The sequence below is a fragment of the Cebidichthys violaceus genome, unplaced genomic scaffold (assembly GCF_023349555.1).
Source record: "Cebidichthys violaceus isolate CVI_PGR_0920_01 unplaced genomic scaffold, fCebVio1.0.p SCAF_73, whole genome shotgun sequence".
Lineage (NCBI taxonomy): Eukaryota > Metazoa > Chordata > Actinopteri > Perciformes > Stichaeidae > Cebidichthys > Cebidichthys violaceus.
Window position 1 is genome coordinate 784189 of NW_027176957.1, and position 72089 is coordinate 856277.

The 72089-nt window shown below is 45.5% G+C and overlaps 3 protein-coding genes across 6 annotated transcripts in view; 1 reads left to right on the forward strand and 2 right to left on the reverse strand.

The window, feature by feature from the left end:
• Window positions 1–657: 657 nt before the first annotated feature.
• On the forward strand, window positions 658–13342 carry oprd1a (opioid receptor, delta 1a). The gene is made up of 3 exons (XM_068736886.1): window positions 658–1116; window positions 8022–8377; window positions 9653–13342. Exons 1-3 carry the CDS (start codon window positions 872–874, stop codon window positions 10180–10182), a joined length of 1131 nt encoding a protein of 376 aa, XP_068592987.1. The 5' UTR covers window positions 658–871; the 3' UTR covers window positions 10183–13342.
• A 20161-nt stretch (window positions 13343–33503) lies between these two features.
• phactr4a (phosphatase and actin regulator 4a) lies at window positions 33504–54742 on the reverse strand. Of its 4 annotated transcripts, XM_068736850.1 has the most exons (15): window positions 54403–54742; window positions 49589–49633; window positions 43818–43988; window positions 43645–43725; window positions 42371–43531; window positions 41860–42240; window positions 38852–38998; window positions 37903–38470; window positions 37577–37806; window positions 37308–37473; window positions 37001–37056; window positions 35137–35198; window positions 34921–35058; window positions 34468–34544; window positions 33504–34328 (listed from the first exon to the last, which is right to left on the reverse strand). In XM_068736850.1, exons 2-15 carry the CDS (start codon window positions 49599–49601, stop codon window positions 34313–34315), a joined length of 3267 nt encoding a protein of 1088 aa, XP_068592951.1. In that variant the 5' UTR covers window positions 49602–49633; window positions 54403–54742; the 3' UTR covers window positions 33504–34312. The 4 variants fall into 4 exon arrangements, with proteins under 4 accessions (XP_068592951.1, XP_068592950.1, XP_068592949.1 ...); XM_068736849.1 differs by lacking the exons at window positions 49589–49633; window positions 54403–54742 and adding an exon at window positions 49069–49227; XM_068736848.1 differs by lacking the exons at window positions 49589–49633; window positions 54403–54742 and adding an exon at window positions 47364–47599.
• Window positions 54743–70742: 16000 nt separating this feature from the next.
• Window positions 70743–72089, reverse strand: part of edn2 (endothelin 2) — a 3168-nt gene continuing 1821 nt past the window's right edge. The window contains exon 5 of the mRNA XM_068736866.1: window positions 70743–72089. This exon is cut by the window's right edge and continues 16 nt beyond it. Coding sequence (XP_068592967.1) covers window positions 72006–72089 — 84 coding nt within the window. The 3' untranslated portion in view covers window positions 70743–72005.

Consider the following 72089-nt stretch of genomic DNA (forward strand, 5'->3'; position numbering starts at 1 on the left):
AACATCCTCAGAAAACAATGAACGTTCATGACTCAATGATGACAGGAAGCTGTAGTTCTCTCATCGTCTAGTTTGTTGTAGAAGGAGGGACTACTGATTGTGTCTTTCCTCTCTCGGCAGTCGGAACATCTAGAACCTTTTCTCCTATCGGGTGCATTCTTAAATTACCTTCAATGGGAACAGTATTGATTTTGGACTTGTCTGTTTGTCGGCAGCTCGGGTTGATTATTGTCACAGCTTGCAAGCAGACAAAGCAATTTAAATGTGTCCTTGCATTTTGCACCGGCTGCCTTAATGAACACGTTCTCTACACTTGGTGCTCCATAAACCTGCAGAGCAAATGATTTACTAAATATTAATTTCTTCCACATATGATTGGGTTACATGCTTTTTGTTCCACGTTATTTATGTTGTTCCTTATTAGTGCTCAGTTGTAGAGCTTTTTTTTTTTTAAAAAAAGCCACCAGATGAATTCAGGACTCTTGGGTATGGCAACCCATATCACATCCCCGTTTTACGCATGATCGCATAATGCGCAGCCTTGACGTCGACGCGCGGGTATAAGAGAGCGCGCGGGCTGTGAGGTGGGGATCTCGGCGAGTATAAGAGGTGTGAACACAGCCAGAGCGCACAGAGACACAGACCGCTGCTGAGGGTCTGCTTTTTTTTTGGATAGAAAACAGAAGAACTCTGCTTTTTTTGGGAAACTTCCTCTCTCTCTCTCTCTCTCTCTCTCTCTCTCTCTCTCTCTCTCTCTCTCTCTCTCTCCACTTCTTGCATTTAGTCGGACAATACCCCCCCACACACACACACACTTCCAGATACTAGTGCGCGCAAGTTGTCATCACCTCGGGTCGAGTGGACAGCAGCCATGGAGCCGTACACGGTGTCGGGAGCTCAGCTCTCCCTGTCCGACCTCTACTCCGTCATCCCGTACAATGTCACCTTCCCGGACGGGGAGATGGGCGACGGGCTGCGGAACTACACCGAGCAGCAGCAGGGTCCGGTGAGGAGCACCGGGGGCATGATCATAGCCATATGCATCACGGCGCTCTACTCCGTCATATGCGTGGTGGGACTGCTGGGCAACGTCCTCGTGATGTACGGGGTGGTCAGGTAAAAGACTTCTGTTTTTTCATTGCAGTCGAGCAACGAAGCCCACATCGTACGTGAAAATTCACCCTCAAAGCACTCGTTAGTGTCCTCCTCACGAGGCGTTTTAATGCGCCCATATCGACTGTTAAGTGAGTTTTAGTAATAATATCAGACAGTTGAACGCGTTTCAATACAAATTCTATGAAAACGATGATTTCCACTGAATGCAAAGGTTTGATGCCATGAAAATATATATTTATTCTGCAACCCTTGACTAAAACATGCATGCGTGATGCATGTGTGAACTATACGGTGCGTCCCAAACAAGTGGTCCCTCTGCATAACGCGTGAGGTCCTTCCTTCATTAGTTCTACATGGAGAAACAACTTGAGCGCGTTTTATGCTAAAGAGGGTTGGCTGCAGTCCAGCCTCTGATTCTGTTAATCCAGCTGTGCCTCAGCCACGGAGGGTGGTTCACACCGAGCTCTGTGGACCACCGGCTGCACACTAGGGTTGCTAGAGAGGGGACATCTTGCAGCTAGAGGCAAGGTTCATAATGTGTTCTGTGTTTGCCTCTTGGAATACAAACAAGGAGTGCTAAACCCATCATTCATTTAAGCTTTGTTAAGTGATGGGAACAAAGGCACTTTAAGGCTCTGTAGAGAGCAACCAGGTGTTTTTTCGTTAGTGAATGTTTGCTGTGTAATCGTCAGCCGGAGGTCACAGTCCCCCCCCCCCCCCCCCAGCTCTATTGGCGTCATAATAAAGCCCACTGTCACTGTAGCCTGTCATCTCAGCGCTGACCTGCATGCTTCTCAGGAAGAAACAGCTTTTTTTGCAGCAGCAGCAGCAGCAGCAGCTCCGCTCTCACTCATTATATTAATTCCACTAATCTCAAACATTCTCCGTACGCGTTCCTCCAATGTCACCCGAAGCGTTAATTACTGCAGCCGGGCCCAAGCAGGTGGAATTCATTCAAGGCGCCTCTGCAGAGGAGGGTAACTCTCCAGTGGAAGCGAAGCGGCCGAGGCCGGCGGGTCGGTATCTTCCCACGAGCGCGACGCGACGCGACGGGCTGAACTGTGTTTAGATGTGAACGCGGTTATTCACTTCAATGTAAAGGAGGAGAGAGAGAAGCTTAAAACAGATGGAATGTATAGAAGAAGACACAAGCTAGACAGCTTCTGCAATATCTCTGGATATTGAACCAAGAAAAGAATCCTCATAAATATTTACAGCGCTGCCCGTTATTTCCATCCAGAGGTTGGAGTGAAAATAATGGAGAGAGAAAAAAACAACACACACACACACAAGGCACAAGACAAGAAGAGTGAGCGAGGGAGATAAGAAGGAGACAAGGAGGAGACAAGAAGGAGACGGATGAGACCTCAGAAGAGGCAAGCGATTTGTCTGGCGATTCGTCTTCGTGCGAGCGAGAGCATTCATCACCGATCAGCGCATCAAGCATCCCGGCAGAACATTCTCTCCTGTGGAAGATCTGCAAACCCTAAAAAAGGGAGCAATCATATAATGACAATCTTAAAGAATACAATAAATCCTCTCCAACATATCAGAAATAGTGGAACACGTCCCTCAAATCCCAAAGAAGCTGGAACCAGCAAACCTTTTTTTTTTTTAATTAATCTTCTGTAATTTCACCAATCTTTCCAGCAGTAATCATGACAATTGAACGCCTCCTCCGGTGATTTGTTTTGCCTGCCACTTCAGGCAGCTTATGAATAAAGCAAGAATCCATGAATTTGAGATATTTCACGGCTAGAGGCACTCCGATGCACACAAACTCCATTTAGAGTGAGAGAGGCCGCATGGACGCTCACGTCTGTGTGAATTAGGCCGCAGCGGCGTTGAAAGCCCCCCGTCTGATTGGCTGACGGAGAGACCTCTGGAGATGTTGTCCACGCGGCTTCCGTTATCTCCCAGCTATCCTCCGCTCTATCTCGGCCTCTTATCCCGCCGCCGCACCTGTGAAGATAAGACGGCGGCTCGGTGCTTCTGGCGATTTGTCATCAAGTGGGCCTCCGTTTGAAATCGGTTCGCCGTGTGCAAATAGCGGCAGGCTGGATTAGTTTGTGTGTGAGTGGAACTGAGCTGCTTCTTGAGGATTATTGTTCTCCATTTCTGCCAACAAAGCAGATAATGGACGGCGTTCTGACACGCTAGCTTTACTGGTATGGTCATATGTTGGTGAAGATAGAAGAACCACAGTATTCTAGTGGAGATTTGGATGGAAATATGACTGCATGACCAGGAAATAAACAGACTCACACACACACACACAGTAGCATATCAGTGTGTGTGTGTGTGTGTGTGTGTGTGTGTGTGTGTGTGTGTGTGTGTGTGTGTGTGAGTATTGGCCTTCGGCAAGAGAGGAAGAAGTGATGCAGTCACACAACAGGAAGTGTTAATCCACCTCTCGCAGAGATAAAGGATCAACACTGAATGTGGATTTGGATGGAGCTCCAAAACCAACAAAAGGAAGCAAAAGGTCTCCGAAGAGTCCAAAAGTGACACAGTTCCCGTTTGCCGTGACGCCGTGTGACTGGTGTTGCTTTCACCTCGTTAGTGGTGTGTGTAGTGGTACGGTCCAAAAAATCAAAATGAAGGACAAGAAGACGGGTGAGGTCCGAGGAAGGGCACCAGAAGTAGGGTGCTGTAGGAAGTGGACAAGGGACCATCGGATCGTTCCAGTCCACTCGGCTCTTTGAGCCCTTTGGTCACATCCATGCTGTCATGGTGTTCACTGGTGTTATCACGCAGGTTTCAAGCAGACTTGGTGAAGCATCGATTGCTTTTAGAACCATGGCTGGTTAGATAGAATTTGCATAGTGCACAGTTGGCAGGCATTTGTTTAATGACGAACCGGTGATCGATGGCGCTCCATCTCGGCACGAGATCGTTCACGTTCCTACAAGATCCCCCGGGAGGTCAGGGCGGTCAATAATAGCTCCTGAGCTCCTACAACCCTGGTGGTTTCAGTTTCAGTGCGCTGCTTTTCTTTTTTTGTATTCTTGAGACACGCGCGTGAGGAGGAAAGGCATCGGTCAGCCGCGACGGCCGCATTAAACACGGAGTCAACGGCCGCAAGGAAAGAAGAACAACAGAAGGAGGAAGTGTGTGACGAAACGTGCTTCACTGTAACATGAAATAAAAAAAGGGGGGGGCGTTACAATGATATTTCTTGAAACTTAATTGCTTCTCCGACCCTAGGAAAAAAGGAAGATACGAGCGTTCCCCCTCTATCTGAATTATACGCTGAGCAATTAACCACAACGCAACCTCAGGACCAGCTATTCCACTGTGCACGACGTGGAAATGGGAAAGTTTCTAGTCACACTTTCTGTGTTTTCATACATAACACACTTGTCACTGCTTGGTGTGAAATTAAAGTCTTGTCATGCGTGTGTGACCTGCATAAAAGAACATCCCCCCCCCCACCCCCCCTGAAGCCACTTCTGTCTTATTTTAAATGCCACGACGGCTCTTTGGTATCCTCATAATCTTAAAGATCCTGAGTGCTGGCGTGGATGTGACATGCTCCACACTCCTTTTTAAATGACCCTTTACCTCTGATGTACAGTACACCTGTGCGTACTACAGTAAAAAAGCTGCAGACTTGCATTATTTCCACCATTTCAATGTCTAATCTGCACATTATCAAAACATCGGGTGGTGTAACATCTACAGGCCCGGTCATCCCGGTGTTCGTTCGCTGAAGCGCCAAAGAACAGGACGCAGCATGCGGGCCTATCTTGTCAGTCTGGATTAGGGAGTGAGGGAAAGAGATTCTCTTTGGATTCACAGTTCAATTATCAAAGTGACTGCCGTTAAACACGCACTCGCACTTAATCCTCTCCACGTGTTAAAAAGCCAGGCTTCAGACGCCTCATCAAAGGCTTCAAACAGATTGAGACGCAAAAGTGAACTGTACGTCACTATGACAGAGTTTTAATGATGCCGTTGGACTGACGCTATTTAACATAAATGCATTACTTAATGCACACATTGGATTAGAACGGATCAAACACACAAGGGAATGTTCAAAGTTTCCTTCTGTCTAAAATGAACTGAAAATAAAGCTGGATTAAATTCCCGGAGTCGAGGCCACATGGCGGTGTGCCGCAAAATTGACATTAAACAGACTGGTTTGACTTGTCGTAAGCAGAAAGAGCAACAATAACATCGATTAAGATTTAAGTTATTAATGATGCACGAGGGGAAGAATGAAACGTTCACTCTGCTCCTCTGCGATTAAACTCATCCTACAAGAGGAAATTATAGGTGGAGGTAAGTCATAACTCAAGTCAGATCTTTATTGAGAGTTCTTCCGATACCAGTATCAGAAATACCTCCGAGGCAGCATCCAAAGCAAGGATCGGATATTGGTACGCGAGTCAGTACACCAATCCCATATAATTTATCAGATCATTTATCAGCTCGTTTACGCAACACAGGAACAACAACGCCGATCCCCAATCGGTGCCACGCATGTGGTGGCTCAATCGTTCTGGGAAAAAAAAACGATCGCTGCTTCTGAAGTTGTGATGAAAGTACAGCTGAAGAATTTTGCAAGTTTGACCCGCGCAGTAACGATCAGGCAGGCGCTAGCGGAGCGCGTTAACGTCAGCGGAGAGCGTTAACGTTAGCGGAGCGCGTAAACGTTAGCGGAGCACGTTATTGGAGCGCGTAACGTTAACAGAGCGCGTTAGCAGAACGCGTAATGTTAGCGGAGCGAGTTAACGTTAGCGGAGCATGTAACGTTAGCGGAGCATGTAACGTTAGCGGAACAAGTTAACGTTAGCGGAGTGCGCAACGTTAGCGGAGCGCGTAACGTTAGCGGAGCACGTTAGCGGAGCGCGTAACGTTAGCGGAGCATGTTAGCGGAGCACGTTAGCGGAGCGCGTAACGTTAGCGGAGCACGTTAGCGGAGCGCGTAACGTTAACGGAGCGCGTAACGTTAGTCAGAACAAGCGTCAGCAATATATCACACACTGGACAACCTCCCCACTGATCTGCGAGGTGTGTTTCATGCACCGGTGTCGGATCAGCACTAGATATCGGCCTCTATGCAAGTTTACTAAATGGAGTATTTTTGATTTATTCAGTTTAAAGACAAAAGTAAAATTTCACAAAGAGCTTGTAAAAAGGACGAGCAGCTCTTTCATAAAAAGCTCATAGATCTACTTTGACAGGATTAAAATCACTGACCAGTGCAGGTAATTGTAAAATCAGCCCACCACCCGAAGAGAAGTAAATCCAGTCTGATTGGTAGTAAACCATGTCAAGCATTTAGTTAATTGCGCTTTTCCTTCCATCGCATCAAAAGGGCTTGTATATTACATGCTTGAATACAATTTATACATGTTATTTCTATCATGTACTGCTCATATTTTGTACATTTGAAGCGGATTCTCCTTCAACTGAACAGATGAGACACAATCAGTACAGTGGTGAGACTCAGCGGAGGGTAAATAATGTAACAACCAATTATAATTTCTGATTCATTTCTGAAGCCTGAAGTTCACATCAAACAGATTTATTTTATCGGACAAAACTCCTGCCCGCAGAGTTAAGCCAGTAATATATCATCAATGGACCAACGGCCAAAAGTGTCATTCGATGTCATCTATTGACCCTTCTAGTTTAAAGACTAACATCATCTATAAACTCAAAGGAGGACTCATCTGTACATACGCTGAGAATCTGTTTTCACACCAGGAAGTGTCAGAGGCCGCTTGTTACCGTCACATATAGGAGTCAAACTCCTGCTTCTTTACTTCACTTTGTATTTGTTGGATCAGTTATTTGTAATTTAAAACTCGGTACAAATTACACGGAACAACCCCCCCCCCCCCCCCCCCCCCCCCCCGATCAAAACAGGTGACATTTATCGTGTGCGTTTAATCAGTTCCACCGGTGAGACGCAATAAAGTCAGCCCCTCGTAAGATGGCTAAGCCCAATAAAAAGGTGTTGGGTTTGGCTACACCTTGCTTTAAATATGCAGACCCCTGCCATCACTTCCACCACCGATACCCCCCCCCTATTATTGTCTGTAGAGGAGAGAGAAGTGAAATTCAAAAACATATCCATTGAGACATCAGAATTCAGTGTATTCCAATTGAACAGCGCAATTCTCTATATTTTCCATTAAAATGTGTTGGGTAGGGGACCTATACTTATTCATTCAGACAATGAATGTTCAATGGCATACGGTGTCAGAAGAATATATTCATAAAGCAATTGTAATGTGTAGTAAACAGTGTATCTTCAAGAGATTTTTCTCATTTTCTGGCCTCTAATGCTTGTGTGTTGTGCCTTTGGGCAGTCTGCTTTGCATGTTAATTGGATTGTATTTGGAAGCAATAATTTTAAAAAAAGAAAAAAGGGCAATCTCCACGAAAACTGAATCAGCCGAGCTTTATGTTCAGTATCTTGTACGGTTCTTGATGAGAGAAGCCTATGTGAAAATAAGCCTTTATACTCTGGCCTCAATAAGCCTATACCAAATAAAATGAGCTCGGTGCCGATGACCGTTAATTTATTTTCTTCTAATGCATATCTTTATCCAACACATACAATATACATGAACCTCAATTAGATAGCAGCAGTGTTTTCTTTTCACACGTCCCTGGTGCTTTTCTTGCAAGTAGGCCGCTTGATCAGAGGCCCATAAGCCAATTGTAACGATTATCTTAAATCTCTTATTTAGAGAAAGATATGAATTCCATCAGAGCTCTACGCTGCACATCCACAGCATGAGGGAATCAACTTTTACTCTAAAGCTCTCGCTGCACAGTGAATATCATTTTCAAATCCCCATATCCCCATAACAGAGTATTCCACACCCAGCTGCTTCTTAATACGGCTGCGGCTTATTGCAAAACCCATTTTCTCTGATCACAATCAGATACACCAAGATGAAGACGGCCACGAACATCTACATCTTCAACTTGGCTCTCGCCGACGCCCTCGCCACCAGCACGCTGCCCTTCCAGAGCGCCAAATACCTCATGAACACCTGGCCGTTTGGGGAGGTCCTGTGCAAGCTCATCATCGCCATCGACTACTACAACATGTTCACGAGCATCTTCACCCTGACCATGATGAGCGTGGACCGCTACATCGCCGTGTGCCACCCGGTCAGAGCGCTGGAGTTTCGGACGCCGGTCAAGGCGAAGATGATCAACGTGCTCATCTGGGTCCTGTCCTCGGCGATTGGGGTGCCCATTATGGTCATGGCTGTGACCAAAGTGAAGGATAATGGTGAGATAGTGTTCTCTTCATTTCTTTATACGAATATTAACCAAGTCTCCAACAAGTCTTCCAGAATTGGGTAAGCCATGAAGAGGGAAAAGACGTGCTCTGATCTGCATAATTAGCTTACATGTCACTCAAAGGACCACTAGATTCCATCTCTTCATCTAAACCCAAACAGAGGATATTTGATTTCCACAAGTAGCCCTGAATAGTCCCTGAACTGTGCTGCCTTTACTACTCACCCAGGGCCACACAATCTATTGTGTGTTGAAAGATGAGCCCTAGACTAGCTCAATTCATCAATGTCTTTGGGATACCGTCACGTCGCCTTTCCAAGTAGACCTTGAAGAATGAAAATATCCTTGTAATGAATCTTTGAAAAGGAGAACACCAATGTGCATAACAGATGAAAGACTCAGGACATCATGTTCCTATCGGGAAAATCTGCAAAGGACAATTTATGTCAATGAGTACCAATGTTCAGTGCCAAGAAAAGTAAAGCTAATGCAGAAATTCCATAAACTTGTTATCCTTCTAAAGTCTGTAAGGACTCAGTAAAAAAATCTGTAAACATTTAAAAATGAGTTTATGCTCTCAATCTAGTAAATTGTGGTCTCATTTAGAGTAAAACAAAGAAGGGTACGCTTTAGGGCGGGGCTACCTTGTGATAGACAGGTTACTACCTCGCCGTCGTCCGGTCTGGGAGTTGTCCGTGCTTTCATCTTACAACTTTAACCCTTTCACAGTGTTTTCAGTTCATGACAGATAAATGTAATATTTTGACCATCTAAAAAAATGTTACTTATTCAGCGTTCAGTTGTACCTAGCTCCACCCTTTTGGGTTACTTCTGGTTGCAAAGAAAACAAGATGGCAACAGACAAAATGCTATGGTTGAAGACTCAGTGGTTGACTATCGAGCACAACTCCGACAAGTTGAAATAGACACCACACATGAAGGATGACAATCTGGACATCGACCCATAGCGCCTACTCTTTGTTGTGCACCCATATGGTGGCAACAGGAGCAAATAACTGTCCTCTAAGAGTAAATGCTCAATGCTTACCATGCTCGCAAACTTCAGGCTTGTGAGAGACAATAGAGACAAACTCCTAATATAAGTACAACGGGGCGTAAAGGTGAGGGAAGCCAGGGTGGTGGAAGGGCCAGTAGCACATGCGGGTGGAAGGCCGGGGATGTTTCACTGCATCTGTCTAAACCTGCTTGTTACCATAACCGTACATTAACAACATCTTTTGAATTCTACCTGCCCTATTTCCAGGTAAAACCATGTGCATGCTGAAGTTCCCTGACCCCGACTGGTACTGGGACACCGTGACGAAGATCTGCGTCTTCATCTTTGCGTTCGTGGTCCCCGTGATGGTCATCACCATATGTTACGGCCTGATGATCCTGCGCCTGAAGAGCGTCCGCCTGCTCTCAGGCTCCAAGGAGAAAGACCGCAACATGCGCCGCATCACCCGCATGGTCCTGGTAATAGTGGCGGCCTTCATCATCTGCTGGACCCCCATTCACATCTTCATCATCGTGAAGACCATGGTGGAGATCGACACAAGGAACCCCTTCGTGATAGCCAGCTGGCACCTGTGCATCGCCCTGGGCTACACCAACAGCAGCCTTAACCCTGTCCTCTACGCATTTTTAGACGAAAATTTTAAGCGGTGCTTCAGGGATTTTTGCCTTCCCTGTCAGACCCACGTGGAGCAGCACAGTCTGACGAGAGGCCGCAACAACACAAGGGAGCCAGTGTCCGTCTGCACTCCAACAGAAGCGGAAAAGAAGCCGGCATGACTAGGCATGGAACGGGTCCCGCACAGCTCTCGCTCAAGGAGGATCCAGCAAGATCTGCAATCAGAGGTCACGCAGATCTCCACAACAGAGTTTTAAATATCATAAAGAGGAAATGCAAGTCTCAAAGAACGGAGTCGTGCCGATCATTCTCTTCAATTTGTCTGACTGAACACTCAAAAGGAATAGCTAAAGAGAACGGGAAATAAGTTTCACTCCGATCTTACTTTTCCGTTAAAGTTCCGATAACAAAATGGAATCAAGTGCGATGCCTTGACACTATATTGGGGCGATAGCCCAAAGAGCATATTCAAACATAAGCGAGATTACGAAAGCAGAGCGTCCCCCAGCTCTCGATTAGTCAGAAGACGAGTGTACAGACCCTTTTTTTTTGATGAAGGACAAAGAATCGTCTGCAGATTTCTATCTTGTCAAGCAAAGAAGGTATTGTTCAAACATCATCAATCAGAGAGTTTTGTGATAAGACAGACGGACTCACAGGGTAAAAAATTGCACCAAAAGATGGGATTCTGAGACAATGGGATTTTCAATTGAATATGTTAATTTCTTCTAAGGAACACTTGCCTTTGCATTCAAAGAAACAAAAAGAGATTGTGGTGATAAAGGAGCATTTTGACTGTCTCATTTGTATCTCTACCTTACAGAGCACGACCGATACCCACCGACAGCTGGATGAATTATAGCAAAGGTCAACCACTCTCTACGTTGAGAAATACGGGAATCTTGTACAAAACAAAAAAATGGACACATTGTGTTTAAAGAAAAACATCTGGGCTCAATGTTCCATGGTTCTGATAAGGTCTGTCACACAGGACACGGAATCCCCAATCAAGCCCAGTTCAAAAAGGTTTTTGCGTTCAGATGGAAAAATCCAGAACCGCTGAAGCTTGGATTTCTATGGACGTCTTTTCCTGCACGCCTACTTGACATTCGTGAGTGGTGTCAAGTCTGCAGACAGCCTCTGAGCAAAACGAGCAGAATAGCAAATGTTGGCAGCCACAACACTTCACTCACTTCGTTGGGTTATTGTTTAAAACAGACGTGAAGTCAACTAACACCCCTAAACTCGGACTTGAAGTGAACAGACAAACTTGCTTCAAGGCGATTACTGATCTGCATTCAAACGATCTTGAAGCCTGTCGTCTGGAACATCTGTGGCCCATTCAGGACATATTGACTGGTCATTTATTTACTCCTAGAGATGACGACATCAATCAAATTGGAGACATTCATCGATGGATGCCGGTGCAACTAATGATCATTTCAACTCCGCATGTCAGAGGTGGTGCAGAGCTTAACTATAGTTGCTCTCGACATGCAAACATGTCAATATGTGCCATAGTTTTGAATGGACTTGAATAATGTCATGTGGTAGATGTGGAATAGATAAAAGCCCATCCAAACTGAATGTAGATCAGAGCAGATGAGAGTAAAGCCCCCTTTAGGCATCGGTGATGGGCTCTATCTAAACTTGACTTGACAAATGAAAATAAATGTGAATTTGTAGATAACATAAAGCTTTTGCATTTGAACAAATTTGCCACAGTTACAATGACTTTGAGGAGTACCTGTGATTCTGTATGCTTTCTGTACACTTTGTTTTAGATCTTACTATTTCCACACAATGCTTTTGACTCATGAGGCTTCAATAAAAACAATTTAAATAAAAGAACAAAAGAGTTACTCACAGAGACAACGGAGAGAGACGATACACATGCTGACTAGTGTAGCGCTGTGATACATTCCTGCATCTTTTTCTTGCAACGACAGTGGTGATTTTAAAGTGTTCTGTGTATACATGCTTAGCTTTGACAAAGGTGTGCAGGATGTCTCTCAGCCAGCATTATTTCTGCAAACTCAAATTAATAAGAGCACAATGACAAATGTAGAGAATCCCAAAAAAAAAAAAGAATGAAAAGGGACAAATGAACAAAAGCGAGTTACTTACAATAAATGGGTATATTAAAAATATCTGTATCGTGCATTCAGGGTATGATCAGTTAAAGTGTGCGTGATGTTCACTTGATTATCACATTAGGACGGCTCATTGAGAAATGTGTCCTTGTGTCATTTTTCATCTTTTGCATTCTGTTAGATGTGATTCAGTTGTTGGATACAGTTTGTTAAATTCAATATCATTGCAACTTTAAGTCCACAAGAAACTAAATCAGTAATATTGTACCACCTCATTGCACAACGGGACAATAAAGAATCAAGAGGTAGTCAATTGTTGCCGGTCGATCAATGTTGCCCTTGACGGCAATGGAGATTTCAAGCTTTACAACCCAGCAGCTTGGTCCACACCCTGTAGGACTTCAATGCTCCCAAATGCTTCACCAAGACTGTAGAGACACATATTTTTGCAGATGCGCAGATACACTTCACTGCACCACCTTCTGGTGGTTCCTGTCTGTAGTAAGCTACAGCTCTTATAAACTCCATTTGCAATGAAAGCGACTGTAGCTTCAAAAGTCGCCAGATGACTCACACGTTCATTTACAAATCATGTAAAAAAAGGAAGTTAGAGAAATCATCACAAACTCACTACAGGGAGATTTAATTTACAGTAAAAGATAAAGAAATAAATAGAATACATTTAGTATTCCTCACTGTTTCCCTGGGCGTCGCTTATTTTGTTGCTTTTAAGAAATAAAAGTCACTCGGAGGGTCTGACTAGTGGCCACACATCACTGCGTATGGCAGGTTTGTTGTGCGTTACGCTAATGAACTGCAGCTTATTTGGTTAAACGTGTTTTCAGTCCATGAATCCTGGACTCGGAGCAGAGCCGAGTCCTCTGTCACGTCTGCTGAACAGAGTTCCTGCTGATTGTCAATCGATGTTCACGCCGCTGATTGCTTCTTCAATAACCTCCGTCCTTCGTTCAGCTTTGTACCTTTTGTAATTTGCCTTGCAGTATTGTCATTTTTGTCATTTTTATATTTGATATAAGACAGCTTTACACTGTGTAAACGGAATACTGAAAAGCCTTGTGTGAATGTAAATAACTGTACATTTGTGTTAGATGCCATTGTGTTTTACTTTTTAAGCTTTTTCTGTTGGATCTGTTGTATAAAAGAATTCTAATGCAGCATCTGTGCTTCAGGCCTAACTTTAATTGTTGGCAAAAATAAACTAAATGAAATGAAGGCCAGAGAAAAAACTGCTTGAGCTCCTTTAATGAAACTCAACAAGAGGGAATTGGATAGCATAATATCTGCTTGAAGATGATTGGGCTCCTAATGGAATAATCCATCTTGCATGATCACGATTCCATTTAAATAGCAGAGAGTGCTTCAAAATAGTCCTTCGTGACATTGGGCTGCAAAGTGCATTTCCACCGGCGCTCAGATAAAACACACCAGAGACGGCCCAAGGCCGCTCAGAGTCTCGGAGTGTGCCGCTCACCACTACCAGCAAATTAAAAACATCCAACTCCTGCATCTCCTCCGCAAATTCAGACCAGCATCGCCGTGTGAAAGAGCTCGACGACGTTTCACTTCAATTAAGGAGGTTTTCCTTCACCGGCAGCCGCGGATCAATTACCGAAACAGAGACGCCTCCCTGCAGGTTAAACAAGGACCGGCCACTTCAAGGCTCACGTCCCCGATGTGTTATTCAACGGTAGTTCAATACATGATTTCTAATAGGCAGAAACTGCTGCTGTCATAACTCCCACGATGCAATCTGCCCTTCTAGAAATTATGCAACGATATATTCGTGTGTGTATTATACAGTATTCATTAGAGAAATAAATGCCACTTCAACCTTTTTTCATGAATACATCTGCCAAGTCATTTAAAGACCTGATTGAAGATGTTAGGAAATCACCAGCATTAGTAGGATGTGTTGCCTGGAAACATGTCTCGTATGTAGATATAGAGATATTCTTCTGGTGCTGCAAGACAACCAGCCAGAGCGTCACAGATGTTTTTTTTTAGGGTTCTCCCCACAGGACTCTGTCCAGTAGCTGTTGAGATATTTCAGTCCAGACCTAAATAGTGGACCAACCCATTGATATTGCCTTCCTTATAGCGTGGCTGAACCAGCAACTCACACCAAAACAATCTAGATTGATAAATAGCACAACCGGTAAAAGGAAAAAATATGTATTTTGGGGGTGAACTGTTACTTTATTAACATGTAATTAAAACCCCACAAGCCGAGTACCACACGGCCTCATTGTATTGGAAAAAGCAGACATCGCTACAGCAGATATCCCCAAAAACGAATCTATCTTTCCCTGATCTCAACTGAAGCACTGTTGTTGCTTAAAGCTAATCATGTACTGGACAGCGTCAAAGTCCTACCCCGCCTCCTTATATGAGAATACAAAGACGTCGCACTTATTCCACTTAGAAAGTGTTATTTCCATGAGAGAGGGTGTTTGTTAAATGTGCACCATCTTTGATTTTTTTTTTGTTCACTTTCTTTCACTCTCGAGTTAATCGCACCACTCTCCTGTCGGACGCAAATCCGTCTTTCAGAAAATCCCCAATTTTCAAAGTAGCGATCGGGCTCGAGTGCTTTTTCCCTCGTTAAAAGTAGCTCGAGCTGAGCCCGGTGATGGATCGAGAGAGGGTGCTTGAGTCTCGATGTCGTTCAGAGACGTTCATTAGCTACAGGTAATGCACCTGTGAATGCCGAAAGACCGGAGCTCGTAAACAAGCTGTCAATAACATGCGGTATATGGACGACACCGTCCTCTTCTCGCTGTGCAGGGATTGTAAATGAGAGAAAGCAGTAATGGAAGAAGAGAAGAGAACAGCGTTAGAGGATCCATAATGAATAATGTATGTCCAATGTATGTGAAACACAGTCCAGTTCTCTTCTCTCAGCCACACATATTACAACCTTCTACATACGTATAAATATTAATATGATAGCAGAGAATACAACACAACAAATACAGATACTAGGGAAAACCTGTGAGTGAAAGAGTTGGTGGATATACAGAGAGGTTGATGCTGGTGTTATCCTCCTCCTGACCTGCTCAGGAAACTCAATCTCTTGTCCTGCACAATGCATGCAACCAACACCGACACCGGCTTTTACCTTGGCTCGCTGGCTAGCTAGCTAGCTAGCTTATCTACATCCAAGCACAAGTGTTCACGCTATCTGCCGATTGGCTGGAATAGCGTCGTTGTGGCTTCAGATACACATCAGAAAAGCTCCTTCAGCTTCTAGAGCACGCGTGTTCAAAGTGCGGCCCGCAGGTTAATGGCAGCCCTTCAAAACATGTTGTGCAGTCTTGACATGACCTACATACATTATACGTGAATCATCCGCGGTCCAATTCACTGTCCCGGCTGTCCCCTAACAAGCAGCTGTCCGGTCAAGAACAGTAGAAAAGCTACTGGTTGCATGACTGTCTGTTGTTCTGTCATCAATGCTAGCGTTGTTAGCTAAAGCATGCAAAGACGTATGTAAATCTGCAGTTTACTGGATTCCTGCGGGTTCAGGAGTCAAGTGCTGCTACATAAACTTTAAAATGACTTAACAGTACTACGACTGTAGAAAGCCTCACCGGCCTGCAGAACGTGACTGCCGCACTGAAGGTAGCTTTAATCCGCGGAGCTAACGCCGGTGAGGGATTCTTATCATAAAAAGCAGATCGGCCCCATTGTTTAGGTGGACGGCTTACATTTTAGCCGCCCACTCTTAATCAGACTCCTACGGGTTCTACTCCAGCCCTGCAGCATGTGACTGTCGATGCCGATAACGCCGGCTTGCACAGACTGCACGAGTGGCCTGTCCACCTCTAACGTTGACCTGAACACTTCGATTGCAGCTTCTTCTCTCCAGACCTGAGGTGGCCTTATAGTGCATTCAACTGGTGAGAGTTAGCGGGGGGGGGGGGGGGGTAAGGACTATTATTCATGGTATCGTTGGCTGTGCCTGCGGCGTATGAGTGGGTGAATGACAACGCAGTGTTTTCTATATGAAGGCCCACACGTTCCAAAATATAATGTTCTTTGTAACTGTAAATAAAAATATTGACATAATTATCATTTGACGTCAGAAACATTGTCAGTGCCGTTGTTTTTGTTTTGTTGGGTTTTTTAGCCCTGAGAGGTCAAACTCAAGGTCAAAATAAAGGTCCTAAAGCAGCTCAGATCTCCTCTCACCTGGAGTACGGTGGCTCTAAGTTCCCAAAGACTCTTGCAAGAAACTCAAACCTGAAATAATAAAAGTCAGGGAGGTGGGCAACAACAAAGTCTCACAGCCATTGAACATCGCCTCGGTCTGTTCAGGACCACAACGAACTACGTCGGGTGCTACATGTTGACTCGCTCTGTCCTGTAGAGGAGCGTCAGAATCACCAAAGTTTAATCCAAGCGCTTTGACACACAGGACACATCAGCAGCAGCAACATATCCAGGGTTCACCATTATCATATTGTGGTTTATTAAATAATACATTCAGAATCAGAACATCAGAACGCAAATAATTAATAAATAATATGAATTATTCTGAAAATGGTTCCTGTGCAGCATGCAGATTGTTATTATTTATGCGAAGGTGAATTTGCTACATTGCTGCTGCTGCTGCAGTCTTTATTAGTATCAGAGCAGCGCACACGCGTCCAGCTGTGATCGGATTTAAAATCAGACCATTTTATCCCACTTTCTATTCTGTCACGTTTCACAAAGAGGTGCAAAGTGAGGGTAGAAACTGTCTCTGCGTGAGACTCTCCTCTCTGTGGACACCGCGGCCGTGGGAGATAAAACAAATGCTCCACATTGTATTGGACACAGCCTTTGGTGCCTTTAATCTCCGGACAGCCGGTGAACGTAGCGCCGCGCTATCAGATACGACGAGCCGTTATTTATACACTCGCAACTGACAATTTCAAAAATAAATGCATTTAGCGTGTCTGCAGCTTCACTCAGGGAGCATGAAGGAAGCCCTCTCTGAACCCGGGGGGACCCTGACTCACCTCATCTCCCGGTTCAAATATTCAGACAATCTTGCAAATGAGTTTGAGGAGCTAAACATTCATATCGTGAGTGAAATGATTTTTTTTTTTCAAAAAGCGACGGACGAGCTACATTTGCTCTCTGTCCATTTGTGCCGGTGCAGATGAGCGGGTGGGAGGGAGGGAAGGTCGCCACCGCTGCATTTACATAACAATAAGGTGGAAATGGAATCTGTATCTATGGCATGTTCTACTCCTTACTAATGGCCACATGCTCCATTTAAAGAAGCCTCCATTAACCTCTCATTAAAGCATGCTGCTGTTAAAGGAACCCCTCTTAATGCTCTTTCAACTTAAGCGACGGATCAAATCCACAGACCTCCACGTGTTTATCTGAGGACAAGTTAACTTCATATCTTCCAAATGTAAAAACGCATTTTTGCACAGAGCAGATGTCAAGAAAGACACTAATGCACCAACAAAGCCAGAGAAGAAGAAGAAGACTGTCAGCAGTAAACGTGCATGTGTGTAATGCAGAACTGAAATGATTGAGAAAAATCTGATTTGCAAATATTTTACTTGGAAGGGAATGACTCCTTCATGTTCGTTTACAATAAATCTCTACGGGGCAATAAGAGAGAGCGACAGCGTGAACTACTGGACTCCGAGTCGTCGAGTTCTACTCGAAACATCCAGAGGCAAAAAAATGTTTGGGAAGTCGTTGTATAAGAAAAATCAGGGATTGTAGTTTGAAGGGTGCAAGATGCGAGATCGGAAGCATTTACATTTCCTTTCAGCGTCCGTCGTCGTGGCGACGGTTTACGGAAACGTTAACGAAGCAAGAAGAAGCTCTGATGACAACACACACACACACACACACACACAGAGACACACACACACACACACACACACACAGACAGACAGACGGAGACCTCATTCTCTGCTCAGGTAGACGTCACTCCTCTGTATCTGTACACAGCTAATAGTTGTCTGCTGCTATATTTATGCTCAGAATGCGAAATACAGAAATTAAGTATATGCCGTTGACTGACCGAAGTAAATGTACATAAAATATCTGAAATATTAAGTCAGTAAAACTGTCTCTCTCTCACACACACACACACACACACACACACACACACAATGTGTTGATGTACACATGCAACATGTTTCGCCTGCAGCCATCTTTCATTGCTTCGGTACATTTGAAGTGTACCATGTGTGCTTGCCGTGCACTTTTATGATACATCATTATTAGCATCAGAGTGGAGGTTAAACGCATCGTTTCCGTCGTTTGGACAGTGATCATTGATTTCCTGACTGACGGAGAGAAACATCGACCTGATTAGTAATTACCTGCTCCTGTCAACTACGTGTTAAGGCGTTAGGCGTTAAGGTGCTCTGGGAGACTGCTTCTCCATTTCACGTCTACTCACGAGGGCTTTACCCTTCGCTGCCGATAATCCTCATTAGTGACGCCGAAGAAGAGAGCGACAGACCTTCATCTCCCCTCCTGCCCAAGACCCATAATGGATAAATGTTAATATTTTAAACTTTTTATCTAAAGTCATAAAAGGTGATGCTTAGATACTCCCACCACATCTGTGTAATATATATCATTTTGACAGTTCCAACCTTTACAGCTTTAGATCCTCAAGTACTCTTAATCGACCTCTAAATGGTCGTAATAAAAAAGGTTATAAAGAGATGTCGTCTCACAGTAGACATCCCTAATAGTGGACCTGACTGAGGCTTTTCTGTGTGCAGCGTTCAAGATACCCCCCTCAATTGGGATATGGTCAAAAGCTTGGAAAAAAAAAAAGGTAGCAAGAGAACCACGAGTCACAGAAAGAACGTCTTTGCTCCACAACAAAGAGCAGCTGAAAGGAACACAAGCCTCCCGACCAGTAAATACGACTAAGACACCAAACTAACCGCTGTAGTTCTGACGGTAGACAACCCGGCAAATCTAGCAAGAACATCAATCTCTGCATGTTCTTGTACCAAAATAAACCTTTCGACAGCAGCCGGCAGCTTACACTGTTTATATAATGTGACATCTCTGCTGAAAAGGTCAAACAAAAAAAAAAAAAGGAGGAAAACAGCTCCTAGTTTAGTGGGATCCCCGACGGAGAGGCACGTGGAACCACATGGACCACATGGACCACATGGACTACAGAGGGAGCTGAAGGCGAGTGAACTTTGTAAAACGAAGCAAACACCAGGATAGGTTAAGTTTTCCTTCCAAAATGAAAATGTACAAAGAAGAATGAAACTCACCGGATGTAGATTTGGGAATTGGTAATCCGGCCTTGGGTTGATTTTCACTCAGTAGTTATGCTCCTCAAATCACGTTAAATCCTTTTTAACTTCAGATGGACGATTTACAAACATAGAAAGTAGACAAATGTTTGTTTTCCCCTCTTCACTGAAGACCACACTGCTCCTCCATTACTTCTCTTTCAACCTATACACACACACACACACATGTCCTCTCTCCTCAACCCAAAACAATTCTCTTCCTGTGTTCCCCAGGCCACGCCCCCTTACACCTGGGAACAGATCACCTGACCAGTGGTAGCCATGTGAGAGCAGGCATGGAGAACAAAAAGTTAGGAATGGACGTGGATAGAGTGCACCAGAATTTTTGTATTACACCATAAAAAAATGTATATGTGTATATACTGTATATATATATATATATATATATATATATATATATATATATATAGTCATCTATCAGTATAGTTTGACAGTATATTTACTCATATTGTACGTATTGTATTAAATCATTTATTGCATTATCATTGGAACTGGGGTTTCACAAACTTAGTTCAGGAACAAGGACCACGCCCAGAACACGGCTCATTTCCTGTGCACAAAGTATTTAAGCACAATGAACCCGTTCACTTCCTCTTCGGCTTTGCTTTCACATCCCTCCCCCCCAACCCCGTTTGTGTCTTTCTATTTTCTCTCTTGCAGGATTACAGGAACAACAGGGGACTCTGCACCACCAGAGCTTCCAAAGAGACGGCCCTACATCCCTTCATCCCTCCAACTCGACCCCTACCCTTCATCCCTCTACCTCGACCCCTACCCTTCATCCCTCTACCTCGACCCCTACCCTTCATCCCTCCACCTCCACCCCTACCCTTCATCCCCCTACCTCCACCTCTACCCTTCATCCCTCTACCTCCACCCCTACCCTTCATCCCTCTACCTCCACCCCTACCCTTCATCCCTCTACCTCCACCCCTACCCTTCATCCTCTACCTTGACTCCTACCCTACATCCCTTCATCCCTCGACCCCTACCCTACATCCCTTCATCCCTCGACCCCTACCCTTCATCCCTCTACCTCGACCCCTACCCTACATCCCTTCATCCCTCGACCCCTACCCTTCATCCCTCTACCTCCACCCCTACCCTTCATCCTTTACCTTGACCCCTACCCTACATCCCTTCATCCCTCGACCCCTACCCTACATCCCTTCATCCCTCGACCCCTACCCTTCATCCCTCTACCTCGACCCCTACCCTACATCCCTTCATCCCTCGACCCCTACCCTTCATCCCTCTACCTCGACCCCTTCAGCTTCCGAAATCTAACAATCATTCCATCATGCAATAAACTTCGAAACTCATACTGTTATTGGCGTGGTCCTTAGTTAGTGAATTGTTGTTAAGTTTAGTTGTCACTAAAAAAAAACCTACAACACATTTAAGAGATTAAATTCTTTAGGCAGACCCTGAATGTTGAAACTTGTTTTTTTTATTAATTAGCAATCCTAGCTTTAGCAAAGGTAACGGTTCTATTACTCAACTCTACGGAGGAGCTTGGTGCTGGAAGGTACACATGGTAAACATCACAGCTCCTCTCAGCAGGGCAGCAGAGGGAAGCATGTGGCAATGCAGCTGCTGAAGCATATCAGGGTTGGATACGTCATGCCGGGAGACACTGTAACGTTGATGCTGTCCTGTGGCCTGACGAAAGGCTGTTTTTTCTTTTCATTTTTGCAATTATATTTTCAGCTATTGTTTTTTGCAACAGCTTTGCAGGGTTTTGGAAACCATATTCATCAACACAAAATATTTCAGCCACAATGAGGATTTGAATCAACGTATTATGAGTTTCATTGTCTTGTTTGTGTCTGCAGCATCTTGTACAGGCAATGACACTAACTCCCTATTCCTCACATATCAAACATCCAACTGTGTGTGGTTTAGTGGATATATCCACCAACATGATCTTGAGGGGTCTGTCTCGAAGAGGGTCCTTATATTAAAATCTATTTCTGAAAGGTTTCCACTGTTCCAAAGCTAAGAAGCGTGTTAAGATAGAAGGTGCAGGAACATTGTGATCCTGTGACGTTCACTCTTTGAAAGCACCGCTGATGAGAAGCCGAACTGTGTGCATGAATAAAGCGGATAAACAAAGACTGACTCCGTCCTCTGTTGTGGTCCTCCTGGTTTGTATTCAATAATAATACGCGCGTTCAACTAAAGACTTAATAGATGCTAGTTTATTTCTACCTGAAAGCAATTTGTCTGCCGACATCAATTAACGCCTCTGCCTCAGCTCCCCTGATTATTCTGTTATATTCCTAAAAATACCACTTAATGGGTCGCTTCAAAGAGACTCGGGAACCACACAAAGAAAAGAAGAAGAAGAAGGCCAAGTTAATGAAATGCATGTTCCACTTTTGCATTTGTTCCTTTTTTCAGCTCGGCAATCAATAATGCTCTATACTGCGATCATCAAGTGGATTTGGTTCCCGGGGTCGCCTCGCTGAGATGAGAGAGACAGACTCTCAATATAGCAACAGAATAATCTGAGCAAATCGTTCAATAAACCATTTTAAATCCATCGGAATGAAAACAGCCGTACTACGAAGGAGCTGTCAGAATAGTATGAAGTTTAATTAATTAAAGCAATGGTTTGAACTGCCACCATTACCTCCGACAAGCAAATAAACATATTCCCCAAGATATGCCAATAAAGATGTTTAGGTAAATATATATATATATATAATAATAATAATAATACAGCCTGTCACTGTTCCCACAACTCTTATCAGCTGTGACAGCTCGAGGATTTGCCCGTTGACGGAATAGTCAAGAGGAAAACGTCTGACCGGCTTCTTGACTTATTCATGACCAACAATCCTCACGGAGCGGCGCTGACAGTGAGGAGAGCGGAATATATGAAGGGAGGGATTTCATACAGCGACGATGGCCGACGGTCTAGTTTTTATTTGTTGTCATCATTGTGCCATCAGACCTCCTCTAGTTTCCTCTACCCTGAGATATCTGCGCAGTCTTATTAATAACCCCGTCGGCTCATGAAGGAGTGTTTGCTGTCGATTTGACATCCTGGATGCATGTGACATATCGACACGCTCTTCAGCCACGAGGACGCAACATTTCAATCGAGCGCCCAGAGGAGCGCCGATGGGTAATCCTGAGCCCGTAGGCATGTTGGTTACCAACTAGTAATGTGGTTTTTGAGTCTGAGGAGAAGCTCACAGCTTCATGTGCTGTTGGTCTTCAGTTTGACATTTTGGGGAAATATGCTTATTAGCTGTCTTGAAGCAGGAAAAGAAAAAGTCCCAATACATATTCTGATAACAGAACTCGCGTATCGCGTTGCCCAAGTGTATTAATCAAGGCAGCTATTTTTTTGCAAATGGGTCGTTGTCTTATTAAATATGTGACAACTTGCATACATCTCTAGTGACAGATTAAACAAATGAATGTTTTTAGGAATGACATGTTATGTAAATCAGACTATGAATGGTTTATGAACAAAAAGATCTGCGATTTTATGTTTTAATATGCAAATGAGGAACAGGCGAAGTACATTTAAAAACCTAAATGTGTATTTTGGATGTTTTCTTTCCACTAGTATAAAATAAACATTGTGTTATGGAGGCATAAAAAGCCCAAAATCTCAAATTTAAACTTAATGCTTCTTCCCTACGACACCAAATTAGATCAACATCTTCCTCCATGAACCACACTGTTGAGTTTCCCACGTTTGAAGCACTTTTTGAGTCTGTTGAATCCACCATAGAGGCTTATTTCCCGTCACTCGCTGAGCGTTGTGTCTGCACCAGTGATGTACAGCACAGCCTGGACTCTATGGCAGCTTCATTATACGGTGTTTTAACTCGAGATCCAGAAAAACAACCAGTGCTTTGCTGAAACACCCGGCCGACGCCCACTGCTTCTGCTGAAACCTTCAGTGTCTGGACTTCATCAGAAATACTCCTTTGTGGCTCGTGCCCCTTTGAAAAATATTAACGTCATGATGAGGTCTAATCACTGAGGGCTCTTTATATCCGCTCAGCTTCTCCTACATTAAACACAGCCTTTATACCACATGTATTCGTTCTATAAATAGCTCTCTATTCAACTACCGTCTCTCCTGGTGGAAATACTAACTGACTACTCTGATTGCAACTTTAAGGCAAGAACAAGAACGCGAAGAGCTCCAGCAGAAAGTCTGCTCTGAACGTGTTAAAGCTACAGGACCAACTTAGTTTAGAGCTGCAGAGCGCAGGCAGGAGTATTCTCCTTCTCTGAAACATATGTGTCTATATATATGCAGTAGCAGTTGAATCAGTAGTAGTACTACTGCAGTAGTAGTTGCAGTAGTAGTAGTACTACAGCAGTAGTAGTTGCAGTAGTAGTAGTACTACAGCAGTAGTAGTTGCAGTAGTAGTTGCAGTAGTAGTTGCATCAGTAGTAGTTGCAGCAGTAGTATTACTACAGCAGTAGTAGTTGCAGCAGTAGTATTACTACTGCAGTAGTAGTTGCAGCAGCAGTAGTTGCAGCAGTAGTATTACTACTGCTGTAGTATTACTACTGCAGTAGTAGTTGCAGCAGCAGTAGTTGCAGCAGTAGTATTACTACAGCAGTAGTAGTTGCAGCAGTAGTATTACTACAGCAGTAGTAGTTGCAGTAGTAGTAGTTGCAGCAGTAGTTGCAATAGTAGTAGTAGTTGCATGAGTAGTAGTATTACTGCAGTAGTAGTTGCAGCAGTAGTATTACTACAGCAGCAGTAGTTTAGTAGTTGCAGTAGTAGTAGTTGCAGTAGTAGTACTACTACAGCAGTAGTAGTTGCAGCAGTAGTAGTTGCAGCAGTAGTAGTACTACTGCAGTAGTACTACTACTGCAGTAGTAGTTGCAGCAGGGCCAAAAACGTAAACCTATGTTGGAAGTTTATTTTGAAAAGAGAACGTATGCATGTAATGATGGAAAACTGTACGTTTTCAGTGAACACAGGAGTTTATTTTGAAAATACACCATACATACAACAAGCAGAAACTGACACGGTGTCCCTGACAAGTCCAAGACTGAAGCGACAGAGAGAGGGGGGGGTATCTATCTAGAACATCGCGGTTTGAAAGCGTCCGGCGGTTGACGAGTTGTAATGTGCCGATTAGTATGTAAACCAGTGTTTGGCTCATCTCATAAGAATTAACATTCAGAGATCTTTTCCTCGGCCTGCCCGCCTGCCCAAAATAATCAACAGCAGCAGCTGCAGCGCTCGCTCCACACGGCTCATTGAGGCAATTCAGGTTCCTTCAAATTAAGCCACAAAGCATCACACCCTGAAAACACAAGAGCTAAACCAGAACATGATGAACGGAGCCTGCTGTTTGGCTCCGGTGACTCGAGGTCGATAGAGACTTTTGCAGCGTAGCTCAGATCAATGGCGCAATAATCGATCTTATCAACACGGTGCCACACAGCTTTAAAGCCCAGCTGTGGGGAGAGCGTTGACGACAGCGTCGAGCGAGATGATAAAAGAGCACCGGAGGTGGGGGGGGGGGGGGGGGGACTTGAGCCAGCTCTTTTGTAAGACTGTGAGAGAAGAGGCGCCGCAGTGATTGATCGTCAGACCTTGATGGCACTCAGCTGAGAGGAGACAACAAGTAACACCAATCTGGTCTCTGCTGGTCTCCTGCCTCTCCATTCCCCCAGCTAATGCCTCGCTCCTTCATAACGGTCCGCTTCTGTCTGGATGCACACTTCAGACCGACGATGACGAATCCCCCCCCCCCGTGGAAATGAATGCTTCATTAAAGAGTAATTGAAGAGTTGTTTGCTTCTCAGGATGGAGCGTGCTCTACCCGGCATCTTTCGGAGAGGGCGGCCTGACACGAGTCATGAACACAGCTTTTATCGGCTCACTTCTGGTTTAGTAATTCAGGTTGAAGTCCCTGGTCTGCTTCCTTCTTCTACGAGGTGACAGTGCTAACCGTCGAGACGCTGCCCAGCAGTCAGCTGCATTGTTTTTGTGTTTTGAGTGCTTCGGTTTTACTACCAAACAGTTGGGGGAGGCAGAAGCCTGATTTCCTGTGCACAATGTATTTAAGCATAATGAACCCGTTCACTTCGACTCTGCTTTCGCATCCCTCCCAACCAACCCCGTTTTTGTCTTTTGATTTTCTCTCTCTTGCAGGATTACAGGAACAACAGGGGACTCTGCACCACCAGAGCTTCCAAAGAGACGGCTCCCACTCTACGTCTCCATTCTCCCAGTTCCCGCCAGCCATCGGACACCAACGGTCCCCCATCGCTCGCCTAACCTCCCTTCTACAACCTCCTTGTTTTCTTCCTTACATCCCTTCATCCCTCTACCCCGACCCTATATCCCTTCATCCCTCTACCTCGACCCCTTCATCCCTCTACCTCAACCCTACATCCCTTCATCCCTCGACCTCTACCCTACATCCCTTCATCCCTCGACCTTTACTCTACATCCCTTCATCCCTCTACCTCTACCCTACATCCCTTCATCCCTCTACCTCGACCCCTTCATCCCCCTACCTCGACCCCTTCATCCCTCTACCTCGACCCCTTCATCCGTCTACCCCTAACCCTACATCCTTTCATGCCTCGACCCCTACCCTACATCCCTTCATCCCTCGACCCCTAACCCTACATCCCTTCATCCCTCTACCCCTAACCCTACATCCTTTCATGCCTCGACCCCTACCCTACATCCCTTCATCCCTCGACCCCTAACCCTACATCCCTTCATCCCTCGACCCCTAACCCTACATCCCTTCATCCCTCTACCCCTAACCCTACATCCTTTCATGCCTCAACCCCTACCCTACATCCCTTCATCCCTCTACCCCTAACCCTACATCCTTTCATGCCTCGACCCCTACCCTACATCCCTTCATCCCTCGACCCCTATCCTACATCCCTTTACCCCTTCAGCTTCCGAAATCGAATCATTCCATCATGCAATAAACCTCGAAACTCATACTGTTATTGGCGTGGGCCTCGTTAGTGAACTACTTCTTGGTGTGTAATTTATAATAAGTAGATTTATAATACAGTGCGGTAAACTCCTTCAATCCTATTTGAGCACACATACTTAGAAACTCTGACCGTGAATTTGTCTAAATTGTGTAAAATAAAATAGAATAGACTTGAACTAAAAGCATTGAAGAAGCAGCTTCTAATCTTCTGCACAGAGTTGCTACAAAATGTCGTAAACCGTGGTGCTTTCAGGGCTTTTATATTTGGGAGTTGAGCAGAATTATTCATTAATCACTTCGTAGCACGGCGAGGACATTTTTCTTGGAAGCTAATTTTCTAAAAGGTAATTGGTAAATCTGCGAGCGTCTTTCTCTTAATGCCCGAGTGGTTCTAAGTGGTGATTTTTTTATTTATTTTTTTATTACGTTCCACAATTTTACATAAAACACTCTCAGCGCTCACATTTCAGCTGGTTGAAGAGAGAGCAGAGCACTGCGAGTTAAACTCCGGTTAAATGTAGTGAAACAAATATCACAGGTTCATTGTGAATACTTGAGTATATGTTTAACATATCACACTAATAACATCGTCATGTCTCGATACCAGTTCATCGTTTGGTCCTCTGACTCAAACATGATCCAGTAATGCTGATTCATATATATATATATATATATATATATATATATATATATATATATATATATATATATATAGAGCTAGATATCAGAAACTCCTCATTTTAATTCCTGTTTATTGTCACTCAAATGTTGAAAGTTAATGTACACAATTACTTGATTAGTTTAAGTGATACAAACGATGCTAACGATAAAAAGTAAATCTAATTCTAAGCACTGACCAAGCTGCTGTATTTGATGCATTGAGGGGAGAATGATAAAGTTATGTGATCACGCGCAAAATACATAATCCGCTCTATTAAGAGACTATTTCATAATTCTGATTGAATGATGTAATTCTGTGATTCATGTTGAATTTCCAGCCTTCATTCTTTCACGATGTTACCAGCAGTTTATTATGTGCAAGTAGGGAGATCTGTGGCCATTTTACTATTGCGGGAAAAAGAAATGGATATATTTTTCATTCCTGGCCTCTTCGGTTCACTTACACTATGAAATACAGCATGCGATTGAAAAGATAGTCATTTCTAGTTCTCAGATAGTTACAGTCCAATACTGTAACTTCTAGATAGAATCTCTCACTTGTACATTCGGTGTACTTCCACTTTGCTCCGTGCAGTACGGTGAAAACCCTTTAAAGCCTCCAGGTGAATCATACGAGGCTGAATGTTAACGGGCACTTTGTAGATTACTTCGTTGACGAGTTGATGCTGTTTTTTTTAAAGACGTGGGTGACGTGCAGGGTGATTTATAACAGAGAGTGGGCTACAATCCTTTATTTGAAAATACCAAACGGTGAAACACAGACGTGACGAAGGGGGGGGGCCGTGCTTACAGCTCCACGCTTTGAGGATCGCCGCAGTAATCGGGGTACATCCTCAGGTAACCACGAATGTCTGTACGAGCCACTTCGCCACTAGATTTTTGAGATATTTTACTGATACCATCAGGACTATCACTTCACACGGCCCAGCCTTCGGGAGCAATTTGGGATTAAGTGCCAAAGACGCGCTCCACTTCTGAGCCACAGCTGCTGTATCTACAGTTTGGAAAACCGGTGTAATTACGACAACTCTCATATGACACGAATGCTCGACCTGCTCTATCTCCTAATAACTCACTCAAAGCGACTGGTGAACAGCTTGGGGCGGTGGATGATTTCAGTCCAGGACGTTCCTCTGTTCATGTCCCGTGTTAAACAAAAGGTAGACCTGCTGAAACGTTGTCCCATGAATCTTGCAGTGTGTGTTTGTGGACGCTCAGAGGACAGCAGCCAAGTCTCAGTCACAAGACAAAAAAAAAAACAATATTTATACATCTGTTTATCCCTCAGTGAGTTCAGCATATTTTTGTGTTTCACGCGGGGCTCCTTGCGGATCGAAAACTCAGCAAAGCTTTGCTAATTAGTCTGCGGTTGCCAAGGCGTATGTGGTGGCATTCCTCTAATTACACCACAGTTAGCATCACGCTCGTTGGAGCAGAGCTCAGCTCCTTCCTGTGGCTCCCCGGGCGTCTTAAAGTGGGGACAGGAGGGCCCGTCAACAGGCAGTTATAGCACACACACACACACCTATGGAGGGGGGGGGGGGGGGGGGCTCGTGGGTAGAGGTTTTTTGTTTAGAAAGGTAATCAGCTAAATATACGAGTATAAGACCGGAGGCTGTGTTGAGGCTGGAATGAAGCAGATGGAAGGCATTCAGTCAACGGGTTCCTCGTCTAATAAGAGAGCTGATAGGTTTGTCGCCGGAGACCAATTTCACTCGGAAGCGGCGCGGCCGTTAACGGGAGAGAAGGTCTGCGCTCCAGCTCTCACTTCCTTTTGTGTCGGTGCAGAGCGTCTGATCCTGAAGCTTGCCGCAGACCAGATGAAAGCCTCGCGAAATGGAGACGCCATGCGGGCTAGAAGACGTGGGTTCACGCTCAGGCCGCGTGTCCCGTTGACAGGTCTGATGTCGAGCCTCGGGGGATTTTTATTAAATATTAAAAAGGCAGTGTTGTTAGTGATTGGCTTTGTTACAAAGAGAGTGACCCGTAGACGTCTCCGTTAACCGATCCAAAGGTTCTAGCTGTTAAATGAAGCTCGTTGTGTGTTTTTAGGATCTAGAGGACCTGAGGTCTGAGTCATACCAGCAGCAGGACGGCTGGTTGGACATCGGTCCAAATAATGACGACATTCCCATCTGCCTCAGCTGTGGATTGTATATCAAGTGCTAGTTATTAAATAAGTAATCGGACGAAGAAACTCCTTGTCTCCTTGTCTCCTTGCTTTACACAGCAAACATCTCAGCAGCTCACTGAACTCTACCCGTTCTGTCCTGGGTCAAAATGTTACCGGTAAAAAAATAAATAAAGTGGAAAAGCGCTCCACCTCCCGTGGCGTTCCATCACAGAGGGAGTTGTACTGGTTGCAGAACTCAGCAAATAACAAGAGAACCCGCACCGTCTACCTGGAGCACGCTGAGCCCCCCCCCCCCGCTGTGGTTTTAATGCTTGCTCTCAATTTTTCCATTCTCCGTCTTCCTCCATCTACTTACCTCCAGATCACATCCTCCTCAGCTGAAGGCTCGGCCCTCCAATGGCCAACGGAGGATGACGGCCTGCTTTGTCATGTTCACAAAATGTAATTACAGTCTTGCATCAGCAACCCCCCCTCGCCCCCCCCCCCCCCAGCAGCGGTCCCCTGGAGGAGCCGCTGCTGTTTGGAGACTTCCAGGGTCTTTCTAATGATTCAGCGATGACACCTTTTACAATCCATCTCATGCTCCTTCACGGCATTCCTCTCGGCCGTGATGTCGTTACAGCAACGTCGTCACGGCGAGGAGCAGCAGACGGTGACGCCTTTTAGTGTCGATGTAATAACCCGAGTTTGAATTATTATAACCCTAAATCAGGTTTGTTACAACACATTCAAGAGAGCAAAACTGTGAGTCGAGCTCGACTTCCTCTCCGATGTGAGCGTCGTTGAACGTTTATGACTACGTTGGGGGCGATTTGTCTTCCTGGGACTAATCGATGCATCGAGTTCTGGTGGAAACAAACAAAACAAAACTCCATTGATAATCTAAAAGCACATCGCAATCAAGGAGCCGCGATGCAAAGAAAGATTTGGCGATTTAAAACGGGGGAAGAGGTTAACTCACCAGATATAAATCTAATTACTCAGCTTTTATTTTGTGTCACATTGTCTTGATAGAGTAGTGAGGTTAACTTGCCTTCCTAATGTAAAATTAAGGATATATATATATATATATATATATATATATATATATATATATATCGTAGTCAGTGTCAAAAGGGATTTATGTGTTCCCTATTTATGAATGCATTATTAGATTCTGTGTATTTGCAGGAGGGAAACGTCACAAACTTTAACTTTAGCTTTTATTAATGGCCGCTTGTCTCGTCACTACGCACAGCTTAGAGAAAAGGAATGCAACGCAAATCTACAGACATGCTAGCAGGTTTACAAGTCTGTACTTTGGCACTGTGATCTAAATTAAAGGTACACTTACACTCACACTTTAGCTCACTCTCTCTCTCTCTGGGTTGTTATTAAGCCCGGGGAGGTAAATCGACAATGCTAAGTTGGCATGCTAACGTGCTCGCGCTAACAGCGCACGGGAGAAGTTTGCCTTCCCAGAACTTAGGCAACGAACCTACTTGGTTAGGTTTAGGAAAGTATCGTGATTTGGGTTTAAAATAAACCCTTTCCTGGCAGAAATCCCTGAGGGCAAACTTCTCTCTGATGCACAATGAGATTACATGGTATGGTAGTTTACCGTGTTAGCATGCTAACACGAGCTAATTACTCAACACAAAGGACATCTGATGCTGATGGGAATGTGATTCGTTTTAGGGATCTGGTTCATAAACCAAAGTACGTCATCCTCATGAATGTCTGCACAACAGTCTGAGCCAAACCATCTGGAACACGTTGAGATGTTCATCATGGTACAGGCGACACCTATAGGGGGGTCAGGGGGGGTCAGGGGGGGTCATTCAGTGATCTCAGCGCCATGAACGCACTTAGAGGTCCAAGACAATCCATTTAATTGTGGTCAAGACACGTCAGCGAAAACAATAATGCTCAAGTTGCTGAAAATAAATGACCGGCGGATCAACAAAGTCATTAGGATTCATCCTCTGGGGACCACGGCTGTCTGCACCGACCAACTAATGCAACGGCTGCTAGCTAGCGTGGCGCTAACGACACGATGAAGAGGTACCCGGCCGCTCTTCCTCTCCGGCTGCATTGATAGGCGACCGGCCGAAGATGTCGGCGGCTCCGATTAGTTCGACATCTTCTAATGTCTTGATCTTCTAATCAAAATTAGAGATGAAATTTATAGGATTCATTTAAGCCTGGCTGTGAAGGACCGGAGACACGGTTTGACACGGCACACAAGAGGCACCGATGAACAGACATTACAGACGATTACTGACGGCGAGGTTCAACATGAGAGGATGTAGTCTCATCTCATCTTCAACCTCTTATCTGGGATCGGGTCTCGGGGGCAACAGCTCCAGCAGGTGGACCCCCAAACTTCCCTTCCCCGGTGCCACATCAGCCAGCTCTGACTGGGGGGGATCCCGAGGCGCTCCCAGGACCAGTTTGGAGATATAGTCCCTCCACCTGGTCCTGGGCCTCCCTCGGGGGTCTCCTCCCAGCTGGGAGGTGTTCCAGGTGGCATCCTCACCAGATGCTGAACCACCTAAACTGAGAGGACGTGGTCACTGAGGTAAAGGAGTCTAGTGTGATCTATAAAGACATTTGAGTTTTACGACATTAAAACACTGCCGTTATACGACATTAAAGATGAATAAAGCCAATGAAGCTCATGGAATATGACCAAAAGCTCCACAAAGTGTTAAAAAACTAAATCTCAAACATTACATATTTGATGCCCAATCGGGATCATTGAGAAGCAGCAGGATGACGGAGACCACAAGACCATGGATGATTGATTCTGGGGGTTACTGTGCAGATTACTACCAGCTGTGTGTGTGTGTGTGTGTGTGTGTGTGTGTGTGTGTGTGTGTGTGTGTGTGTGTGTGTGTGTGTGTGTGTGTGTGTGTGTGTGTGTGTGTGTGTGTGTGTGTGTGTGTTTTATACGTGGTCCTGGGGAATATTCCACAGAACATCACTTAAGCGACGTTAACGGAGCTTTTTTCGTCAGATTTGAATACAACAAGAAAAGAAAACCTCTCGTTTGCTTAAATGAGTTTAATGAATGTCTTCATCGCTTTAAATGTGGAACTATTAACTTACATACATTTTATATATTAGTCTAGATACTGTTGGACACCTTGAGTACATATTTATTTCTATACTATTTCTGTACTTGTACCTGAACAACTACCTGATTTACTGGTCTTCTCAAACGGTTGCTTTGTCTCAGAGTATTGAGACGGTGGGGATTGGTCAGTGAATTAATCTGCACATTTTAGAAAACACTGCCCTCATCTGGTCATTGTAAGAGGCCACGTACTCACTCGTTCATTTAGGCCCAACGCCCCCCCTGAACCGTCAAACCCTGAACCCTCAACCCTCAGGGACTGAGGCTTGAAACAGGACGACACATGACGTCTTTTACCTCACGAGATGAAAAGGTAACAATGTCACAATAAATAAACTCAACCTCGGCTTCCATTCCTCTGATTTCACGTGTTTTTATGTTTCCATCTTTAACCCTTTTTTACGTCTCGGCCGCAGTCCGGCGTTTAACGGCACGTCGCTGTGAATTTTTGGGCAATATCTGCAGGAATGCAGACTTGCGTCGAGACCTCGAGACCTCACAACGCTCTGTGGTTTTGACAGAGGGACGGTCCCTGAACCCCCCTCAGACAGTGGAGCGTGGAGAACAGATATTGAGAGATATGGACAGACTGGAAGAATCACATCGTGTTGAAATGAAAATCACAGGTTATTTTAATCTCCGTAGTGGATTGTTCATTCATCCAGTGTGCTTTGCAAAAACAAAAACAAAAAACATCTTAAAGATCTGTATCAAAAAAAAAAAGTACCATTACTACTTGGAAATACATTTGAGAAATACTTTACAATTAAAACACGTCAGCATTACTGTGGATGTACAATATAAAGTCAATCACATCTACATAGTTGATCTATACAATTGCAGCCAACTATGGACTTACTATATATATAGATATTTATATATCTATATATATAGATATTTATATATCTATATATATATATATATAAATATCTATATATATATATATATATATATATATATATATATATATATATAAATATATATATATATATATATATATATATATATATATATATATATATATATATAAATATATATAAATATATATATAGATATAAATATATATATATAATATATATATATATATATATATATAGATATAAATATCTATATATATATATATAAATATCTATATATATAGATATAAATATCTATATATATATAAAGTACCATAAAAAGAGCCAGGAAAATAAAAATATGTACATTTTCCTGCTTGAATAATTCAATTATAAACAGAATCGTAGACTCGGACCTTTAACTCTCCACCCCCCCCCCCATTAAAAAGGAACATAAAGTGCCTCATTACAGAAACATTCTAGTGACACGTGTTCCGTGAGAATCATTCCAAATGATCAACAGCATACAGTAAGATGCACATGCTCAGATATCAGGTCACAATCTTTCACATTCTCCATGAACCTTAAATCACAGAATACGTAAGGCTGGTTGGCAGGTGAGGGGGGGTGGAGGTGGGGGTGGTGGGGGGGGGGGGGGGGGGGGTAGGCGGTACCGTCGACAGCGTTAATAGGAACTACAGTGATCTCTGTTATGTGCGTAGTCGTCCCGTTTCTGCGGGAAAGGGAGGAACTAGGAGGCGGAGGCAAAGGGTAAAGGCACGGGGGGGACGGGGGACACGTTGTCTGAGCCGAGGACGAGACGTCCCCGCTCTGTTAGTGTTGTTGGCACACGGCGCCTTCCATCGCGGACGCACCGACAAAACTCCTCCACGGTCTGAGAACTGGAGTCTGTCTTTCTGTCCGCTTTCTGTGGCGTTTGGTTGACGGTGATCGGCGACCAGTAGTGTCTTCATCACAGTGAGGGGAGAGAGAGAGACCGAGAGAGAGAGAGAGAGAGAGAGAGAGAGAGAGAGAGAGAGAGAGAGAGAGAGAGAGAGAGAGAGACAGAGAGAGACTTGTGACTCCTCACTAGTCCACCAGTCGAGTCCCGGTCTCAAAGTGCTTTACTGGTCAGCATGGTGAGGCTAAGGCCGGTGGAATCTGGTAGAAGAAGAGGGGAACGGGTAGAGAGGTCATTCAGAGAGTCTTCAAAAAGACAGAAGATAACTCGTAAAGCATCGAGGACTCCGCTGAATCAACTTTGGGGGAAACAGTTGAAGTGAATTATTGATGGGCTGACCTGGTATAGATCCTGCTCTCTTCGTGAACCTCCATCTCGGAGCTCTTGAATTCATTGAGCTCCTTGCGGATGGCAGCCTGAGAAGAGACATGAAACAAAACGTCAGCGGGGGGGAAAAAAAAAAGCTTTCATCCGTTCATAGCGAGGCTCAAAGCCGTGATCAAAGACACATTTAGATTCTGTCTGTTAATGCTCCGGACAAACTTAAAAGATACTTTTAGTACTAATGTCACTTCCAACATGCATACAAGTCCTGTTCCTCCTGAGCTTCACCGGACCAGGTGAGTCACCGGCAGCATCTGCATTCCTGGGATTCCTCCTCCATACCGAATCCGCTCGGAATGCAAATCCCCCGGCGTTTATAAAAGCGCACAGGAAGCTGAGGCTCGCCCTCGCTAAGAAGCTCTGAGCCACGAGGAGCGACGAGGAGCGACGAGGAGCGCGGAGGTTCACCTTGTCGGCGGGAGTGAGCTTGGTCCACGGCTTGTCTGCCCGCCGGTCGTACTCGTGGGCGTGGGTGCTCTCCACGCACTCGTGGAAACGCAGGATCTTCCTCTCCTGGAGTTCAGCCACTGTGGGTCTCTGGGACAGCTGGAGGAACAGGAGCATGAAGAGTGAGATCTGATTCATAACAACAACAACAAGGAAGTTACTTTGTTGCATTCTGACCTTTCTCGTTAGCCTCCGTTTGATCTCAGACCTCTCCATTCGCCGATCGTCTTCATTCTTGGCTGCAGGAAGAAAAGACATTCCATGAGAGAGAGAGAGAGAGAGAGAGAGAGAGAGAGAGCGAGAGAGGGAGAGCAGGAGAGAGAGAGAGAGAGAGAGGGGGAGAGCAGGAGAGAGAGAGAGAGAGAGAGAGAGAGAGCAGGAGAGAGAGAGAGAGCAGGAGAGAGAGAGAGACAGAGAGAGAGAAAAAGAGAGAGAAAGAGAGTGAGAGACAGCAGGAGAGAAAGAGAGAGAGGGAGAGAGAGAGAGAGAAAGAGAGCGAGCGAGAGAAAAAGAGCAAGAGCGAGAGAGAGAGAGAGAGAGAGAGAGAGAGAGAGAGAGAGAGAAAAAGAGCAAGAGAGAGAGAGAGAGCAGGAGAGAAAGAGAGAGAGAGAGAAAGAGAGCGAGAGACACAGACAGACAGAGCGAGAGAGAAAGAGAGCGAAAGAGCAAGCGAGAGAGAGACACTGCAGCCAGTCAGGTACATTTCACCCGAGCTGTTGCCGGTAACAAGGTAACAAGGTGCTGCTTTGTTTTAGCGCGGGTGCGAAGCGTCGTCTTGCCCCCCCCCCCCCCCCCGAGTCATTTGAGGACAGGAGAGCCACAGCGTGTGTGTGTGTGTGTGTGTGTGTGTGTGTGTGTGTGTGTGTGTTACGAGTCCCGGATCAAAACTTGTTGACAGATTCTGAGAAGTATTGATTCTGGGATCACAGAAAAGATCCAACTGTCTGCATATGAATTAAAGGGCCGGTCTGACCCACACTCTGGATACTGGTGGATACTTAGAACCAGTCTAGTGCTCCGTGTGGAACACGAGACCTTAACTACATCTCTAATGAAGGAATTGCACCTGATGCAGAAGGTCTCAGTCTGCCGGAGGGACTGTGGATGTGCCGGACGGCAGCTTTGCACATCGTCAGCTCACCACAGCAAACGAGCAGAACCGGAAAATAAAACTCTCTAAATGTGCCGTTACCCAAACCGCCTCATTGGATCCAATGTAAATGTGCCGATGAAGCGTTTTCAGGCACACCTCTAACCTACGAACATCCCACCGCATCTCCATCTCCATCATTACAGCAACTACGTCGTTTTAAAAACAGATGTTACCAACTGTCTCAAATCTTATGTGCAAATGTGTCATTATTTTATTAAATATGTGTTAATCTGCACACATCAGGGTCCAGGATGAGAAACATAACCCCTCTGTAAAAAAACCTTCAGAACACAGATATGAACCTGGACGGTTTGGTAAGAGAGAGAGAGAGAGAGAGAGAGAGAGAGCAAGACAGAGAGAGTGAGAGAGACAGAGAGAGAGAAAGAGCGCGAGAGAGAGAGAGAGAGAGAGAGAGAGAGAAAGAGAGAGAGAGAGAGAGAAAGAGAGAGAGAGAGAGCGAGACAGAGAGAGTGAGAGAGACAGAGAGAGAAAGACAGAGAGAGAGAGAGAGAGAGAGAGAAAGAGAGGCTGCAAAGATTTCAGGCTCAGAATCTAAGAAATCTTCATATTGTAAAATTCCATATGTTTTGCTGTCACTGCAGGAGGAAGAGGAGGAAGAGGAGGAAGAGGGTAAACAGTGCGTATGCATGGTCTGTATATCTGCCCCCTTGAACACCATTATTCAAATGAGACACATTATCTCAATAAAAGTGAAAACAAACTGAGGCAGGAAGGAGAAAAGAAAAGAGAGAAAGAGAGAAAACACATTAGCCGGTCGACAATGTGATGAATGCGGACTATTGATTTTGGCAGAGATGAAGGGAGGATGAAGAGGATGCAAATAAAGCAACCTGGATGAAGAGGTGAGGGATGAAGGGAGCGCCGTACCTTGAAGGATGTTCCTCTGCTCCAGCTCGTCTGCTGTCGGCCTCTGACTCAGCCGCCTGGAGACACACAACACTGTTGACCACTCATTTTTAAAAGGTTCTATATTTATATTTCTACATACGTAAAGGGACATATTGTGTCTCGAGAAGGGACTTCCACGTCACGAGACAAACGATATTAACTTCACTATAAATAATGTATGAAACCTGTCAAACCGCATCAGCCATTATATCAGACGGATGACAGCGACTCGCCAAATCCAATTTTCCCGGCGAGGACATAAATCAGTCGGCGCTCGTTCCTTTACCTCGTCAGCGCCGTGCTGATCTTGTTCTTCACCGCCGTCCACTGCTCCTTGTTCTGCCAGCTCATGCTGTCCTGGTCCTCCTGAGACTCCCGCTCCTCCCTCTCTCGTCTCTCCAGCCTCAGGGCCAACGTGTCCTTCCTCTTCACGCGACTCGCCAGCCCGCCCGCTGGTGGGACACATTTAACGCACACGTGCATATTTAACGCCGGCTGCTCGGAAAGTTACGGTTGTATTTTTTTTTTTTAAACCCCAGCAGCATGAGGACTTACTCGGAGGGTCTTCGTTGTCGTCCTCCTCGTCCTCGTCGTCTCTGTACAGGACGGGGCCGTCGGAGTCCTCCTCGCTGTCCTCGGGGCCTCCGCCCTCGTGGATGACGCTTGCTCTGAGGTCCCCGACCAAACCCCTCCTGCTGCGGGGCTCCAGATCCGGCTGGCGAGGAGGCCTGTGAGGGTGGAGCTTCCGCATCTCCTCCTCTATGTCGAAGTCGTCGTCTTCTTGCCTGTAAAACAAAAGGGGGCGGCAGTGAGTCACTGTTCTGTCATGTTCTAAAGGAATTATAACACACTCGATGTCAACGACATGCGGGGACGCTTACAGCCTGAGAGGTTCAATGGTGACAGGGAGGGAGTTCCGCGAGTTCCCCCCCATCTCGGTGAGGAAGTCCGGAGGAGACTCGAACAGCAGCGAGTGGGCCCTCTGGGAGCCGTCGGGGTTGGGCTGAGCCGGGCAGGGGCTGGCCAGAGCTCTCTGGATGAGGATGTGCAGGGGGATGGCGGGAAGCTGGGCGGGGGGCTCCGTGGTCGGGCTGGGGGGATCGGTCGTCACGGCGGGCACGGGACCGGAGGAGGAAGAAGAGGAGGCGGCGCTGAGGAGCGACTGAACCCTGGGAGGAGATGGAGGTATGTGGCCCGGCGGCAAAGGCAGAGACTCGGCGGAGGTCTGAGGCGCGTCCTCGCCGTTATCTACTTTAAGGACAGCAGGGGGCCCCGGTGCAGGGGCCGGAGCCGGGCCGGCGGCGGGGGACTCCGGGTCCCGAGCGGGAGGCGAAGGGTCCCTAGAATGGCGCTTGGTGACCGGGGTCATCCTCTTTGGTGGCGTCGGGGGCGAGCGCTTGGCGGGCGCCGCCACCACGACGATACCGCTGCCGGGCTGCGGGAGCTCGGCTGTTAAAGAAAAGAAAGAACAGCAGGAATCAACACACGTCGTACGGAGTGATGCTCACGAACAGAACCGGCCGTCGGGACGCGAAAGACGCACATTCAGTCTGCGGCGGTGAAGTTATGTTTTATTAACAAAACCAAGCAAATATGTCAATAACAAGCTTTAGAAAAGAGTCAGCGACATTAATAACACACACCTGGATCAACATCCATCGGGGTCAACATGCAAGTTGAATTAGAACTGCAATACACATGCTCGCGGTACTGATGTTAGAACTGAGGTGAGGTATTAAGCTACGATGGGGGGGTGGGGGATTGATGCAACCAAATCGGCAGGCTCGGTTAGGGTGGATGGAGATGTGGCGTCCCACCCCTTCTGGGTACCTGAGCGGACATGGACGGCTCTGTGCCGCAGGTACACGGGCAGAGAAAGGTAGAGGCCGAGCTCGCCGGGGCGTCTCCAGCTGGTCCGGTGGCAGGGCTGCCCGACCCCAGAGCCCCCGACCCCAGAGCCCCTGTTCAATGAGGAAGCTGGCAAAAATGAGTGGAGACGTCAGGGAAATGGGGGCGGGGTTTAAAATTCAAGAGGGTGTGGTTTGTCGTGGTCCAGAAGCAGAGTGCAGAGTCCCTCCCTAGATATCAAACCGGCCTCTGTGGAGAAATAACTCTGAGCTGATATCAGCTGATTGCAGAAGTTCTTATCGGTGTACTGCTAAGCGAGGTTGAAGTAATGCAAATACAGGTTCACCTGTACAGCGTTTCTCCACCAGGGAGCACTGACGAGGTTTTTTTTGTACTTTTCCCCGTTCAGTATATTAGTAACAGATCTAACGGATCCACATCCACATCATTACAATTAGCCGATATGTCATTATTGGTGTTTTTCCAAAACACCCAAATATAAGTATGAGCACTCGTGTGACAATATGTAATATGAAAGAGGAGAGACGTAGAGATGGAATGTGTCTCTGCCACAGATACCGTTTCAAAGAGACGGTGCCGGGACGGGCCGTGAACCAGAGCAGCCGTGGACATTCTGGGACAAAGGATATGATTAAATACTAAAAAGACAAATCGGTGTCAACCTGAGCTCCAGGGAAGTTCTGCTGGCACCGCATAACATATAAACGGTGCAGAAGACGAGTCGGTGCACGTCTCCTCTTCACAAACTGGTGTCTGCACACACAGAAACTGGAGACTGGCAACGACAACACGGGGAAACACCAACAAAGCAACGCGCCGCGGCCTCACCGCGAGGCTCGAGACGGCTGTACTGTGGATACTTAAAGAGCCTTGAACGTACACTTGAACACTTTCTGCATCTGCTTGTTGACATACTACACTTTGAGAGTCTCTTGCTCCACCTACAGTGTCTTCCTCACTTCCTTCCTTCACACACCAACCAAAGACGATGAAGTCTGTCAACAGCCATAATACTGAAAGAGGTGTGGGCACAAACCTCACACAACCAACATACCGCGTAAATCCCAACGTTTACTTCCTTTGAACCTCGCAACTGTTTTTCTGTTTGAATGAAGGAGCCAATGAATGAACGAAGAATATTTAAGGCCGAAAAATCACTTCCCTAATCAGAAGTGAGGTCATAAATGCACACATTTGTAACTAATTGAAGAAAAACTTAGTCTGGCTTTCCTACCATTCTTCTCTCCAACCGTGAAAATGGTTAATAATAGTGGCGCAACGTGGCGCAACATCACGTGGCGTAACGTAACGTAACGTGGTGTAACGTAACATAACGTGGCGTAACGTGGCGTAACGTAACGTGGCGCAACATCACGTGACGTAACGTAACATCACGTGGCGTAACATCACGTGGCGTAACGTAACGTGGCGTAACGTGGCGTAACGTGGCGTGACGTAACGTGGCGTGACGTAACGCGGCGTGGCGTAACGTGTCGTAACGTAGCGTGGCGTGGCGTAACGTGGCGTAACGTGGCGTAACGTGGCGTGACGCAACGCAGCGTGGCGTGACGCAACGTGGCGTTGTGTGGCGTAACGTAACGTGGCGTGACGTAGCGTGGCGTGACGTGGCGTGACGTAACGTGGCGTGACGCAACGTGGCGTAACGTAACGTGGCGTGACGCAACGTGGCGTGACGCAGCGTGGCGTGACGCAACGTGGCGTTGTGTGGCGTAACGTAGCGTGGCGTGACGTAGCGTGGCGTGGCGTGACGTAGCGTGGCGTAACGTGGCGTGACGCAACGTGGCGTGACGCAACGTGGCGTGACGTAGCGTGGCGTGACGTAGCGTGGCGTGACGTAGCGTGGCGTAACGTGACGTGACGTGACGCAACGTGGCGTGACGCAACGTGGCGTGACGCAACGTGGCGTGACGCAACGTGGCGTGACGCAACGTGGCGTGACGCAACGTGGCGTGACGCAACGTGGCGTGACGCAACGTGGCGTTGTGTGCCGTAACGTAGCGTGGCGTGACGTAGCGTGGCGTGACGTAGCGTGGCGTGACGTAGCGTGGCGTGACGTAGCGTGGCGTGACGCAACGTGGCGTGACGCAACGTGGCGTGACGCAACGTGGCGTGACGCAACGTGGCGTGACGCAACGTGGCGTGACGCAACGCGGCGTGACATAACGCGGCGTAACAGACCACGGTTGATCCGTGATCAGTACAGATCAACCGTCTCGGTTGCGCACGTGAACCACGGATTAATTGTTTGACATTAATCGTTTACATAACGATCGTTATCCGCCAATATTCAGTAATTCAGTAACATATGCGATCGGGACATCGGCACTAATGCTTCTCTAGTCGCCGATCTCTGATAACGTTACGTTGTAAACAACTAATCCGTGTTTGAATTGACACGAGGAGAACAAAAAGGTTCTGTTCAGTGAAAATTAGTATTTAGTGAAGGTATGTTCTAATCCATAACTAGTTCAATCTTTTATTCACATATTTGAATTTTGTGTTTTTATGACAAAAAAAACAAACACTATAAGTAAAGTAAAAGGAATTGTTGATGTTTACAGACTTCAGAGTGGTTGAAATGATTTTTTTTGTCTTGAGCAATATGGATCAAAGATCTGCAACTAGTATCGGCTGCTAAAAAGTTATATTTACTCCCTTTTTTTCTTTCTTTTGTGCCGATCCGAACCTTGAGTGTTACGATCCGATGCACCACTAGTTAATAAGTAATTACTTCGCACCTGATCGTAAACATTAACCAACATGTGCGGTGCAGCCTGTTTCTAGGGACCCGTTGTCCTAAGCTCAACTCCTCCCCTACGTTCAAACGACTACAGCATGTTTGAACCGACACACTGCTGGTTCAACAGGCTGCTAACTGTGAACCTCTCCAACAATACATTGTGCTGTTTATAGATGGAGGCTGATAATATACGCCCCAACAAACTCACCAAATAGTGCAGGGTTGCTGTTGCGGTTGCTGGGTTTGGGTGGAGGGACCGGAGGCTGCTTGGCGTGGGGGGGGACAGGCGGCGGCGTGTCAGAGTCAGCTGAGGAAGGAGCGGCGACGGGGGGTCGAGGTGGGTCCTCCGCTATGAGGGAGACCGTCCTTGGGGGCTTGGCCACAGCTACGGCAACAGAGGAGGAGGAGGAGGAAGAAGAGGAGGAGGATGAAGATGAAGATGAGGAAGAGGGGGCTGGACTCTTGCCGGACTCGGTGGAAAGAGCGGTAAGAAATTTAGGGGGCAGCAGAGCTTGTTTGGTTGATGAATGTTCGTGCTGAGAGTCTTTTGGTGGACGAGGGTCAGGGGTGAAGCGGACGCCGGCGGACTCTACGGAGGAAGCACAAAACGCAGCGTCAGAGGAACCATCGAGACAACAACGTCCCCACCGCTTCTCCACCTGAAACGTAGAGACGTCACAACGTTAGCAAGCGTAATTCAAACTTGAGAGAGATCTTACCTGAGCGTTCTCTGAACTCCGTCGCCTGGTTGTATCTGGGCAGGGTGGTCCTCCTGTCGGCCTCCGAGGCCGGACGAGTCCTCTTGTTGTCCTCGGAGGACGCCTTCAGCAGAGACGGCCGCAAGTCCATCTCTGAGACGGGCCTGACGATGGCCCGCAGGTCGCCCACGGGCCGCTGAGGCTCTGGCTTTTCTCTCCACTCCCTTTCATTCCTCCTGGCCCAGTCATCATGTCTGTCCTTGTCTCTGTCTTCTCGCCTGTCTCGGTCATCTCTCCTCTCCCTGTCGTCTCTTTCGCCTCGCGCATCTTTCCTCTCCCTGTCTTCTAGTTCTCGGTCATCTTTTCTGTCGTCTCTGTTCTCTCTCCTTTCCCTCTCAAGACGCCGATCCTTATCTTTGTCGTCCCTCTTTTCTCTATCGTCACGCTCCCTGCGTTCCCTCTCATCCCGATCTCTCCGTTCTCTTTCATCCCGATCTCTCCGTTCTCTTTCGTCTCGATCCTTCCTTTCCCTCTCGTCTCGATCCTTCCTTTCCCTCTCGTCCCGATCCTTCCTTTCCCTCTCGTCCCGATCCTTCCTTTCCCTCTCGTCCCGATCCTTCCTTTCCCTCTCGTCCCGATCCTTCCTTTCCCTCTCGTCTCGATCCTTCCTTTCCCTATTGTCTCTCTCTGTTCTTTCATCTTTCCTCTCTCGATCATCTTTCCATTCCCGCCTCTCTCTGCGGTCAACTCCCCCGTCCCTTTCCTTTTCCTCTCGCCAGTCCCTTCTTTCCACGTCTTCCCTGCTCTTCCTTCCTCTGTCCTCCCGGTCGTCCTTGCCGTCTCGCCTCTCTTCTCTGCGGTACCTATCGTCCTGTGGAGGTCCTCGGGGCAGCGACGCTCCCCTCTTCTCGACGTCCGACGGAATGCGGCTTCGTTTGTCCACGTCCACGGCGAGCCGCGCGTGAGAGTCCACGTCCAGAGGCGCCCGGTTACTCCGGGAGGCGTCGGACGGCGCTCTGCTTCGACGTTCGTCGACTTGGGGCGGCCTGAGGGCGTTGCCCTTCATGTCAGATTCCCCTCGAGACACCCGCACCCCCGGTTCAGACATCCTGTCCATGTCCATTGGCACAGGGTGCCCATTCTTCACCGGTGGGGCTTTGGAGTGGTTAACATCATTGCTCTCTGTCCCAGGAAGACACAAGCAGGGGAAATACAGTTAAGTGTCATTTTAAAAAAAATGGAGGCAATTCATCCGCAGAACATTCCTAAACTAGAACGGGTAAAGCTCGACCTACCGTTTTCTGGGATGTCCTTTAGAACCCCTCTGGCGATCAACTCCTGGCGACTTTTTCTCACAGAAATTCTTCTTTCCAAGACTGAAAAAAAGAGAAATAAAACACACAAAGAAATCAGCACAACGTAGACGCACACGCCAGAGGGAAATAAGACGCCCGTGTGTCCGGCATACCTATCGATGTTTCGGCGAACTTCTCACTCGGCTTTTTCTTTCTCCATTTCCAGGGCTTGAAGATGTTCCCCATTTTGGAGAACTTGCCTTTGCGTTTGGTTGGAGGCGATCCCTCGCCAGAGTTTCCTTCCTCACCCCCCGTTGTGCCGTGCTGCAGGTCGACCTCATCGTCTGCATGAACGCGACAGGGTTGTTATAAAGAGGCATTTCACAAACGTTCAGCCACAAGGTATCGGTGTCGGACCTCCCCAGAAGGCCAAAGCAACCGATGCAAACCAACGCAACACAAAGAGAGATCAATACGCACACCGAACTGAACAGTCCCAGCTATGGTGACAAACCCCAAGATATTATTCAGGCTCACCACGGAAATCTTGGCAAAGCATTTATTACAAATTGGGCAAAGTGGATCTTAAATCTGCTCAGCCTCACTAAACGCCCACATTGCCGGTGGCCTGTGACCATAGAGAACGCGACCAGTTCTGGTTCATAAACAACTGTCAGAACTTCCAACACGTCGGTCAGATATGATGCTACGACGCAGTAGAAACCCTCGTTTTTGAGAATCCAGAGACTCTCTTGAGGCTGCAACGGACACATGTTTAGGTTCCCGATCAGGAACGCATGTCCAGACATCGGGCCAGGGCTCAGCTCTGAGCTTCATCTGTCATGATAAAGAAAAAGGACAAAGCTGGTTCCAAACTCCCCTTCAGCTGTCATACGGGGGGAGGGGGGGGGCACCGCTTCTTCTGCTACCATTCACAGAGGAGTGTGAATTAATGGGATTTCTGCCACAGCGGTGATGGCTTTAGAAAGGACAATGGAATATGTTCTGCATTCGTCAGGTTCACCGCCAATATCAGAAGCATATTTTAATATAGGAAAACTAAAACACAGCAGAAAGACAGTGGGTGTGGATCCACCGTGACAACGTTTAAGTGACGAGTCGCACTGCAGCGTGGCAGCAAGGACGAGTCCACAGAAGACAGACGGTTCACGGACGGGGACATCTAATGTACAGTGAGACAGATGAGCTCATCACAGCAGCTACAGTGAGATTCATAAACACATGAATGCATGCGCCAGTGATGCTGTTGTAGAGGAAAGAGAAGCTGTAACTACATAACTTCTTTTGGAATACAAACTCTATAATTAACTATAAATATCAGCTATCGGCACATGATTAAAAGTCGTCAGTCGATTCCTTACTCTGATATTACAAGACATGATGACAGGCGGACGTGTAGGCTGTGGTTAATAGAGTGAATGTGGACAACAAACACGAAAAACAAGGGGAGAGACAACATCGGTTTGGTAGAAGCTAGATCTGAGAAACGATCCAGCAACAGCGTAGCTGACCGGTACTAAATGCTACAGGGTTGTCATGAACACGTTTCACCGAGGTGATTAAACAGGAATTATTAGCTTTTACAATCACTATAAAAAAAAAACAAAAAAAAAAAACGTCATCCTGCAGATGAGTTTCCCCCCCAAGGCCAGAGATAAACGTAGAGAGTATCATGAGTCAGGGAGCAGAGCTAAAGATGAATCATCAACACCTCCGGTCCTGATATTTGATCAATCAAATGAACCGTTCCTCCTTCTTCTACCTCTCTGAATAATCTGACCTGCGTTGTAACATGTGGTGGACTACGGCCCTTTCAGTAATAAATATCTGGGTTAGGCTCTAGGTTTAGCTATAAGTCCCATCTCATCGAGATAGTATGGTTTTACGACATTATCTCGTAAATTCTCGCTGGCTCTTTAAAGTCCGCTGCATTGCAAAGGTGATGTGATTTGAGGAGGAGAGTGAAGATGTAAATAGAGAGCATGATTACCAGACATTTGCACATTCTTTGTTTTGTTTATTGTGACTGAATGAATACACTCGGAGAGCAGACCTCCGCCACGGCCGCACCCTCACAATTCGATGGGTTCTTTTTCGTGGCCCACGCTTCACCCAGTTTCATGAAAATCAGGCCAGTAGTTCCCCCCCCCCCCTCCCATCATCCTGCTGACAAACAAACAAACAAACAAACCAAAAACATGTCCTCCTGGGAGGAGGTCAGAACCGGATGTGGTCTAGAGAGCGACACGGTAATCGACAGAACAGACTACGCCAACGTGACGCGAGGCATTTCCAAACCACTGCGAACGCTACACTGTCTCTCGTCTCACAGGACACAGAGACGTGGACTCTGCAGCCTTGACCCTCCTTTGATATTGGCCCTTTTTTTTTTTTTTATCTTCCCGCTACCGATAAAAAAAAAAAAAAGCTTCAGGAAAAGCAGGTCAGATTAGGTTTGCACGTCACACATGCGTTGTATGAGGTGGAGCAGGTCTCTTGCATGTAATGCTGAGATGCAGGAGGTCAAGAGGCCCTCGCAGCTATTTCTGACCCTGACACCAGGCTACTGGTCAAGCTGTCCACACGACTCACGCCAGTCACATGACATCTATACAGCACAACCCCTGAGGCAAAAATACACTCTGCATGGAGAGCAAATAGTGGAGCGAAGAGGATGTTCTCGTGTTACTCGCTTCATTTAGACGAGAGAAGAAGAAGAAGAAGAAGAAGAAGCAGCCCTGCGGTAAAACATAAAGCAAATATTGCTCCGACGACTTATAAGCGAACGGCTCCTCTTGACTAACGGTTAACTAGACGGCTTAGCGTCGGCACATTACAGAGTGTTATGCAGAGCAGAGGTGACGGACAGGAGGTGGCACGTGTTACTTAGTTGCTTCTAACAGCTGCAAACAGAATTCGTAGGTGTGCAAATGGCACCTGGAAGAGGATCCGCATTTTGACGGCAAAAACAGGTTCTGGAAGGTTGAACTGTTATTAGTGTTAACGAGAGAGAGAGAGAGAGAGAGAGAGAGAGAGAGAGAGAGCGAGAGAGAGAGAGAGAGACAGAGAGAAAGACAGAGAGAGAGAGAGAGAGAGAGACAGAGAGACAGAGAAAGACAGAGAGAGAGACAGAGAGACAGAGAAAGACAGAGAGAGAGAGAGAGAGAGAGAGAGAGAGACAGAGAGACAGAGACAGACAGAGAGACAGACAGAGAGACAGACAGACAGACAGACAGACAGACAGACAGACAGAGAGAGACAGAGAGAGAGAGAGAGAGAGAGACGGGGGGCTTTAGGGTTCTCTTTACACCTGTGGACCTCAATATGACTGCAGAAGACAAGTCATTTGAATAGAAGACAACCAGATCCTGATGGTGGAGAGCCGGAGCCTCGTAGCCCCAAATCTGGTCTTTTTCATAATAAAAAGAGTCCACAGTGAGAGTGGACAGAGGGATGTTTGTGTGGTTTGAAGGTTTCACAATCTCCACATTCCATCTGCACACATTCTTCTCCACCCGTCTGAGCCTGCCGCCTTCTAGTCTCTCTCTCTCTGCTCTACCAAACACCTGAGCCCAGGATCCTCTCGTTGGCGTTTTCACCCCACCGTGAACAAAACGCAAACCGGGCCGTTTACCCACCGAAATAAAACCCCCGGCAATCAGTGCCGAGCTCCTGGTGTTGTTGTTGTTTTGACTCACCCGCGTCGCGGTGGGCTGGTTGCTGGGCCACAGGCTCACTGCTAGCACTGTGTCCCATGCTACGGCTCCCGTCCCCGCCGGCCCGCCGGGCCCTGCCTCTCCCGAGGCCGGAGGCAGGAGAGGAAAAGCTAACGCCACCGCGCTCTCCTCCAACGACACATAGAGCTCCTGTAACTCAAGACCGCCTCAACCGCTCACTTCTGCTCCTTTAGTCTCTCTCTCTCTCCCTCGTCTCTACAGTCCTTGCCCCCCCCCCCCCCCCCCACCGCTTCCTCCCTCCTTCTTTTTCCCTTTAAAAGCACAAACACACTCTCCAAGTTCCTGGGCCCCTCCCCTTTCTTGGAGCAAAGTACGCCAATAATAAGGTAATCCAGCAGATGCCGTTCATTCCGCAGAGCAGATCTTTGAGCTTTGAGCTTTGGGCCATCGAGCCAAAAAAGCTCGCAGGCTGACAAACAAAACAACACGACTCCCTGGAGGGGCGAGGAGGGGGGGGGGCGGACTCTGTGAGGGTGAGGTAACTCGAGAAGTGGAAGGTGAGTCGATTCCGAGGTGGAGCTCCAACAGGAAGTGACACGGCGGTGGTGTCCAATGACTCTCCAGGGTTTGTCCTTTCAAAACTGTGGAACGCATGTGCCAACTGAACACACATCAGCAACTCTGTTTTACAAACACTCATACATTTCCCTGTATGAATGTTGTTGTTTTTTTTTTGCCATTGGTGTCTTTAAAAAAATCAGGCAAATTCAGAAAATCTTGCTGCTCCTTATTTCCACACACTACGGCTCTCTACATCTTTCTTTAAACGGATCTTAAGATCATCTTTAAAGTGTCAAACAAACACCGACAACCTGAGCCAGAGGCCTTATTAATATCCCACACATCCACCAGGCAGCCTGTGTCTGAACATCTCTATTACAGCTCTGTGTGAGCGGGTTATGTGTAATCAGTGTGTGGGAGGAAGAGGAGGTCCTCCCTGCATGGTAGAGAAATGGAAACAGGAATGTTAGAGACTCCAGAACCAAGTTTACTCCAAAAAAAGGACAAGGCAGCGTAACGACCTGTTGATGACGGGGGGAGAAGAGTCCATTAGGATGTAATAGATGGAGATGTTTCAGTTTAAAAAAGGTCAGAGGTTTGGTAAGGAGTGACAGAGTGAACCACCGTTGCTCCCTCTGTCGCCCGAATCACAGCTGCTGACACAGGAATGTGAGGAACGCAGGACCACAAGCCAGGAAGATCAGAGCCGGGTCACAAACCATGACGTCCTCTAAAAAGAAATGACTCTTTGTCGCTCGGCAGCAGATGGAGACAAACGTTTCCTTTTTTCCCCCCAGGCTTTGTAAACAACGCATTGTGAACATGACTCACACAAATACTACCACAATGTGTCATCGGTGACAAAACCACCCAAAAAAAACAATTCAAGTATATGACGTAACACAAGGCAACGCGCTGAGAGGACTCTGCCCTGTCGGATCAAGTTACATGTGAAGCGTTGTTGTTGTTGTTGTTGTTGTTGTTGTTGTTGTTGTACCTTTGACGCTCCGACACGAGACCCTAACCCTAAACCCAGGGAGGAGTAGATCAAGCTTCCTTGATCTGGCCTGTAAAGGGGTCATGGAGCGCTGCCCTGTGCTGACACCTCAATGGAGCAACGCAAGAACTGAGCATTCAGCACCAGGTAAAAAGCAGGTTTACTCACCAACACACTGGGACTGAACGGCCATCCCTCGGTACAGTATCCCCACCAGTGACTGTTGTGGAAGAGAAGCTCCTCTGGGCTACAGCAGTGTGTGTGTGTGTGTGTGTGTGTGTGTGTGTGTTCACGAGGCGTGTTGAGGTCCGCCGGGGCTCGAGGACAGAGGTGAAATAAGACACAAGGCCGACGAGCGACAGCGAGAGAACAGCCGTCAGCTCTGCTAACCCTACAGGTGTGTCCTCTGGGGGGGGGCGGAGCCAATCAGACAGCCGCAGTGTCAACAGAACAGTGCGTCACATAGGGCCCGCCCCCTTTAACGGACAGCTTCACAGCCCAACACTGGGTTTGTGTTGACTCACCGCTTTGTGTCGTTGCGATACTAAAATCGCTGAGATAACAGCAGTCTCACTACAGCGCGCACACGCACACACACACACACACACACACACACACACACACACACACACGGCATGTTTGACGACATGCTCACAGCGTTAAACATGTAAACACAAGATTCTCTTACCAGGATTTTCCATCACAGTGTCTGAAACTCAGCAGTCAGCAGCTTCTGAAACAAATGAACCAAACAAAAATAGAGGTTTAGAGGCACTGGACTGAGAGATAAGATATTAAAGTTAAACTTTATAGAAAGTTAACAAAAGTTATTTTGACCGTTGAAGACTTTGGAGATTTTAATTATCAGTCGGTGAATGGGTGAATGGGTGAATGGGTGAAAGGCTCTCGGGGCCCTTCGATGTTGTCTGGAAGCAGAACAAAGCTCTGCTGTGTGAGCCGGAGACAAAATAGTGCTCTAATTAAACTCACATACTGACTGGAAATCAACTGTGGAAACTGTGAGACTATTAAGCAAACTAATTACACAAAGAAATCATCTAAAAAGACTGAGGAAAAAAATACACCAAAGTTCTGAGTAATTAAAATTAGAGCGTTTTTCTCTTGAAGTCCATAAAGCAGGATGTTTGTTAAAACTAAATAATGCAAATTACTCAACATGTCAAAACGATGACTAGCAAAATGAGCTCAGTATCTCATGATGTGTGTGCGTGTGTGTGTGTGTGTGTGTGTGTGTGTGTGTGTGTGTGTGTGTGTGTGTGTGTGTGTGTGAGAGAGACAGAGAGAGAGAGACAGACAGAGAGAGAGAGAGAGAGACAGAGAGAGAGAGACAGAGAGACAGAGACAGAGAGACACACAGACAGACAGACAGAGAGACAGAGAGAGAGAGACAGACAGACAGACAGACAGACAGACAGACAGACAGACACAGTGTGTGTGTGTGTGTGTGTGTGTGTGTGTGTGTGTGTGTGTGTGTGTGTGAAGCAGAGACAGGTTTATCTGCCCAAATCTACCTCTATAACAGTGAAATATGTGGACGAGTCTCGATGCTCAGTTAGGGTTCATTAGAAAAGCTCACCTGAAGGCTGTTACCACTTAAGACAGGCTTACTTCAGTAAACCAGGCTTATTTTCAGGTAAGTCTGTTTCATGAAGCAGGTTTTAATAGGTTTTATATGAGCTAATGTGGAAAGATATTCGTGCTTAATGCACGAGGTCTGTGAACCCTTTACATATTTGTCTCGTACCCAGATTATATCTAGATACGGTTTAACCTATTTACACCTAGTATCAATATGCGTCTCCACAAACCACCCCCAATGCATTATGGGTACAGTTACACCAATCATGCGGTCAAGCACTATCCAATTGCATCCGATCACCCAAAACACATTTTAAAAAAGGCAAGGTGTAAAGGGGGTACAAGTCTCAAAGTTAAGCACTTCTTAAACCAGACTTGACTTAGTCTGATCTAATTAGCTTCAGCCAGGTCTATACGGTCGTAGTCAGCAAATCATTTAACCGGCTGATCAGCGATCTGTCAATCATCCCGTCGCTTTAAGAAAGAGGGGAACGACCTCAGGGTCAAGGTCACGGATAAGAAACATTGACAAAAAAAATACAAACTCAATCTGCGTCGACTCTCCCAGCTTCCTTCACGGAACCGTTTCAAAAGGACGGCGCTGCCTGCGATTGGTCAAAAACCAGCAGCTCTACTACGTCTCGTAACGGCAGTATCGGGCTGCACTTTGGAACGTCAAAAGCCCCGTGTGACTGAACAGGCTGCACAATATGTACACTGCAGCATGACAAGGAAGAGTGCACTTCACCTTCTAATCAGCTGGACTAGGCCAAGTCCTTAAGGAGCGAGGAAGCACCGCTTCTCTGTGGATTCAGCCGTAGAAAAAAAAAAAAAAAAAAAAAAGTAGTAGTTGTGATGAAATACAAGTGCAAAGAAGAGACGCCGGTAAAATATATAAAACAAGAACTGGAACAGGAGGTCGAATGGTCCGACTTCCTGCCTCATTACCTCACATGGAAGCTAGAAGAGGAAACTCTGGCTTTGAGCTTTTACAGCAGCTTAAGTTTCAGCTTAACCCCCCCCAAGAGAAAGACAACCCCTCTGCCCAGTCAGCATTGGTTCAGTCCAACTGGTTTGACAAGTCTCTGTGTGTACAGTGTGTACAGTGTACACACACACGCACACACGCACACACACACACACACACAACATGCAAGACGACGCGTCAGTACAGCACTTTAAAAAAGGCCAGTATCCACTGCTACATGTTAGCCTCAGGGTTTCACTGAAACGTCCAAAAGGAACAATCGTCTCCAGAGCAGATGACCGAGTCCAACAGAAAATACACACACATGTAGCCAACGGGTCACGAATCTGGATTTCTATGACATAACAAGACTCTGAGCTCGATTAACAACGGCAGCCCTACTAGATTTAAGTTATTACCATTTCAAAAATGAAACTTCATCCATGTATTATTGATGGCTAGCAACCTGCCCCCCCCCCCCCCTCCCCCCCGTAGAGAGCGAGAAGCCGATACGTCCTCAAAACTACACAAATAATTCACTAGATAAAAGTTCAGCGCCGCCGCAACCCAATTCCTCCAGACGACAACCAGCCGGCGATAGAGCAGCGAAACACAGAGGTGAGGTTAACGCCGCATTAACAGCCAGTGAACTAGAGCGGCTGAGAACCGCGTGAACTTGTCCAAACCCACACACACACACACACACAAGGTTCACGCCTCGTCTCAGGAGACGAGGATGTTGTCTTACGTCTCCGTCCCCGTCTCAAGCCGTCGCTTCCTCGCCTTTTGTGAACCGCGCCCACATGTAATCCCTCTCTTAGAGAATTAGACAACACGGGAGGACGGGGTGACCGTGGATAAGTGGAGAGCAGGGCCGCCTTTCAATCAGCGGCGGTCGGCGGTTCGATTCCCCGGCTTCCTGCTCCTGCTAGTCCCATGTCAACGTGTCCTTGAACAAGACACTTAACCCCCAAAATGTCTCCCGTAGCAGCGTCTACGGTGTGTAGAAATAAATGGATAAAAGCATCTGCTAAATGCCTGTAATGTAATAATGTAATGAGTACAATTTTTAAGAACAAACGGCTTCCAGATTTTCAGGTTTGGCAACAGGATCGGGATCAGGATCGGGATCGGGATCAGGATCAGGATCGGGATCGGCGGATCTTTCAGTGCTTTAATTCAAGCGTACGTCCTTTTCAGAAGGACGAATAAAGAGACGTGGGTACGGCGTTGGAGGCTTCTATCAGAGAGGACACCGGTGAGCGGGGGGAATAACTCGCTGTAATAAATCACAGCACACTTGGGGAAAGCCACGGCACAAGCAATCACGTTGCCCGAGCAAAGCAATAATAAACTTGAGATCGCTCAATGATACGCTTTAGGAGGCCGTTTCACACTCCGGCCGTGTGTTCACCGTTAGCTCCCAATTAGCTCGTTAAGGACTCCCAGTTCACTGGAGAGAGAGAGAGAGGAGAGAGAGAGAATGGGAGCGCTGCAGAGCCGGAGTACACAGTCAGCCATTGGGGGGCCTCGCTCCCGAGAAGAACCAAGCCGGAGATCGTCTGGATGTCAATGACCCGCCATCGACAGCTCGCCTGATTATGTAAGAACGCTCAAACAAAAACGAACAACATCCATGCTCTATTGATTCCTACTGTAGCCACCGCAGCAGCTTGCTTTTCACCAAATACTGACACGTTTACAGTTTGTTCCCCCGTCTGTGAATCTACTAGGAATCAGGGAATACTTCCAGAAAGTTCCAGAAACATGCATATGTTTGTACTCCTATCCTACAATAGTTAAGACACCGTTAAGACATGCAATAGAAACTTATATATCTGGGCAAAAAAAAAAAAAAAAAAAAAAAAAAAAAAAAGTGCCAACATGCACCATCACCTCCTCCACTTCATTCCAAAAAGTTTCTCACCCACCTTTCTGCATCTAGATTGAGATTTACAAAAACACCTCTTCTGCTGCATCGAGGTCAGCGAGCCGCTATCCGTACACAAAGCACGCACGCGCGCGCGCGCACACACACACACACACACACACACACACACACACACACACACACACACACACACGGGCTGACAATGCCGCCTGTCTGAGAACAAACACAGTAAAGCTCGCAGCTCCTCTTCTTTTGTCTCCCCCCCCCCTCTCTCTCTCTCTCTCTTCTGCGGTGTCCTACAGGGCGTAGCGCCACAGCTCCAGTACGGTACTAACAGCACCGCGGTGCCTGTTGGAACAGGTAGACGGGCCTGTGAATGGAATGCAGCGGAACGCTTTCACACGGAGACAAGTCGCTTCCCTTTGCGAGCCCGAACAACTCACACCTGAAGCCTCTTTATAGCGTGATATAAAGCTATACGGCTAATCTATAGGACCCAGAGACGCCCAGGGGGACAAAACAACACATAAGTAAATAAAATGGGGCTTAATTTAACATTCACACGGCCGTTAAAGGGTCTTGAAAGACGTTACGGTATTCCCCAGTTATTCAGACTAAAGTGTACATCCACAAGCTGACGTCACACAGGTACAGGTAGCGGACAACATGCTAAAATCGGGGGGGAAAAGTTAAAGATCATACCGTCACTGTGACACAGTCTGAATACGGTTCTGTACGCTGGTGTCTGTGTGTGTGTGTGTGTGTGTGTGTGTGTGTGTGTGTGTGTGTGTGTGTGTGTGTGTGTGTGTGTGTTTTCCCGGTGTCCCCCGTGCATACCGTGTCCCGACCCCCGCTAGACGTGAGAGCTAAAGATAGCGACGCGTTACAAAAGAGCGCTGCCGTAATGCTAATCCTCCAGCTACAGTAAGTCAGAGCCAGCAACAGGTAGCTCCTAGCATTAGCCCTGTTAGCTAACGTGACTTAGCTCATACTTACGTTAAAACAGACGGTGTGTTGTGTTGTGGCTCATAAAGAGGCTACTCACCTTTCCTTTGTGTAGAGGTGTATCCCCCCCCCTCCCAAAAAAAAAAAAAAAAAAAAAGAAGAAAGTCAGGAGACGTGTTGAGTGTTTTCCTGGATCTCGTCCCTGATTTACTTGTGACACTTGTCGCTGCTGTTGTCCATCACAGGGAGGAAGAAAGGCGGAACTAGCGTCGCTTAACTACCTCTTGACCCAAATAAAAGTCACACAAAGTCACTTTCTGTACCGCGGGCCGACAGGAGAGAGCGCGCGCGCGTCGACTGAATTGAACACAACAACAACAAAAAAGTGTTGCGTTTAAATGTTTTGTTAATACTTTGCTGTCAAAGCGGTGTTGCGCGTTAACTCTGTAGGGAGATTAAATAATGTCGCGCATGCGCGCTGCTTCCCCCCAACCTAGAGAGTAAAACCCGGAGCCGTTTAATGAGAGTCACGTAATCTCCGTTCACTCCATCGGACCGGTGTTATTCACAGCAATGGCGGCGTGGGGAGCCTCGCGGTACTTCCCGGAAGTTAGTCGCGTATAGTTTTAAAAATTATTTAGAAAGTTAAGACGTTTAAAGAAAGATGTTGTAAATTATCAACACAACTGATTAAAATTAGCAACACATAACGGTAAACATGGCAAGAACGTCCAAATAATTATTAATAAATAATAATAATAATAATAATAATAAATACACAAGGTAAATTCAAACTAATAATAATAATTATAATAATAATTATTATTATTATATAATATATATATATATATATATTATATAATAATAATAATAATAATAATTATATAATATATTATATAATAATTATTATTATAATATATATATATTATATATATATAATAATAATAATAAATACCCAACATAAATTTGAACTAATAATAATAATTATAATAATTATTATCATTATTATATAATATATATATATTATATATAATAATAATTATTATTATTATATAATATATATAATAATAATAATATAAATATCCAACGTAAGTTTAAACTTGGCCAATTTAGAAAAATGAATCATACTAGAGAATAATACTAAATACAGAAAGTATTATACTACTGTATGATATAAATAATCATATTAAACATGTATTATATTACTGTATTATATAGGGAATGTTGTTATGTATATTAATATGCGTGATGGAGGAGCAGTGACGCTGCAGGATCCTGGTGAGGATTAAGATTATGGAGAAAACAAATGTCCCATTTGTGTCTTCCCAGCTGTCCCAGTTTACCTGCCCATGTTATTGGAGCAGGTAACGATCATAAGTATGACTGCTGTGTGATATCTTCTGTTGAACTACGTGGTGTGAGCACAGACCAGAGGCAGAGGTGTGTCTGCCATCTGCTGGGCTGGCAAAGACTCTGCCACTGAGTGTCGACGGAGTGTGTGTGTGTGTGTGTGTGTGTGTGTGTGTGTGTGTGTGTGTGTGTGTGTGTGTGTGTGTGTGTGTGTGCGTGTGTGTGTGTGTGTGTAGAGCGTACGAACAAGTCTGGAAACAAACAATCCACAGATCATCTTAAGCCATTTATTTAATCCCAGGACTGATTACACACAGAGTTGTTTTTCTTCAATATTAGCTGTCAGATTAACGTTCCTTAATTAAAGTCAAACAATAAAGAAAAGAAGGACTTTTCCAGACACTCTAATGTTTGCATCGATGCCGAGACCGACACTGAAGCAGTTCAATTCATGTAATTCCGCAAAATAAATGCATGCGTGCCCTTTGTTTGCCTGGTATTATAATGGAGTAAACACACACACACACACACACACACACACACACACAGCGCTGCCTGCTGTGAGAATAGCTGCCATGGCCATTCCCAGTCTGGAGTTGTGGTTTTCCATTAAGGGAACTGTTGTGCACAAAAGCAAACCAGTGACCTTTAGGTGGACCCGGTCTAGTGTCACCGCCCCAGACAGGACCCCCCCCCCCCCCCCCCCCCCCCCCCCCACACCTAATTATAGAAACTCCTTTAATGAGTCAAAGTGTTTCTGCTGGGTCAGATCGTTTATTGTTATAATGTCTTATATTGTTAGGTTTACACATCAAATGTAATGAATTTATTTCACCCCAGCAATGCTTTTTCTATCAAATATCACATAATATTCATAATATATGTTTCCAAAAACTCATATTAAGACGCTACTCGACACTCACGCATGCATTCAATGTTGTGTCTGAACTGTTAACCCTTTATATGACGGAGTGCAGCCTCAAATCCTGTCTTTTAAACTTCCTAAATTCACTTTATTTTCATGGCCGTATCATTTTCTAAAAACGTCTTGATATGATTGCTTCTTCTCTCAGGTGTTGAAACTCTATGAAGCTCTTCCTAACACCATTAAAGACATTTCAATGATTAGGATCATAGCCCCCCCAAACCTGCTACCGACTGAGCATTCAGTAGGATTCCCTGTGGACATGGTACTAGTCACTAGTCACTAGTCACTAGTCACTAGTGTTCTTGAACATGCTGTACACGTTCTCCTTTTTCTTGTGTTTTTCCACGAGGCAGATTCATCGCTCATATTAAACTTAGAAGCAGTGAACAAACAGAGGAAACCTGCGTCTCTGAACCCTGAGAAGCTCAAACTATAAATATGCTGGATACAGTCTGTCCATGTTGAATAGAGTCTGCACAATAGTCTGATTTAGCTACACCCACGTCTCTTCAAATCTATAATTAGTCAGCGGAATTATATCGCAGCTTTTGTCGTGTCTCTCTCTCTCTTTTTTTTTTTTTTTTAGGCTGCCCGCCTTTCCTGTGTGAGAAATGTGGTCCGACCTAACGACCCGTGGATGAATGAGCCGGACAAGGTGCCGATTAATATCTGCTCAGTTCACTCAAACACATTAATAGATATCTGATGTAGGAGTTTTAATGCCGCCTAATGAAGCGGACGTAGCGTTCCTAAATGCAACGTTTGCAATAAAGGTAAAGTCTGCATTTTATTCTATAGTTACAAGCAGGTCTGGAACACTGGCCACTGAGCTAAACATCTTATTTCCTCACTTTGCATTATGAAGGGCCACTACACCTTTTATGACTGTCAGACTTACTGGACTGCAGTATGGAAGCCCGTTTCCGCCATTAAAAAAAAGCTCTTCACAGGTTACTCTACATGTGACATATACATGTATGGTGAGTACTTTGAAGACTACTTTAAACGTGGCTTTACAGCAGGTGACATACTTCAGTTTCTTGCTGTTTCACATGGATTGTACTGAGCAAACGCAGCCTTTGAATAGAATTAATTTTAATAAGGAAGAAGCAGTTCTGGAGCAGAAAGAATAAAAGATGTGGCTGAGGTGGCGACCTTCATTGAACAGCAACTGGAAACATCTGGTCAGTGTTATGGGTACAGATGGATTCACCAAAAGTGTTGTTTTGTTTTTTTTGCAGGCGGAAAAAAAAATAAAAAAAAAATAAAAAAATCAGGTTTTTTTGTTGTTGTTTTTTGGCGGAAAAAAGTGCCCCCCCCCCCCCCCCAAAAAAAAAGCCTATATCTTTTCCTTGTATTGAAGTGACTTTAAAAAAAAAAAAAAAATTGCAGAAACAGGTTTCCATAAAAGTACCCCCCCCCCCCCCCCCCCCCCCAAAAAAAAAGAAAGAAAAAAAGGAAAAAAAGCTTATTTCTTTTTCTTTCTTTTTTTAAGTGACTTTTTTTATTGTGGAAACGGGCTTCCATAGAAACGGGCTTCCATACTGCAGCGTGTTGTGGAGAAGAAGAAAAAAAAAGATCCAAAACCTAAAAATAAACATTAACTTGTGATGACTTTCATTTACAATCGACGCACCTTATCTTGGAGAGAGAGAGCAGTGTAACCAGAGTGTAACCAGAGTGACCAGCTCAGCTCAATAGCTGCGGCTGTGTCAGCTGTTTTGAAGGTCAGCTAAGAAGCTAACAGCTAACTTTCAATTAATACAAAAAATTATATATATATATATATATATATATATATATATATATATATATATATATATATATATATAATTTATTGATTCATGATATTGAGCTAAAATCTCAATTTGCAAAGCAGGCAGATCAATGCAGTGTGGTACAAAGTACAATATGTACTCTTAGACAAAGTAGCTTAAAAGGTAAAGTGCAAGTACCTCAAAGTTGTACTAAAGCTCAGTACTTGTAGCCGTGTTTAATGTATCTAAACTAAGATTTAGTTTTAGTCATGCCCAGCTGTCTCCTATAATACTTGTTCTATCTAGTATACCGCAGCAGTACTGTCGTAGTATGATAAGTCAAGCAGATGCTAAAATACTTTGTTCAACGTTTTGGCACCCCCTGTTGGCAAAAGCTAGAACTGTCTGTGGATGAATTCCAAACATGTATCTCCATCCATCCTGCAGGACAGTAACATAACGCGCATCAACGTAACATTCATTTATCATCATGTAACAGACGCATACTTCTCATTAGCACAGTGCAAACTATAAGACATTTGAGTGGAGTTGATGACAAACTCCCAAAAGACGGTGATTATTTACATTCTTGTCTGTAACACTAGACCGAGGCGATGCACCAGGGACTCCTTTCTCAAGAATAACAGCTGATATAAAAGGTGGAAAAAGGGATCCAGCAAAAAAGACCAAAATGTGGGTTATATTTGGTAGCAAGGGTGAAACCACTGTCCCGATAAAAGAGCCGCCTACACTTTCCTCCTGTCAGCCTGCAGGAAACAGACCGGAAAACAATAGTCTCATCGCTGTGGACACAGAGGCTGATTACACACTCGGTATCGTGGTTTCACTCAAACACCAGATAAGCCGATGCCAAGCAAATCCTGAAAAACAGATTGTGGGTGACTCACAATTATAGCCCTCATCACTGGCCTTTAGAGGAGCTCCGACAACATCGATCCACGAACAGCTTCACCACACAGGTCCATTCACACCAAGTGAACTAACAACGCTGATATCCGACAGAGCAAATTTCAACAATCAGTCCTCTGCAAAATCAGGCCACAATATGCCCCTAATGTGACCGCGCCAATGGGATGTTTGGTCAACGCGAAGTGGAAACTAAGAAGATAAAGACGAAGCTTGAATAATTGGGTCGTTGCAGCTGAAATACAAATGATGATGCTTCAAAATATGATGCGTTTCTATGTGAAGCGGTCTCCCATGGTGATTTTCAATGCCAGAATATGACATTCTAAAGTAAACGGTCTGAATACTTCCTTTGATACGATATACAGAGGAAACAAAGACGTAGTACGTGTGCATGGCTGAATGCTATGTATTGGTGAGTATTGTGATAAGACTGGAAATCTTGTGAATGCAAAGTATTACAATCTTTAAGGGATTAAATGAACGGTGCAAATCTAAAATGATGCAATCTCACCCAAACTGCAGCTCTTCACACTTTCCCCGTCGGTGTTATCTACCGTCTCTGTGAGCAGATAAGTTTGCAGATAATAATGTTGCTTCGCGGAGATAATTTTTGGTGACCGGCGGTTCCGTTTTTTTGGGAAACAAAAGCGTCGTCTGAGCCCTGAGATAGAGCCGCAGAGCACCGACGTCAGAAGTTAAGACCTGGAAAAAAAACACTGTTGCTCCTGAAGCGTGTTATTACGGTAAGTTACCGTGGTTTGTCTTAAATAAATAGGGGGAAGTGAGCACACTGACATACAGTTGGTTGCAATCTGTAACCACACCACTAGATGCCACCAAATCCTCCACACTGTCTCTTTAAAGACTCAGCAAGTAAAAAACAGTCATTTTAAAAGGTCCCCAAATTCCAGCTTTTCAATTATTGGGTTGGAAAAGCGTCGACCAGCATTTACCAGCAATCTCCATTCATTTCAATTGAATTGCAGCAGTTGGTGGATTCTCTAGTAAATCCAAATATTTTCTTCTTGAGCTCAACCTTGGTGAACTTTGACCTGCAAATGTTTTGCCTTTTGACCCACAGCGAGCAGTGTTGACGGTGCTGACTTTGGAGGAAGCTGTCGTGGATTATTAGCCGCAGTTGGTTGAAGCTTTATTTTCCCTCTCTAACAACTTTGTTATTGAAACAAAATGGTGAACAAAGGTGAGCAAAGTGCCAGTAAACAAGACCAGCAGAGACAGTCTGCAGGAGACAGACTAGCGCTTAGCCTGGCCAGCTAGCAAGCGTCATTAACCAAATATGTTGCTCAGACGCTGCACCACCTTCTGCTGCCATCCAGCGCCGCCCCGCCCTCTCCTGAAGGAAGAGCCGTCCCGCTGGGCGTCTTCGCTCGGTGCTCAGATAAGGACGGGTGGTGTCCGCCCAGAGGAGCCGGAGCCTCACGGAAACTTGATAAAAATGAGTTGCTTCGGGAGGCAACCGGGTCTTTTGTTTTGAAGGGAGATTCCTCAGACTATAATTAGTTACACAAAGATCTGCAAAATGTCAGATATATTTAGGCTAGAAAATTAAACAAAAGGGGGTCTGAAGTTATGGAATTTGTGAGAGCGTGGATTGATAAGATGGAGGTTTGGAGTGTCTGTGGTGTTTAGAGGAGGATAAACATTCCCAGCAGGGCTTGAGATCACTTCTCCCTCCACGTGTACAACAATGACATGTTAGTAGTGTCTAGAGCTGAGGTGGAATTAAACATTCCTTAGTGAACAAGGTCGTGGTAACGGTGTTGCCGCCCACATCTGTGGATCAAGTATGTGTTGAAAAGAAAAAAGACAAATCCAGGGAGAATACTGGACACATTAAAACAAGAAAATAAACTACTGACAAGTTTTCTCCAGAACGATAACCTCAACAAATAACCACTTTCATGATTTTTATACATTCAGCAGTAGTGAAAAGGAAAAGTTGGGCTGTAAACACCCCGGTCACATGACTTCCACGGCACCACCACTAAACCTTTAATAAGATATGCAGAAGCTTCAAAATGAGATATAGATAGAAAACAATGTTAAGATATCTTAAGCCTGACTTCGTTTCAGGCTTCTAATCAAAAACCCATATATTGAAACCCGTTGATTTTAAGCAGAGCAAACTCATTCCTGTGTTTCAGGACTCATCTCTGCAGGACGATGCTGCCATAACAACCTCCAACACGGTTATTGTATCGCTCCCTGGAATTACAATGTACCGATTCAACACCAGTTGATACAAAGTCCGGTTTGCCGCTTCCCTCTACTTCTAGCATCCATCTCCGGCTCCAGCTTCACAGCACAGACGTCGACCGATCTTCATCTCTCAGCCTATAAGAAACGATAGGATTCAATGTTTCAGAAGTGTTCTGTACATTCCTTTTTTTTTTTTTTAAAGTGACACTTTTTGTTTGTTTGTTTTTGATTCAGGTTTAAGAAGACGGCCTTGAAGAAGAGTTCCTGTAACGACAGACTTGTTTCACTTTGACAGTTGCCTTGAACAGTTGGCAACTAAAAATAGTCAAACTGGAAACCAGAAATGATGTCATGCCTTTGGTGTTTTGTCTCGGCTCTTGTCGGCTTTCCCGAAAAAAAACATTTGTACAAAATTAAACTTTGACGTGAAGTTCCTTGAACGTTTTCAAAGTGTGTCTATTTGAGCCCAGAGTTTCTGTCACGCCTCAACAAACCTGTAACAAAGCGGTCCGAGTTGACTGTTTATTGAAACAACGACGCTTTGTGACTCGTCCACCTGTGCTTCTTCAAATAAGAGAGCGAGGAACATCGCTGTCAAGTAAACCAGACTGCTCCATCAGACACAAACAAACACAATGTGCAGCCACTGTGTTAGAACAACGCAGATAAAGTTCTATCTGTGCAAAAAAAAAGACCTAATATTTAGAGTTTAAACCGTTAACGGCGCAACGTAAACATTTAAACGAAAGTACGATCATTTCACCATGTATTTATGTGTACTTTGTACTTTTGTAATATGTGAAGTTCTCAATAAAGTTCTTGAAAATAAAAGAATTCTGCATTTCCCCCCACCTGTAATACCACTGCGCCCCACTAGAGGGGCGCGCCCCACAGTTTGAGAAGTGGTGATTCAGCCCGATGGTGTTCCTGATTCAACAGTGATACATTATAATAACAAACGGGATTTAGACTCATATCACGCTGGAACTATGAGTGACAGCACAGGTGTAGCTGATAACACTGATGGTGGCTGCATTCCATTCAGGTGAGCCAGTTCCACGGAGCAGCCGCTGTGCTTTAATGGCTCATTGTAACGCCATTAACCGAGTTAATTTAAAAAAGGCGGAACGTGTGCCGGACAAGTGTGTGTAATCTTCATCCAGTCATGAATCAAATCTGGTGTTTGTATCTTATGTTGTCAGTTGTTGTCCAAAAACTGTTGCCACACTGTTGCTCTGGTTGAACTGTTCCTTCCTTCACGATGAACACACACACACACACACACACACACACACACACACACACACACACACACGCTGCATCGTCCTGCTGAACCCAAAATATTCAAGAGAGCACCGAATGTGAACCATTTTTTAAGTACAAAGGCTGAAATAGGGACTCTCACCCAGGAGGCTGGTGTTCCGTGACGTGTTCTCTGTGCTCATGTGAAGCTTCTGTTGCCTAAATCCCCAAAAAGTCTGAATTCACGACGCGTTTCCTGCGACCCAGCCCATTAGAAAGTGACGCCACGGGGTCCGACAAAGTGTCAATACGCCAGAACGTGTCGGGTTTGTGTTACATGACGATCAAACGAGCCGTTAATCAGCTAATTCTCCGGTTTCCCATCTTCATTAGAGTATTAGTGTATTTCATCCCACGTGTCAGGAATGACGTCACCCTGACATCCCGGTTCGTCGCCCTCCTAAACAGCATTCCTCACACATGGGGACCCGGTTCAAAGCAGGTGTGACAAACACAGAAAACACCATTCTTGCTCGGTCGCACCTTTAAGGACGATGACTATCAGCATGCGCAACAGTTAAACAGAAACAATTCCCGTCAAACCGTCGCTGCTATTTTTAACACTGACTTCTATTTGCCCTTCTGAGAAGGAGTTACTTTGTACTTTAGCGCTGGACGCCTGTTGCTCATTCCGGGGTGATTAATAGACAGATCCACTGCATCGCATCGATCCACCGCTCTGCGGCTCACCCTCAGTCCCTCTGGGAGGTCGCGGAAGATTAACGGCCCTCTCATGTTGAATAGGTGAGGAAGCACTTAATACACAAGCCGAGTGGAGAGGAGCGGAGGTGGGAATCCTCACTGCATGACTTTCCTTGTCTGCAGGAAGCAAAACGGTTGCCATTTATTTGGAGGCTCGTCCGTGTAGATGACCAATTCACGGGTCGACCGGTGTGTGCGGTGTATTAAATATTAAGCCACCCTCTCTGCACATGCTAATGCAACGCCACACTCAACTCACCTTTGGTCTAAAGGAACACACACACACACACACACACACACACACACACACACAGCTGTGGCCTCGCCTGCCTGGGGAAGAGTGTTCTTGGGTGAGAACCACGATGTTCTTTGAAGTGTTTCAAAGAAAGCACTTTGCCGTTTCAAGAATTGCTCCCGAACCGACTTCTTCGTCGCTGAGGGAGGCTGAACCTCAGCGTGAGCCGTCACAGCTCACATGCATTCAGTCACTGAGAGTCATCACACTGCTATTCACACTGCGTCTAAACTAAACTCGACTTTACAACTCTTACTCAGTTGTGCAGTATGTGGACATTGTCCTCTAACACCCGACTCAAAGATCGTCCCCGCTATGAATGTATAACAGATTTATAGCCTGTTGTGTCTCCAGAGGGACACAAACATAAAATAATGTTCGACATGCTTGTTAGACAAGTGTTCAGAGTTTGTCTTCTTCTTTGTGTTGCACACGCTCTACATTTGCACAACAGTACCGCACTATACTGCAATCATGATAAGTACATGCATCGACACAGTATTTGTCTCTCAGCATCTGGTCCCAGTGGACGTGCACATGAACACCGTCCCCCTGTCCTCTCTGATCACCTGCTGCGTGTTCACAGCGTCTTGCTTGCAGATGAACATCGTCAGGCGTCTGAATGGCAAATTAAGATTTGGATCTTTCGGTGTCGCGCGCAGAGGACATGTGTTGGTTTACACAGAGACGCTGTCTCTGGCGTACGTGTTCCCGCACAGAGACGAAGATGAGGATCTGGACGACGACGACGTGAGGAATGCCGTCCAGTACAGGCACGCCGGAGAGTATTAAGAAACACAGAGAGTCCGCTTAAAGCAGGGGAAGGAATGTCTTGCCGGGGCCATTTCTCCATGACAGATCACAGACAGGACATTCCCCACTGCTGCGAACATTAAACACTCCTGTCTTTGAATGATTATAGTCCCTGTGTTCCTTAATGAGGCTCACCTTTGAGCTCGGTGAGGAAGCGTCCAGGAATGCCAGCTATTCAAAACATCTACGTCCCTGTTTATGCTCTGGACCTGTGAGCGGGTTCTTTGAAGTTGTGACACTTGAGGCTTGAGACTATTGAGAGTTGCCCAGTGATGCAGTGAAACCCAGCGTCTCCTCCTCTCCCCGACCCGAGCCCGTTTCCTTCCTGCTGGTCCCGGCTGTTTGGTTGTGACTAGACTTCATGTTTTGGTTTTTTTTTGGTATCAGAGGGGGCATGTTTCGGAACCGACGGTGCTGATAGGGCTGGTCTGTCCCCAGTCTGTCCCCGAGCCTCTACAGGGTCCCGGCGAACAAAACCAGGAAGAGCAGGAATGCACCGACGCCGGCTTTTACTGTAATCGCAACCGGTTTGGACTGGAACCGTGCGAGAGCAAGTGAAAAACACAAAAACAGTTGATGTGACACAAAGTCTCATAGTGTGCCGGTAATGTCTCAAACCATTTCTTAATCTTTTATTATCAATACGGAAAGTTCCGACACTTGATCCCAGTGAGCTGACCTCTTACCTCTGAGGGAAAGGGAAACTTTTTAAACACCTCAAATTCATATTTCAGCTTTCCCTTGCAGGATTTGAATGGTAGTACATGATGGTTCTGGTGTGGACGGTGGATCGTACAGCTGTCCTTTGCTACATGCAGAGGACAACCATCCCGTCAAAGGTTCAGGAATTAGTTTTTTCCGATCACATTCGACGTTATCTCCACCTTCTCGTACGCATCATAAGCAAGTTAATTGTCAATTAAAGATGACCTTTATTATGATTAAAGTGCAACCTTTTTGCCATAAATTGGGAGATTGTGAATGTTTTTTCCTTGTTTATTTTGCACATTGGTGATGATCACAGAAATATAAATACACGTGATCACATGACTTCCACGTGTTTGTCCGCATTCTTTCCTTTTTTGGACATCGTCCGTGTAGACGAGATCACCAGTGGATGAGTCAACCGACGTCCTGTTGTTTTTGGATGTACCGAAACACGAATGCATGACGTCGCCGGTGTGGAGTATTAAATATTAAGCCGCCCTCTGCACTCTCTCCCCTGCCTGCCCTGCATTCAGAGAGCAGCTTGGTCCCTTCTGAACAGGGAGTCTCACCCTTGGTCTATCTTAACCCTCCTGTTATGTTGCGGGTCAAATTGACCTGTTTCAAAGTTTGAAAACCTAGAAAAAATATTTGAAAGTACTTTTTCTGTATGAAACTTCTTCTGCTTGTCTTAATTAGTGTAATCAACGTTAAAAAAAATAAAAAATAAAAAATAAAATATATATATATATATATATATATAGATATCATGCATTTGCAACAACCCCCTGCAGGTTTATATAACAGAGATGATGTTTGGGCCCGAACATCATCGTCTTTGAAAACGTGAGACAAAGTATTTCTTACTCCCTCCCACCATGTTTCACCCCATTTCTCACACACACACACACACACACACACACACACACACACACACACACACACACACACACACACACACACACTCTTTCTCACTACCCCCACCTGTGCGAGAAATACAGATGCTATTTTGACTTTGAACCTTTTATTTTCCCGCGGGAAAACTCCGCCCCCACACTTAGCAGGAGAGGGTCTCTTGGGAGTCCGACCAACATTACACTCTGCAGATGCAAACAACACAGCAGAATACTGTAGGACAACATGAGCAACAGAAACAAAGGGATGACAGCTCTGGAGGCTCTGGAGCACATCCTTGATCATGTGACATAGAGGAGGATGTGTCTGAAGATGAAGACCATCTTGAGGTCACTTCAGATTATGATGGTGCTGATTATGAACCATCAGATGAGGAAACTGAAATACTTGTTCCTCCAAGCGAGACGTTTGCTTCATAAATTGTGAAATACAGTGGTCATCCTCACCCAATACACGTCAGCCAAGACTGTCCGCCGAAAATATTATAAAGACAAAATGCATTTGAACAAAGCACACCGTGACGACATGTCACTCGTGTGCTGTGTAGACACACACACACACACACACACACACACACACACACACACACACACACACACACACACACACACACACACACCTCGTTGTGCTCATCTCTTGTTCATTTTTGGAAATGTCTGTTTCTTAACACTATAAATGAACATAAATGAAGTTTACTTTCAATACAAATCCTTTTGTATTCATTTGGCTTGTTTTTGAGTGAGGGGGTCAATATGACCCTGAACAGCAGAGGTGTCTCATCTCTATTTATTTACATCACCCCATGAAAAAAAGAAAGTTTCAAAATGTAAAAAAAAAATTTGAAATAAATACATGTTATGGTAGACAATGCAATTTATATCTAGGTTTTTCCAAAGTACCTAAAACATAGTTTGAACTATGATCTATGGAGGGGTGAATAACTCCATTCCACTAAATACTGATTGAATTGTTAGTAAGGGAGTTGGTGATGAGGTACAAACTATATTTATTAGGATTTTTTGGGGTTTCTGACCACTTTTGGATGATTAAACATGCACCGGGTCAAACCGACCCGGGAACATCATGGCTGTACCTAAGAAACGAACATAACAGGAGGGTTAAAAAGTGCAAACACAACACACACACACAGCTGTGGCCTTGCGCGGCATCGAAGAGTTTTCTTGGTAAGAATTTCAATGTTCTCTGAAGAAGACAGTCGCTTCTTCACAAACTGTTCCCAACTGACTTCATCGTGAAGGCCGGAGGAAGCTGCAAATCAGTGTGAGATTCCCAAAAGCGTTCCAAAACTCACATACGCTCAGTCAGTCATGCATGGAATGAGTCGGTAACGTGTGCCGTTATTCCACCATGACTGATGTCTACCTCCATGTCTATCTCTATGTATGTCCACCTCCATGTCTACCTCCATGTCCACCTCCATGTCCACCTCCACGTCCACCTCCACGTCCACCTCAATATCCACCTCAATGTCCACCTTCATGTCTACCTCCATGTCCATCTCCACGTCTACCTCAATGTCTACCTCCATGTCCACCTCCATGTCCACCTCAATGTCCACCTCCACATCCACCTCCACGTCTACCTCAATGTCTACCTCAATGTCTACCTCCATGTCTACCTCCATGTCCACCCCCATGTCCACCTTAATATCCATCTCAATGTCCACCTTCATGTCTACCTCCATGTCCATCTCCACGTCTACCTCAATGTCTACCTCCATGTCCACTTCCATGTCTACCTCCATGTCCATCTCCACGTCTACCTCCATGTCCACTTCCACGTCTACCTCCATGTCCACTTCCATGTCTACCTCCATGTCCATCTCCACGTCTACCTCCACGTCTACCTCCACGTCTACCTTCGACTGTCGACCAACTGTCGACCTCTCCACTATGGATGTTTTCGGCTATAACAGTTTCTTGCAGACCGAATATCTGCGACGCTAATGACATTCCCATTAGCCTCAGCTGCACTTCATCACAACTGAATAAAGCTCATAGATTTAATCCACCATAGTCATTCCCCTACAGTCTCTAAATCAAGGTTTTTAATTAAGTAGAATTCCCTGACCCTAAACGTGTGTGTATGCAAAAAAACGACAGGCTGGAGCCCAGTGAGACAATTATACGATCGCACAATCATGATTTACTACCGGCCCGCATGTCAGGAGAGAAACATGAGGGCGACAACATGGAATAAAGACTCAAACAAAACAAAACAATGCAACTAGTATTATGACAACAGCATGATTAAGGTTGCAATCTCAACCCCCTGTCCAGCCCCCTATCAGCTCCCTGAGCAAACAGCAGACATGCTCCTGGTATTCCTTTGTTTCTTTTCCGCTGCCGGTTCTCTCCTGCCGCTGAAGGAATTTCGGGAGGAATGCAGAAAAAGCATCCTGTTTTCATGCTTAGTCAGCTCTCTCACACCGCTGGGATGTCTGAGTTCTTACTGACGTCAGGGTAAATAACTAGAATGTCAATAGATTGAGTAATAGAGAGACAGGTGCGTGGTATCGCTGCTTTTTGCGTCCTCGCCTTTACAAAAACACAAGCCAGCTGTGCTGCACTTAAAATACAAGCAAAAAAAACCCCATCATACTAACCTGCGCTTGACTTTGAATGGTGCTAATCCCCCATTTATTGTGGTTATCTGTCGTTCCTCAAACACTTGACCTGCAACCTGGGACGTCCTGTAGATAAATGGAAGTCTCCGACATCCTCCATAACAAACAGCGTGTGCGCTCTTGCAGAACAACCTATCTAAAGTAAACATCAGCGTACGGAGGGACAGACTCAACACCGTGAAGAGAGAACCACAGTTACGCCGCGTACAAAGAAACGCTATGTGTGGTGACCCCCACGCTTCAGCGTGTCAAACTGTCCGCCTGGTGATGCACCTGAAGCGCGGTGAGGCTGAAGTGAAGGCTTGAACGGTATTTCGGCGGCGGCAACGTGCACGAGGCGGCCGCGGCCAATACGTCTTTGACGGAGCAAGATGGTCCACCTCGAACCACAGATTTGTCCTTTCAACCCATTTTACACCGTCGTCTTTTAAAGAAGCAACATTTGTTAAGCAAACGGGCCTCAAGTCAAAGCAACACTGTGGGACAGGTGTGCTTTCACAGCTGTGCTTGGCTTCTTCGGTCACACGGTAAAGATGTACCCACACAGATTGATTGGATTCTGACTAGAGATTCGAGAAGCACGTCTTCAGCTGGCCATTTGGGGACAAATTGGACAGCTGGATCCATTTTTGTTAATTCACCCCAAAATGCCCAATGTTTACCAAAATGTATGTTAGCTGTAAGCTAGCAGTAAGCTAGCTGTAAGCGAATGTGTTTGTGTGAAAAAGAGCCGTGTTGCAAAAGGGGCAGTAATGTGGGATCACAATGTCACGCTTCTTTTTAAATGGACTTAAAGTATTCAGTATTTCTATAAGTGTATATGTACGACCATCAAAAGTGCTTGTTTTTTGCCCTGTAATGATTCCAACGACAGCATTACGGAAAGGATCCACGGAGAGATACGACGTTTTTTAACCTTCGCTTGATCCGGTCACACTTTTAGTCAAAGCAAGTTGACGGTTGCTTGATTACTTTGCAGCCCATTTGGGGCTCTTTTCCCTCAATACTGGACCAGTTTAAAAAATTGGTCAAATAGGTTTAAGGTTGAAAACCTGAATTAATACCCTTATTAATGAACTGTGAACGCAGTTTAATCTGATTGATCAGGGACAATCCCTGCACTCATGGATTTAATATGGATTTAATACTCTCAGACCACAGACTGCAGTTTTCAAGAGGTCTTGGTCCAGTTGTGTAGTCTGCTACTGTGTGTGTGTGTGTGTGTGTGTGTGTGTGTGTGTGTGTGTGTGTGTGTGTGTGTGTGTGTGTGTGTGTGTGCTTCAAGTAAACCGAAGACATTAGATGTGAATCTTCACAGTGTGGGGCTTTTAGGTGTCCATCAGGACTCATAAATGCCGATATGATCGTATACAGAACTTGATTAAAACCTCGACCGACGTTAAATAAAAGGTAGACAGCCGTTAACCAGCTGTTGAGGAGATTTTGATTACATCACTAGATTATAGGATTCACCGGATAATAAAAAACATCTGAAAAGCTGCTTTTCTTAATTTTCAATGTCTTACTGGACGACAGATGAGGAAAAGGTTTGGATATCATTTCTACACTGAAATCTTCTGCTGCAGGTCAAGACAATATTGGACCTTTTTTAAAATCTAATCCTTTTTCTTTTGGACTATAACCTTAATGTTCAGTGGTGTTACACCCAGAGAGGTCCAGCAAGTTCATTGTTCATTGAACAGATACATTTAATTAATATTTAGTGTGTCAGCATCTATGTTCCTCGAAGAAGTTCAGTATTTCCTCCAACAAGAAAAGAAAGTGTTTGCTGGAACATGCAGTCTGTAGCTGAAGATGGAGTGAGTGACACAGCAATTAATTCTCAAAGTCAAATAATAAAATCACCATTCTGCTGTAAATTTTTCTTTTTGCGTTTTTATTTTTTTGTCATATAAAAGTCAGTGCATCATTCATACAAACATAAATACATCTCTGAATAAGTTAGAGAATAAATAAATTATATATACAATTCAGCATTTAACAGTAAATGTGGTAAACTGCCCATCGTATACAGCATTGAGATATGTGAGGATGGATATCATCAGGTTGACTACAATCAAAAAAAAAACGGCGGATGGAGTGAATGCATTTTATAGTGCAGAAAAAACCCGACAAATATCTTTTGATGTGCATAACACCGGTCTGGAGTCGTTGTTTCCCCCGTGACTAATTACAGAGGAATTAACAGAACATTTGTCAGGGGAGGAAAAACAACTGCTGCATTTTTTGGCAAGCTGCAAGCCATTGAAACCTTCTGGCTTATCTTACATCAAAACATTAAACTGGAGCTATGCAATAAACACTTGGGGCCAACACAATAGACCCTAATGTTGTTGTTATGCAAGTAGAAAGTTGACTGAATATGTGTGTGTGTAGGAGCTGACAATAGACCTTGTGCACAAAGCTAATTGTTGCGGAGATAAATCCCAAAGAGATGACTTTCGTTTCACTGAGGCCAACATGTGCCGAGAATGAACGAGCTGCCATTTTCAAGTACTTGATGATTAAAAAAAAGCAATTTGCTTATTTGCCCTGAACACCAGGTAGAGCAGCAGATCCCAGCTCTGATACAGAGGAAAGTAAAAGGTTAATAGCAAGGACGACAAGAGTAAACATCCCCCAACTAAATACAGAGATGATGTGACTCTGGAATATGTGATGATTCTACAATCCTCAGTGTAGGTGAAGTCTTTGTAAACGTTCTTGAAGCGGTTCCCCAAAAGGACAGACACCGGCTTCCAAGTCCTCGGCTTTAATGGATCTTTTCTTGGCATCTGTTGTTGTGTTCGAAAAAGTTCAAAGAGAGTTCAAGAAATAACTCTAGACGACTCCGCCCAGCTTTGTTCTTGCTGTAGGGCTTCTGTCCCCGTGAGCTGCCAGTCCTCTGAAGCTCTGCTTCTGTTGATCAAACGCTTGATCAGCTGCCTTCTTTTTTGCCTTCCATCCTTTCCAACCTTCATGTTCCCAGAGCTGGTAAGACTCTTGACCCGGATGCTGGCGTTGAAGGTAGCTGGAAGAAGCCTCAGGGGAACCAAGGAGGTTGAATCCACGGAGGTTGAATCCACGGAGGTTGAATCCACGGAGGTTGAACCGCTTCTTGGATGTCGGCTCAAGTCCCCTACCTCCTCGTTCTGCTGCTAGGCCCGTTTGCTCCACCCGGGTTCTTGTTTGATGACGGAACCTCTTTTGCGATCGCGGTGTT

Bases quoted from the DNA above. Each gene is read 5' to 3' on its own strand.
- oprd1a (XM_068736886.1), top strand. From the start codon at position 872: ATGGAGCCGTACACGGTGTCGGGAGCTCAGCTCTCCCTGTCCGACCTC. The intron at 1,117-8,021 runs GTAAAAGACTTC...GATCACAATCAG, and splicing joins GTGATGTACGGGGTGGTCAG to ATACACCAAGATGAAGACGG. The intron at 8,378-9,652 runs GTGAGATAGTGT...CCCTATTTCCAG, and splicing joins GACCAAAGTGAAGGATAATG to GTAAAACCATGTGCATGCTG.
- phactr4a (XM_068736848.1), bottom strand. From the start codon at position 47,421: ATGGGACACAGTGCTAGCAGTGAGCCTGTGGCCCAGCAACCAGCCCAC. The intron at 42,241-42,370 runs GTAAGATCTCTC...CTTCCTCCGTAG, and splicing joins GGAGTTCAGAGAACGCTCAG to AGTCCGCCGGCGTCCGCTTC. The intron at 34,545-34,920 runs GTGAACCTCCGC...GTCTCTTCTCAG, and splicing joins AGCTCACTCCCGCCGACAAG to GCTGCCATCCGCAAGGAGCT.